Source organism: Pocillopora verrucosa, chromosome 5 (assembly GCF_036669915.1).
Source record: "Pocillopora verrucosa isolate sample1 chromosome 5, ASM3666991v2, whole genome shotgun sequence".
NCBI lineage: Eukaryota > Metazoa > Cnidaria > Anthozoa > Scleractinia > Pocilloporidae > Pocillopora > Pocillopora verrucosa.
The window spans coordinates 24,880,653-24,952,741 of record NC_089316.1 but is presented as its reverse complement, the minus strand read 5'-3'; the positions used below and the strand labels follow the sequence as shown (position 1 = coordinate 24,952,741).

Genomic DNA, 72,089 nt, shown 5'->3' with positions numbered 1-72,089 from the left:
TTTCAAATAGCGGACGACAAGTCAATGACTCGCACCACTGTTTTTTCCCTGTAGTTTTAAAATTATAATTCACCCGTAGGTTGGGCACACACTGACGTATTTATGTTAACGACATCGCCACTGAGAGATGTGTGATGAATGAAGATTAAAACAAAACTAAAGAAAGAAGAAATTAAAGAATTTTAACTCCTCAAACTATTTAAGTTGCATTTAACGAATACAGACTTTCTTGAGAGACTAAAAATTAGCCAAGCTGACAGCGGATAGCAATTGAAGGATGCAAAATAGGGATTTTAAACATTACTCTATTAGTATCAAAGAGAAATGAAGTGTTTCATTTTAATGCCGACAAAACGAGAATTATTAGGTCAAGGAGACAGAGGAAAACGAAAAAAACGAAAAATTAGTACGTACTCAAGGATGTGACAATTATTGCTGCTTCTTTTGCTAACGTCATCCAACGTCTGCGTGGCCTTCAGTCATAAACCTACCGATGGAAAATTCCCGCATGTTTAAGCATTACAATAAGGAGCCTTGGCCTTGTGTTTCCAAAGAAAACTTGATAATTTTCACTTGACCAGCGTCGCTCATCAAATTTACATAAAATAATGGCTAAATAAGTCATTAATGAAGCCGATTTGTACAATTAAATTGAAATACTACCCATTTCAATCATACGAAGAAGTGTTTCTGTCATCCTTGCGTGTAATTATTAAAGCAGATGTATCCGAACCCTGATTGCGACGCATAAATATGGTCTTAAAAAGCCAAACATTCGTCTATTGGATGTATTACTATTATCGTTATCATTTTAATGAAAAAAAAACATATATATATATATATATATACACAGATTCGATGCGTCCTCTTTAATTCTTCAACTTCTGTATACTGCCGACCCGAACTATCAACACTGAACAAACGTAATGAACTCGCGTCTTCCTGCCGCCACAGAAACAAAGCCCTCCTACGCAACAACTAAATGTTAAATTCCGCATTGCATAAATTAGATCATATTGTATATATAAGCCATGGTAAAGATCTATTCTCATTAAATCCCCTGATGAGTGGGCAACCACGAAACAGGTTTGTAGGGATGAACTGGTAGTTTATTTGTCTTTTTCCTCCCACAATATATACATCGCTCTACTCCTATGTATTGAGCATTGTCTTACGTAAGTCATTTACGTTGTCGGATCAAAGCCTCAAGCCTACAAGACAAGACCGAAGGGGAATATGGGATCTTAATGAATAATTATCAGCAAAATTAATAATGCCTCGTCCATAGAGTGAAGATCTCCGATGGCGAGCCATTTGGATGAAAGAAATGTTGGGGTTTCAAGTGGATGAGGTTGTCGGTAATCGGTCTTGTCCCGTACCCTTGAAGCTTTGATCCGACAACGTAAATTGAAATAGCTGTATATATATATATGTATATATAGCATTTACTCTCCTCAGAGTTCCTAAGGATCACACACTGGGTTTCGTTCAGAGTAAATATTTAAGAAAGGGATAAGTTGCTGTTTGATTTTGAAAAGCTTTGCGGCAGTTTGTTTACACTCTGCACTTGGCTAATAATAACACCCAAACTGATCTTGGTTGAGAAGAGGTAAAGTGGATTGATCTAAAGCTTTCAACGTTACCCTTTCGGTAAAATAGTTAATCGTAATTCCTTTCCTGAGATGCGGCTTTTCAGCATTATTTTCATCGGCTGTTACATGACCTAGGTGGCTGCTGTTAATCATGATTTAATGAGAGTGTCTTGGAAAACATCCTCTCGATCCCTAACCTTTGCAAACTAACCAGTATCCTCTGTCAGTGTTCGTATTCAAATTTATTTCGAGGTTTTCTCTAAATTTATTTCGAGGTTTTCTCTAAACTGCCGTTTCTACTTTTGGTCGCAACATGATGTTCAGATTTGGTTTTTTCTTGAAATATTGCTTATTCAGACTGCTTCATTTATGCCCTACATAGCGATGTCAAATGATTTGATGTAAGGCCCGCTTATTGCGGAGTGAGACTATAAACGGTTTGGGTCCAAATCTTTTCCCCTTATGACCTCTTATGACCTAAAAGGAACATTTTAGCTTGTAGATTCATTAAAACATCTCCAATATCAAATTATTGTAGCTACGCACATAAACAGGTGGATGATGGGTAGATGAACATCATCCGTACACAGGTGGCGAAGGATTATAAGAGGATAAGGTTTTTCATAAGAAAAAAAAAAAAGTTTTTTCACAGAATTTCGTTTAGTTTGAATGTTATTTTCAGTTTTCTCATGCAAATCAAACTGAAATTTGTGCTTGTGACTATTGGGTATCCGGCTATTAATCAAACAGAAAGCAATACAGACGCAGTACAGAAAAAAACCTAATATTCTAATTCTACCATTCTTTGTTTTGTTTTCAGCTGAAAACTGTCAGGGTATTTATATCAATGTCCTATCTTGACAATCACTGAGGCAACATGACTGATTTTTGCAATTAAGATGCCAAACGCATGTCACGCTAACACACGGTGTTTCTCGGTCGATTATTTTAGTTGCCCTTATCAGCTCATGTTTGGCGGAGGCAAAATATGCAGTATAGTAAATAATCGCAATTGCCCTATCAATCTCTCATGTGGAAAAGCATTTGCTTCTTTGTCTGTCTTTTTTCCAGATTTTTGTTTTTGTTATTGTTTGTAAAAAAGTGACAAGAAGACAGACAATCCGTAACATTAACAAAAGAAGAAGGAAACAGAATTGATTGGGGCTAGACTTCGTCATTTAGACACGCTATGCCCAGTCCTTAGGTGGCTCGTGTATGCGCAGACCGGGGAAAGTCCAACCATTCCGTAATTTAGCCTATCCTCACAATGTTCTGCGGAGCAAAGGCGGTGCAGTAACGTCTAAAGCAGTTTTACGAGACCATATCAACCAAATTACAAAGCCTCAACTTTGCCTCGTTTTTTTAAAGGGGAACGCCAAAATTGTGTTTCGTATAGAAGAGAACAAACCTACGCTGTAAAGGAACATGCTAAGAGTAATGTGGTCTCAATCCTCACGGAGAGCTTTTATTTCAAGTGTTAAATCTTGATCGTTTCCGCCCTTTTGAAGGCGGATTCAAATCTCATACATGTTTATTCATCCACTGAATAAACATTCTAAGGAAATGAAATATCGCAAATCACAGACAAGGCACTGAAAAGCCAACTTAAGGTTGGCATTAGCTGCCGAAAAACAAACCAAAACAAATCAGGACTTTCTTCTGTAGAGATAATGACTTGTCCTTTTTTCCTTATTCTTGTTTTGTTTAGCTTCGCCGTTTTTTCGCGGCTTTCCAGTGAATGTTCTTTTTTGATATTATATAATAGCTGCCGGATTTCTAACTTGCAATATTTTGTTTAGGTATGCCTTACTACGAAATTTCAATTTCATTTATTGCTGTTATGTACAATGTAGCATGTTGCAAACTACATGGAGGTTTAAGTTGTTCGATACTATTTTAGTTTTTTCGGCGTCACTCAGTGGCTGAACCTTTATTTTTCTCGGCGGAGCAATAGCTGTGGAATCCTCATTTATTTATGAGGGCATTACAGATGTTCGCTTTGTGCTAGTCCCATCATCCATTGCTGGGAAGATTGCCTGAAACCTTCTCCTCAAACGAGCTCTTATCTATAAATCGCAAGTTTAATTAGCCACTCTATTACATTCAAAGAATTTGAAATTCGTAGTCTTTTTGTTTTTGACTTTGTATTGTTCTATGGTATGGAAGGAAATTCAATAGCGGCCAATTTTCACAAGCCATAACGAAATTTGACGTCATACAGTTATCTCTGTTTGGTGTGCATCACTAGACTTGACGTAGCACCCTTCTCCTGACCAGCCAATGGAACTGAAGCGTAAGATGGATAATTTATCGATCAAGCAAGACTCTAGTGCACAAGTCATGCGAACGGGGCCCCATATCTAATAGTATATATTAACAAATATAACTTATCAAAGTAATAAAAAAAGGAAAAAAAGAAATGAATAATTACCACTTTTTAAAGCTTGTAGCAAACAATGGAGTAAGAAAAATAATTTTGCTCTTTTTAAAAGAAGCTTACCGATATTGTTATAACTTTCAGTTTACACAACAATCAGTCTCTCTCTCAATGGTTTCTTAGCAATCAGTGTTGAGCCACTTCTTATGACTATTCAGTTTCTCACCAAATAGAGATATCAACCATGAGTTGGAAAGGACTGATAACCTATTACTTCGAGTCTTGAAAGGTTCACCTAACGAGCATTAGTTGCTCACCTGACGAAGACGTTTTTACATGTCATTATTTACATGTCATTATTTACCGTGAACAGCGTGTCCGTTGGAAAATGAAGAGTTATTTATTTTCGCTTGCTTCTTTACTAACCCTTTGATTTCAATTTGTTGTTTGGCACTTCTCCCGAAAAGCTGCTCTTACTCCCTTTATTCAGTTATGTCAATATAACACTCTAAGACTGAAAATCTTGTCTATTGTCAAAACCTAAAATACATTCATGTTGATATGCGGAGCCACTCATGCTTCGTTGGCACCATGTAGTTCTGCTTAAGTTCTTTAGTTATTACTCGTATTCGATAAAATACTTCACTACACCTTAAAGGTCAAATTCAGAGATTTTTCCCTCGTTTCCATTTCACTACCCAAACGACAGAGGATTTTCTCTCGGTAATAAAATAAACCCTATGAACTTTAAAGTCTCCTTCAGCCCACCTGTCTCATCATCTACAAACCATTTATATTTTTTTCTGCTGTTATTTTACCGATGTTAATGTTCCTGCAAAAGAAGACAAGATTTAAAAGGAGGCTAAAATCGTTGCAACAGTTTTTGGTCTCCCTCTGTGTAATTATTATTTGTTTTTATTTCTTTTCTCTACTTTCTTTTGCCATAGCAAAAATTTGGACTTACACTGTGCGAAAATATGCTTAACAGCTAAGATGATTTTACGGAAGCAAACAGGCCTTAATAACAAACACAACTTTATTGCACGAAACTCACAAACACTACTTAAAGCACTTTGTTAATAAGCTTTCACATTAGAATTACAATCAAAGGCAAATTTGCGGAGAAATTGAATCTATTAAAATTGATAGGCGAATACTACTTCACTATTACGTAATTAAACAATTTAGAAAAAAAATTTAAATGTCTAGTACGCAATAATACCATGACCTCACTGTTCTTTTGGGCAAAGCTTAAAGTACTGAAAGGCGAATGAGTTCTGGATCAAGACGGATTTAGAAACACGCAACACACAAACAATCCTTTACATTCACCATACACTACTGAAAATAACCGAGGCCCCTAAAAAAATAGCGAGAAATGGAATCTTTCAAAACTGGCCAAAACATTTGTGGGAACTATTCCATGTACTGAAATAAGAAAGGAACGGAAGTTAGCACATCGTGATTGCAATGAATCGAAAATTGTAAAGGATTTAATAGTCTTAAGGTCTAATCAGCCGTGTAGACCAAAAATACAAGCTATACCACGAACAATATTAATCCTAAATTTCTTTTTTTTCTATTTTAGACATATTCAAATCCCGAAAGATCTGTATTAGAACACTTCCAATTCGCACGAGCTTGTCCCTTGCTCTTTAAGAGAATCTACCTTTATGAAAATATTGCGAATCATTTCGTCCCCTTTCTAAAGAGTGATCAGTTACCATAAATCTTTAGGTAAAGAATATTAAGGGTGCCCCTTACTCTTCAGAGGTGGGGCAGTGAAGCAGGAGGAGGGGGGTGATCTGTTTATGTCCATATGTCATGCAAACTTTATCAATATTAGGTTAAGAGAAAGGACTGACAAATATAAGTTAAAGTACCATGAATCCCGCCAATTGATCAAAATTAAATGGGTAAGGCTTTTAAGTCTTTATTGCTTCCCCCCTCTCCCTAGTTGCTAAAAACGTGCTGGTTATCATTTTTTTTTTTAAGTATTTCGTAACTCGACTTGCCCTCACGAGATGTACAGATCTCTGCGGGTGAAGATGTTTGACATTGATCCTCCTGGGAGGTTTTAATTTGCAGCAGGCAAATGCACTGCTCATTTTACTCTTACCATAAACACTGAAGCTGCCTCATGGCCGAGACAAACTCATGATGAGTAAAAACAAAGCTTAATATTCTAAGATTATAAAAGGAACTCTGAAAATTCGTGGGGGGAGGGAGGGAGGGGTGATTGAATATTGTAGGCTCACCCAAGTCTTATAGTGGCACAAAGAAACCAACATCCTACACACCCATCCATCCCCTCCTTACCCTGACGAGAAACGATGATCGGTTCCTGGTTCGTGTATGTTTGTATTTATGTTCCTTTCATTAGTAAAGTTTTCACTAAATAGTTAATGGTTATATACTGCCAAATTTATTTGTGTACTTAATAAATATCAATTGCACCAAAATTGATTTATACGGTTCAGGCCTCATTACCGGTTAAATGATCAATCAGTATATCATATACTCGTGTTCTCTGGCAACTTGATTCTGAGACAAATAATTTTTCCATAGAATAACAATGATGCCAGAAATGTCTCGTTAAATATCTTTAATCAAGCTAAGTCTGTGGTTTAGAAAATTACTTAACAGCTGGACGAAGAAAAAAGCATAAATACAAATTGAATTAATTTGAATCAGCTACAGCCTAAGCAACATAAGTGAAGCTGTTTACAAATTCATATAGTATTTTCCCATTTCATAGGCAAGAGAAAAGTTCAAGGTCCACTGATTACTCTCGATCCTGCGCAGGAATCCCAGTATCATTGTGACTTTGACGGGCTTGACAGTTTCCTCTACTGTCACCTGGCCTTTGATTAAATGCATCTGGAAGGAGTTTTTGGACTCTTCTTTTGAAACGCCCCCTTATCTAGATACGAATAAGGTCAAATTAGGGGCACTTATTATTTGTAACCAGTTTTCTTGATATGAATTACAGAGAATCAAAATTTATATTTACCTCACTATTTCCCAAGCAGTGAAAGAAGAAAATGAATAATCCCTTTAAAGAAATAAAATATGACTTTATTGGTTGATAAATAAACAAATAGGCAAATATATGCAGAAAAAAAGTAGCTTTACCCTTTTTGTCTGTTTTGTTTTGTTTTTTTTTTCTGTCGTGAATGTAGGGTTGTGTTTTCCAGAACAACTCAGCTGGAGATCTCCTTTCCTTATCATCTATGATCGATTACTTATTTGAGGCTTATTTTTCCGAATACAACTCTATCCGTCAGAAGTAATCGATTCATTGTGACTTAAGCAGAGCTTTGGAGATAAAAATGCAATTTAAAAAGGAAGGTTTAAATGGTCTTGAGTCGGCTTTTTTTCGGAGAGTCACGGGTCTGGCGTCTAAAAGAAAATCTGAATTATCTTTCGATATGGAGACGCTTTTCAGTATTTCTGACACACATCACGCCGTAAGTACGCCCTTATTTCTACCCATGAGCAAAAGGTTGTAGATGACTTTACCTGAGTGGAATTAAGGATTACAAAAATGTAGGAGAAGGCGATGTGTAACGGCGCAAGGAAGCCAATCAGCCACGTAACACCCAACAATGGAGCTAACACCACGCATGCACGGACACCAAGCCTGGAAGATGAACATTCGCTCTGAAAACACGAGCTTTTTATCTGAATTCTGGATCTTTTTCCCCTCTAGTAGAAGTAAAGAAAGATTGAAAACTCTTGGCTTAAATTAAACGCAATGAATAGCCAAGATATAACGTTAGGAGTGACACACCAACCAGTTTGAAGGTCCTTCATCGAAAACAAACTATCCTTTATGTGCTAGGGCTTCTTTTAAAGCACGTCCTTTTGAAGTCTAAGCTTTCCACCAAAAACAAACAAACAAACAAAAATATTGACATTATGGACCCCATTTAGGGGAGAAGCAATTCTTATCATCCCACCTGATCTGCTTAGTCTGGCTATCTTTCACCTGTTGGATTGTTGTCACTTCCTTGATAACTCGCACGAGGATCATCACGTTAATCTTCAGGTATTAAAAAGGAAAACAAAAGAAGAGAGAGAACATGAAAAGACAAAAATGAAATATCACACAAGCTTCTGTTGTAAGTTTTTCTGGAAGACTTTCAAAGGCTCATCACGAGAATAGACACGATTGAAAAAACGTTTTCTAATCAACGTTGAAATAAATATGTTTAGATGACTAAACTCCTATCAGTAAAACTTCAATATGTTGCCACTTACAATTGCGATCAATCCAACAAAGGAAACAAATATCCAAATGATATTGTTAGAGGAAGACATCCAGCAGCTTGGAAAAATAAAAGGCAAAGGGGAACAAACTGTTAATTTTTCCACTTTAATGCAGCATGTTGCCTTTTTATTACTTTTCAAAATTACGAAGAGACGTCATGTCGTATAGTAATTTACAAATTCTTACTCTCCTATAATAATACATAGAGAAATCCGCAGCCTGAAAGAAGGGAGTGCCTTGTGGGTAAGAAGAGGGAAGTGGGAATGGGGGGGGGGGGGGGGGGAAAGACCACTTTGGAAGGCTGAATATTTATGTTAATAAGTCCTTGCACTCCCTGGAGTCCTGGTTTAAAAAATTTAGGAGGCAGGGAAAGGGAAGGTGACAAGAGGGCACCAAAGTCCTTCCCCCGTCCGCCTTATTTTTTTTTTTTCTTTTCTTTTTTCTGTCCAGGTTCATGCTTTCAGGCTTCCACCATTTTGTATACAGTCTATAAAATAAACAAACTTTCAAACTTACCTTTCATCATTAACAAAAGTTTCGATTCCATCATTTCCTGTAGCGATACCCAGACATACAACAACTATGATTGCAGGCAGTTCTGAAGAAAGTAATAACGAAAATAGGTTATTACGCGATTATGTAAATTTCCAATCTGTATTTTATGTTGTTAGTCATGAAACCTTTTGATTGTGAATATGAAATTACTAATACACTGTGAATTTGAAAAGCTGAGTGATTTCAGTCAACTACATCTGCAAGCATGTTTAGGTCTAGTGAGCACCGGAAATATTTTAAGATTGACTAAGGTACACCTCAAGACGATCCAACGGTTTTCAAAAACTGCGCATGTTCATTTGACGAATTAAAAAATGAAGCCATTTTAAGAAAGTTTATTCGTATCGGTTTAAGCCAATCACAATCAAGATATTTTGTCGAGTACATTCTTTAAGACCTATCCCGTTTTTTAACATATTCCTTACCCCAGCAAAAGCCATGATAGCGATACATTTTGTCGGTAATGTTGTAAACCTTTACAACAAATAAATAGATATAAATCCCCTCGACAAGCATCCAGCAAAAACTGGTCATCAGGAAATACTGCATAAGAGCTGCCACAGCCACACAGGCAGCCTGCAAGGAAAAGGTAATACCGTAAAAATGTAATAATTCGCCCGTCAAATGGTATTTGTCAAAACAGTAATCCAAAAAACAGAAATTAAAAAAACCAAACAAAACAGGACGAAAATTGTAAGAAAACAGACAAAAATTGCAACATATATAGAGAATATGCTAACAAAAAAAAGAGCAAAAATATCCAAGCAAAAAGAATCACTCTATGGATCAGTCAGTATTTAAATCGATAAGAAGCTAGATCTATTAAAAAACAAGCAAACAAACAAATAAACTAACAAATCAGAAGAACAGCAGCATCAACTAAGCAACACGAAAATAGGAGTTCAAAGAGTCACCTGGTTTCCCGTGGAGTCAATTCCAGCGAAAAAGATGATATGTCCTGCTCCAATGCAGGAAGTCAGACTAACCCGTATGTGACACAAAGCTGAATTTCTGTCTCTGCAAACAAGCCAATAAATAGTAACGAAATGAAATTCATTTAGCAGTCAGAAAAAAAAAAAAAAAAAAAAAAGCTAAGGTCAATGAATGGCAAAGGAAACCATCTAAAAGATAATTGTAAATCATCCACCAAATGGAGGAATAAATACGCTGACATAATACATGTTTACATTAATTGATTAGTGAATAACGAATGGATAAAAGAATAGTGACTTAAAAGTTTCCATTTTACGGTCACGCTCATTTGAAGCAATTTCCAATCCTTGGCGAAATATCATTTTTAAAGAAAGATCATCTCAGAACGTTTGATTTCTTTTCCAGGTATGAGCAGTCCGTTTTGACATCGATGTAGAACTGATCTAATTCCATTCTTCTAAATATAGTTAATATCCTACAATTCAGTAATATAGCAGTGTTAGTCAAATGTACTTACGTAAGCTGAAGATAGCTGATAACCGTGAGTATAACTCCAGTGAGAGATAAAGCCATCCCTACTCGAGTGAGGAGTGTCAGAATTTTGTCATGCTCATCTGACGAACGAGTTTTATCCTGATTGAAAAACTGTAAACGTCATAATTATTTTATTTGTATTAAAGGAAGTGTACATTTTAATGAACATAAATGAATGCGATACTTTTCATGCCTCTCTGTACCTTTTCAGATCTATATGACATTATTTTGTAGTAAAAAATAATATCCACCTTCCTGTCATCAGCATCGTCGATGAAATCCATGAGTACAGCGAAGTGAGTGAGATGATTGCAAACGCATTCCGTATGGTCATCGGATATCATCTATGTTTGACATCCTTTACTTGACCAACTCCCGAAGCTTTAAAAAAGAGTGTAATAAGGAGGAAGGAGTCAAAGTAGCTAATTCGATTGGAAACCCCTTCCTCCCTCCACCTGAGTAGACTTCAATTCACTCCACTAAATGTTAAGAAATATTTCAGTTACTTTTATATTCCGCTCAGATAGTTTTAGCCCCGATGAAAAACTGGAAGAATTCACGCCATTGATAAAATTTATGTCGCAGTGGTGCTTACTTTTCTTCAGAGAAGCTCCAGAATACACATGTTCTTTTTTTACGATTCACCTAAAGGAAAAAAAATCGAGTGATGTAATTCAAGGAGTACTATAGCGAGGCTCGGTGATGCATTACTGGTAACTGACTCGTAAGGCGTCATAGCTATAGAATATTAACGTAACACTCAAGTAAAATAGTAATTCTTAATATGATGGTACCTGGGACCACCCATTAATGAAACCTAACATCCATTTTGTGGTGACTTCAAGGTGACGAAATTTGAAAATTGGTGGGAAGCCTAATGGGGTGTAATGCTAATTTACTAATCAAGTATCGGGCAGTCTTCAAATCGTTAGCCAGTCATTAAATCCCAGTTTGAATTGAGGCAAAAAATGACAACATTATCACCTATATGTGGGATGTATGAACTGTTGGTATTCCCCAACAAGCAACGCCAATTAAATTAAATTTAAAAAATAATAACAGATAACGAAAGAGTAGCGTATATACCTGTGCGTTCTTAAAAACCAATGTGATGTTTTCTGCTAAACATTGAGCGGAGAGTCTATTACAGCGGACATAACTACACTGTCTAGTATCCTGAAATAAAGCAAATTGAATGATCACAAAACAGTAAATTAATTTTTTTTCTATTTGTTCTTCAGTTGTCAAATAAATTATACATACTTTGTTTTGTTATCTCCCTCAGTGTCAGCTGAATAGTTTGAAAAAAGCTTAGCAAGGTTGCTGTATTCGAGCCCAAGTACTGTGGAGTCTGTTAAAAAGGTAAATGAGAACTGCATTGATTTCGGCCTCCAGAGATGTAATTTTTTTGAAAAATGACGATGGCCTTTAAATGCTCTGGGCACTAATGTCATTACAGACAGCTAAATCATGAAAAAGGGCAATATGCAATTTTTTTTTTTTTTTAAGCATAAAGTTTCTTCGTAATGACGCCCAAAAAAGAGAAGCAAAAACAAAAAAAGAAAAAGAAAAAGAAAGAGACTCGTGAAATTTTAAAACAGAAACCGATTTGGTCCAAGATGAAGGGAAAAGCTCACTGCAGTAAATGCACACTACATGTGTATTACATATTTCGTAATGCACGTCGGAATGAAATCATTTCCACAGAAGAGTTGGCCAAAAAGTTATGGGCAATCGTCTGGTAAGAAACTGACTCAAAACAAAGAAGGCTTTTTACTTCGATCCAGATTAGCTGACGGAACCTTAATAAAGTTCCCGTGATTACTTCCATTGAACAGAAAGTCATCCCCTCTCTGTAGGACATTGCGTCTAACTCGAAAGTCTATATTGATAAAAAAAAAAAAAAACAAAACAACAACAAAAAAAAAGCAAAATGGTACAGCTTCGACGTATATTTTCATTTGTCTACAAAGTACGACTGGATAGAGGTGATGAGCATAATAAGGCAATGACCCACATGACTAGAGTGTGTTCAGTTGCATAACCTCCAACCAATGATTTCGCATGCAATAATTTCTCTTGAGAATTGAAAGCCACAGTTAATGCTTCTGATACAGCACAGGGAAAAATAAATTTTTCTTCAGTTTTAGCTAATGTAAACGATAGTGGTACTGGCTCTTAATGTACACGTAATGCTTGCCCGAACTCACAAATGAAAAAGTTCTTCTCCAAAAAAAAAAGAGAGGCAAGACTATTTTGCACTTACTCAGATCTTTATCGACATCAATAAGTTCGGGAATTGTAACGCCCAGCCGCTTTCTGACAAAGCTTACTATAAAGCTTTCAAAACAGAACGAAGCAAAAACAGTATCCTCCACTTTTTTATCCTCTGATGACTTGTCTCTCTGTAGTAAATACTCGGACCATATACTTTGGATTGAAGTTCTGAACTGCTGTTTTGCATTCTTCATGTAAAGAGATACAGTTAGCAGATTTCAGGAGTTTTAACAAGTAACTAGGCTATTCTTTTGCTAAAGATATTTCAGGTTAACTTGAGTATACATCGTGGCCTTGAGCTCTCGTCGCACTTAACACAAACAAAGTATGAGAGAAACGGCTGGTGAGCAAGCATTCAAACAGTCAAACACTAAGTACAGCGAACTTGCAAGTTGCAAGCCTACCATGAGGAACAAAACTAAGTAAGTTTGAAACCAGCCAATCAAGCCGCAAAAACAAAAACACAAAACAAACAACAACAACAACAACAAAATCAACTCATTAACTTATCACTAAGCGATCAATAAAAAGTAAACTGAAACACAAGCTAAAAAAAATAATGTTAGGTGAGATAAACATTGAAACTGCTGCTACACCATCATCTCCTGTGCGTCGACGGTGTTTTCGGTGTTTTTAGTGCCTCCATTCTGTAGCAAAACAAAACAAAACAAGGATCACTCAAGGTTTCTGGTAAACCAGTCCAAAAACTCTCGATCTAAAACGACCACGATACCTCGTTTTGCCACTCTGCGACAAACGAGGCTCGATTACGCAATCGAGCTTCGATTTTCCAATCGAGCCTCCATTTTTCAATCGAGCCTCCATTTTCCAATCGAGCCTCCATTTTCCAATCGAGCCTCCATTTTCCAATCGAGCCTCCATTTTTCAATCGAGCCTCGTTTCTTTAATCGAGGCTCGTATCGAGAAAAAAAAAAAAAGAAAAAAGAACGGAGGAGAGGTAAGTAGGGAGAAAAAATAGAGAGAAAGGAAGGAAGGAATGCACCAGGCGGCAAACGTAATTTACTTATTCGAGAGGGCCCAGGGTCCCGGAAGGGTTGTATCGGTATGGGTAGAATCCACTGAGCAAATGATTGCAGGCGCATTGATTGCTCAGCGATTGAACAAAACAGAAGGTAGGAAAGCCGCATTAGGCGCTTCTGTGATTTCATGCCAAAAGAAACCGCCAACAAGTTGTGAATGGGAGATGAATAGATGGAATGCGAGAAAGCACAGAGGATAATTTTCGTTTCTTGGTTTCCAAAAGTTTTACCCGCCGAAAATGGAGTGTACATCGCAGGTACAAAGCGGTTAAGCTTATATTATTTACTGTATTCAATTGTTTTAGGTACTTGTACTAGGCTTAACATCGGTCAATGCAGAGCAAAGGAAAATGTAGTACGACCCATAGAAGCGGAGAGGATGAGAGTCTTAAATTCAGTCTGATAAACAGTTAAGGAACTAAAGTGCTCCTTTAATTACATGGTATGTGTGGTTAATCTTCAGTGAGCTTAACACCCATAAGTCTCAAGGTGAACAGCTTCTTTAAAATTAGAATTTTCCTAAAAAAAAAACCCAACAACAACAAGAAAACGTTCAAGAGAGAGGACAAAGTCCTTCACACGGGGAGTGTATATCATTATTATGTATTTCTTTCTTTCTTTCTTTCTTTCTTAAAAACAAGCCTCGAGTGAAGAAACGAGCCTCGATTAAAGAAAGGAAGAAAGGAAGGAAAGAAGGAAGGAGGGAAGGAAGAAAGAAAGAAAGAAAGGAAGAAAGAAAGGAAGAATGGAGGGAAGAAAGAAAGAAAGAGAAAAAGAATACTGCAAATTAAAAAATTAATAATTTAAACCCATATGCTTTTGTAACGGCAAACTTAGAATCCCTAACATTGTGTGATGGACAGTATGCACCAAGCAGCAATAAATAAATAAATAAAAACAAGAAAAATAACGAGAAAATGACAAAAAAGAAAAGAGTAAAAACACCAGGATTAATGAGAGTTTTTATCGTGGGCGCAACAGGTTATTTTCGGCACATTTAAAAAAAGGTATAGTCTGCCTTAAGTAGACTGTAAGCATTCCCTCTTCGTTTAAGAAAAAGCGAAAAGAAAAATAGAGGAACGAAAAATTGGCCTGGCAGCGAATCTGGGTTTCTGGGCGGTCATTTATAACACGCGCTTTTTTTTCACAGTTTAGGTATATTTGAGTGATTCAGTTTTCGTTCATCTTTCCTTCCTTCAATAATCATTATCACAGTTTATTTCATATTATATATCTACAAACTTGAATTTATATTATTTTAAGAACTTAACTAACCCGTGAAGCCCTAAGTCTAGCAATCATAGAAATCCATTTACAACACCGTAAAAAAATTGAAAGTTTTTATCGTGGATAGAGCGTGTCATTTGTAGCACAGACTTAACAGACCACAGAGCATAAAATAGCGTTAGTTTTGGTGGAATTTGGGTACTCCCACTTCTTCGAAGAAAAAGCGGCAAAAGAAATCACATTAAGAAAATTAGCAGCTAATGAGGCTGACGCGGACCTACAATTAACCAATAAAATATAACATAGCAAATAAAACAATTTACCCTATTATATTGAAATATACAATTGATCAAAAATAAATAAAGCATCGTCTCTATAAAATAAAGCACATTGACAAAATAAAATTGCATGTTGCCTTAGAAACTTTGGTACAATATAATAAATATTTATATTATCTAATAATAAGCAAACTCGCTTTCCTTATTCATAGCCTCCTTTTCGAACGATAAATTATGGATATGAAATGCAGATGTTCTTAAGATGTTTTTCAAGTTAATTATGCTGACTCCAGAAAGCTCAACTTTGGTATTTATTAAGTTCCATCGGCTTACTTAGTCCTGGTTATTTTTCTGTCACAGTTTATGTGTGATTTAGTTTTCGTTCGCATTTTTCATCCCTACATCGATCATCATCAAAGTGACCTACATTCATCTATTTTTATCAGTATGATTCATGTTTTATGATTTATTTAGTTATGTTCGCAGTTTAAATGAAAGAAGGATCAAACAACTGACACGAAACATTTATTTTGGCAAAAACCTTTTTTATTTGTATTCTCAATATTTTGATTTTGCAGCGCGCCAATAGAGCCTTTTGTAATGTTTGCTTTCGAAAACAGTATGTTTTAATAAATAAAGCTTTAGTTATTATTACCTATTGTGTTTGCAGACTTGTGTTCTTTTCCCTTGAGTCTTTGGGCTTTTCCAATTCATTGATTCAGCAACGTGCCGCCAAAGTGCCAAGAAGTGAAGACAGTGATTTACAGTGATTTTTAATAAATAAAGCCTTTGTTATTGTTACCTATTGTGTTTGCAGACTTATGTTCTTTTCCCTCGAGTCTTTAGGCTTTAGTTTCTCGTAATTCGGCGAGGCTCCAGCCATAGGTACTCAAATTGATTCAATTAAACTGTGAAAAAAATACCGATTGATGATATAAACTGTTAAGCTAATATCGTTGCATTCTAGTTTTCTGTATGTCGTCTAACTTTTGTTTCCTTTCCCCGCGATGGTCTTTAAGAAAAAACAAACAAATCTCGTTAAGGCACGACTTTCAAGTACCATTTTGATCCGAGAAATTCACACCATGTCGGGAATGCACAAAAGACCATTTTTTATCCACCCCTTAGAAAAAAGAAGAGCCCATTCTTTCGAGAAGGATTCTCTACAACGGAGGCTTTGAAATACGTTTTTGGAAAAATTGAAAAGATTATGATGATCACGTGTCCCTCCATTCCGAAGGAAAAAATTGTGCGCGTCTGGTCTCCGCGCAGATTCACTACATTGAAAGGCAGTTTTATTTGTATAATCCTCACGTTTGCTCATGACTTGCAATCGTAAGGGTTTGCGGCCTCTTTTAGTTGTCTGGTTTTTTTTGTTTTTTTTTTTGCAGCGTGCCGCCCAAGAGCCTTTTGTAATATTTGTTTTTGAAAAAAATTATTTTTCAATAAATAAAGCTTTAGTTATCATTACCTATTGTGTTTGCAGACTCATGCCCTTTTCCCTCGAGTCTTTGGGCTCAAGCAGAATCCTTTTTTTAGCAACGAGCCGCTAAAGTGCCTTTTGTGATAATTATTTTTTAAGACAATTTTTTTAATTGATAAAGCCTTCGCTATTGTTACCTGTGGTGTTTGCAGAATCGAGTTCTTTTCCCTCGAGTCTTTAGACTTTTCCCTTTTGTGTTATTTATTTTTGAAAAGAGCATTTTTGATTAATTAAAACCTTCATTAATGCTTGTTGTGTTTGCAGACCCATGTTCTCAGTTCCTTTGAGGATTAGGCTATATTAAACACAAGTCGTTTTCAATTGATTGATTTAGCATTGTGTAACGAAAGTGCCTTTTTAACTTAAGCATTGATTGCCCAATTCTCTAAATACCTATTTCCCTGTGTGTTCTGTAGAGTTAAAGTGGGTAAAGTGAAGTGAACGGATATTTTATCGTTGAAAGTTACTCTCCTTTTCTGTGGTATTTGCTAATATGTCTGGATTGAGCCACTTCAACTGCGAGCTTTTACCCGATGCTAACACAGACGACCACTTAATTTGCCCAATGGTGTCAGGTTGTGTCGCCCCATTGCCTTGTCGCCCCAGGTTACGTCGCCCCAACCGAAGTTACGTCGCCCCAACATCGGAGTTGTGTCGCCCCAACATCAAAGTTGTGTCGCCCAAACGCGCAACTTCGCTTATCAAGTAAAAGTTTGTAAGATTCTCCGATCGATTTACGCGAACGATCGACTTATAACATAAACATAACACTGCTGTAAGATTTATCGATCAAAAGCAATTAATCAGCAAGTCACACAAAATGATCATACTCTATTAGAAAACATGCTTTACAGAGTGTTATTGCCCCGAGGACCATGGATTATGGGCGTTTCCTACAGGTCCTTTTTGCTTAGGCCCTTACTTAAACTGACAATGTATAAAGCACTTCTGTCCTATCTAGGAATCCTACAAATAGGGTAATATATAATTTAAATCAACAGCAAGAAAAAGACAATTATTTGTCAACTACAACCTCTAAAATTATATTTTTGTTCCAGAGGAAGGACAGGAAGTACTGGTGGCCAAAAGACAAGTGAACACTGAAGAGGAGGAGAAGGAAGAAGATGAAGAAGAAGAGAGAAAGAGGGAACATAGAGAAGAAGAGGAGAAGGAACATACCGGTAGTAAACTTGAAAGGAAAAGGAGAAAGAAGGACAGAAGAACAACAGCAAAAAGAAAAAAGGAAAAGGAGGACAGTTGTTAAAAAAAAGGATTTTAAAGGGACCCTGGTCAGCTGCACTTTTGTTTTTGTTTACCTTTGGATTTTCAATTTTTCAGAAACTGATGTACAAGTTGTTACTTTTATGCAGTAATAGTTATGATTTGAAATTAAAAGTTAACCTTTTAACTCCCAGATCAAATTTGTTATTCTATTCAATGTCAACCGTACAATTCTTTTAATGTTAGTTCAGAGAATTTAGTATTGGATCTACTAATTATCCCCCAATTGATCTTTTTCTTTATTCTCATCACTTATCTTGTTACTATCGTAAGGAGAAATTCTGTCTTGGTCACTCATGGGAGTTATAGGGTTAGTGTTGCACATGCAGTATGGCCTGGTTTACTTGTGTCAGCTATTACTATTTCTCGTATGTTGTGATATACGCTCCTCGTTTGAAGGACTTTGTCCTCTCTCTTGGAGGTTTTGTTGTTGTTGTTGTTTTGTTTCTATTTTTTTGAGGAAAAAAATCTCACTTTGAGGAAACTGTTCACATTGAGACTTAGGAGTGTTAAGCTTCCTGAAAATTAGCCACAAATACCATGTAGTCAAAGGAGCACTTTAGTTCCTTAACTGTTTATCACACTTAATCTAAGTCTCATATCCCCTTTACTTGTATGGATCATATTACATTTTCCTTTACTCTGCATTAACAGATATTAATAATGGTAATTGAACTGAGTGGAGTGCAATTTGGGCTGAAATCATACGCATGATTTCATCCATTTTTAAATCGCCCAAGTACAGGACTTGGTCAGTTCAATGCAGTACTGAGCTGGTTTGAAATAAAATTCATCCATTTTTGGGGGGAAAAGATAAGAGTTTTGGAAACAAAAGTTGCAAAATTTGCCTCATGATACTCATTGTCTCTCATTTTCCTGCAATTTGATTGGTTGTTTTCAGTAGACCTTGAAATCTGATTGGTTGTTTTGTTTTTAGTGAAGCCTCCTCACTGGCTGGGAAAAAGATGTGATTTAAAGCAAAAAATGGTGCAATTCAAGAATAAATCGCACCAATTAGAGCCAATCAGATTACAGGGACTAACAGTGATTTCAAAATGGGTGTAATAAATAATGGTAATTGAACTGAGCAGAGTGCAGTTTGGGCTGAAATCATATGCGTGATTTCAAAATCGAATGAGTGCGCAGCGCAAGTTCAATTTGAAATCACTAGTATGATTTCAGACCAAAATTGCACGACACGAGGTTCAATCACCACTCTATTGCATCCATTTTGAAATCGCCCAAATACAGGACTTGGTCAGTTCAAACATTTTATTGATGCAGTACTGAGTGGGTCCGAAATTAAATTCATCCACTTTTTGGGGGGGAAAAGTAAGAGTTTTGGAAACAAAAGTTGCAAAATTTGCCACATCATACTCTGTCTTTCTTTTTCCTGCAATTTGATCAGTTACTTTAAATAAGCCTTGAAATCTGATTGGTCATTTCGTTTTTAGTGTAGCCTCCCCATTGCCTGGGAAAAAGATGCGATTTAAAGCAAAAAATGGTGCAATTCGTCAATAAATCACCTCAATTAGAGCTAATCAGATAACAGGGACCACCAATGATTTCAAAATGGGTGTAATAAAGCCTAAAACAAGTAATGAATACAGTTATACATTTCTTTTAAATGGCACATATGGTTATGTGTAACATAAGAAGTGTCCTCACTGTACAAAGAGTTTTATCCCAGGGTGTTCTATTTGTTCAATCAATGTGTTAGATTTAACCTCTCAATCAAAACAATTTTACAATCAGATATGATTTGTGACTCTATCTTTGGTCCAAAAAAAGGAAGTTTCATTTTGTCTGTAGCATTCTGCTCAAGAATAACCATAGTAAATTTTTACAGCCATACTTACAAATTCAAACTTATTCTAATGTTTACAATTTTTTTTTAATTTGAATACATTGATGACCAGAGCATATTATGAAAATGTACAAAGAAAATAAAACCTTTTGAAGTAAATAATAATTCAAAGATAACTTTCTTTTACATGGACACAAAAGAGACCATATATTAGAATAGGAAAATTTGGAAGACTTTCACAAGAGTATCAAAATTTAAGCTTACATCAAACTCAATACCTTACTTACAGTCATGCTTACTTTGTTGAAAGGGTGGAATTAGCTTCCTTGAGTGATAGCTCCGTGATTCAATAGAGCAGGGACCCTTTGTCTTAATGCTTGCTTTGCACTGAACAATAAGAACATTTAGAAGTATATTATACAGTAAATATACACATTTTATGGCAACAACTTAAAACTTTTATATATTTTGATGATGAACGAGAAGCATAGAAACCAAAAAAAAAGTCACTGATGTACATGTTATTAGTGTTATGGGGAACTTGTTATGATTTGGAAATAAAAGTTAATGTTGCACATGCAATATTGAAGACTTCCAAAAGAGAGCAAAAATTTATGCCCATGTTTACTTTACTGAAAGGTGCAGAATAAGGGTCCTTGGGTGAGAGCGCAGTGATTAAATAGAGCAGAGACCCTTTGGCTAATTCTTGCCATGCACTGAACAGAAAGCAAAGTTAGAAGTTCATTACAATATATATATATATATATATATATATATATATATATATATAGATACACTTATGGCAACAAGTTAACACTTGTTTATGTTTTTGATGATGACCAATAAGCACGGAACCCAAAAAATTCAGTAACTGATGTATACGTTGTTATTGTTATGCAGTACTAGTTATCATTTGAAATTAAAAGTTAATGTTGCACATGCAGTATGGCCTGGTTTACTTGTGTCAACTATTACTGTTTCTCGTATGTAATGATATACGCTTCCCGTGTGAAGGACTTTGTTCTCTCTCTTGAACACTTTCTTGCTGTTGTTGGGTTTTTTTTTTTAGGAAAATTCTAATTTTAAAGAAACTGTTCACCTTGAGACTTATGGGTGTTAAGCTCACTGAAGATTAACCACACATACCATGTAATTAAAGGAGTACTTTAGTTCCTTAACTGTTTATCAGACTGAATTTAAGACTCTTATCCTCTCCGCTTCTATGGGTCGTACTAAATTTTCCTTTGCTCTGCATTAACCGATGTTAAGCCCAGTACAAGTACCTAAAACAATTGAATACAATAAATAATATAAGCTTAACTGCTTTGTACCTGCGATGTACACTCCATTTTCGGCGGGTAAAACTTTTGGAAACCAAGAAACGAAAATTATCCTCTGTGCTTTCTCGCATTCCATCTATTCATCTCCCATTCACTACTTGTTTGCGGTTTCTTTTGGCATGAAATCACAGAAGCGCCTAATGCAGCTTGTTCAATCGCTGAGCAATCAATGCGCCTGCAATCATTTGCTCAGTGGATTCTACCCATACCGATACAACCCTTCCGGGACCCTGGGCCCTCTTGAATAAGTAAATTACGTTTGCCGCCTGGTGCATTCCTTCCTTCCTTTCTCTCTATTTTTTCTCCCTACTTACCTCTCCTCCGTTCTTTTTTCTTTTAATCTTTTCGATTAAAGAAACGAGGCTCGATTGAAAAATGGAGGCTCGATTGGAAAATGGAGGCTCGATTGGAAAATGGAGGCTCGATTGGAAAATGGAGGCTCGATTGGAAAATGGAGGCTCGATTGGAAAATGGAGGCTCGATTGAAAAATGGAGGCTCGATTGGAAAATCGAAGCTCGATTGCGTAATCGAGCCTCGTTTGTCGCAGAGTGGCAAAACGAGGTATCGTGGTCGTTTTAGATCGAGAGTTTTTGGACTGGTTTACCAGAAACCTTGAATGATCCCAAAACAAAACAAAACAACAACAACAACAAAAAACTTATCAATCAATTAACTTATCACTAACTGATCAATAAAAAATAAACTAAAATACATGCTAGGTAAACATAACGTAAGGTGAGATACACATTGTGAACATTGTAAACATTGTAACAATGAACTTATTAACTCATCACTAACCGATCAATGAAAAGTAAACTAAACTAAAATACAAGCTAACAAACAGAATGTAAGGTGAGATAAACATTGAAACTGCTGCTACACCATCATCTACCTGTGAGTCTTCGGTGTTTTCAGGATGAGTGACATTACTGTTATTGTTTCCACCCTTTAGCAAAAAAACAAAAAAACAAAAAAACAGCAACAACAAAAAAAATCAACTAATTAACTTATCACTAACTGATCAATCAAGAGTACACTAAAATAAAAGCTAAATAAACAGAACATGAGTTGAGATACACATTGTAAACTTTTAAACATTATAGCAATTAATTAATTAACTTATCACTAACCAATCAATCAAAAGTAAACTAAATTAAATTACAAATAGATAAACAGAATGTAAGGTGAGATAAACATTGGAACTGCTGCTACAACATCATCTACCTGTAAGTCCTTTAGCGAAAACATAATGATTTGAACTGATGTGGTTACGTGTTGTGAAGCCCTCAATTAACTTTCTATGCCCCCACAGCCTTGTAAAACTTATTTGAAACCCAGAATCTTATAGAAAACAATCGATCCAACAGCTTACCGTAGTATTATGGGTTGGATGAGCTGTAAGGAGTGTTGCTCCAGTTGCTTATGAAAAAGTCAAGGGGATAAAAAGCTGCAAATCAAAATTGTATCATACGAAAGGACTAACGGAAGGTGATACTTGTACTTTTATTAGGAATTTTTAACAGGGCTTGACCACTTCTACTCAATTGCAAATTACATTGTTTTGTTATAGAATTTTGAGCAGCTTATAGAAACTGGGCGAAAGCAAAACTTAGCGCCTTCCATAAGATTGATTGCAGTATTCCTGACTTCTTTTGACTGATAAGGTGTTGCAAAAACTAGGCACATACTGGCATCGCTAAACAATTACTCAGCTTAAAATAAAGCAAGTGATAACAGTGAGTCAAGCTTCTCGATAAATCACGACTTTCTGTTTCCTAAAAATTACTCACTTGAGTTGATCAATCTGATGTGAAACACAAATGTTCCGCAGGATACTACACGAAATGCAATATTGCTGGTCCCAGCAACTGGATTTGCAGAAACATATTCAAACTTTGCCAGACAGTAAAGTTGTTTACACCACTTGGCGCAGGAACCTCTGGGAGCACCAAACACAAATGGATTGCATTTTATCTCGCGCCATCCGCTCTGAAGAAGATTTCTGCAGCTCGAATTCGAATGTTCACATTCACTTTGCTTCAAGAACGTGGCATTTACACAATTATTATCTGCAATAGAATTGAAACGGCGGCAAAATAATTATAGAGTACAACTTGACTCTAAAAGAAATTGTGTGTTGCAGTTGAACTGACACCGTGCAATTTAAGCTACGCATGCATCGTTCAATCTGAATCAGGAGAAATCAATGAGACAGTATTTCCTCTTGAATCGAATGAAAAGGCTGCCCACAATCTGTCTGATATAGCAACTGAATTCACTTAGCTTATTGATCTTCTAACTTAACTTAAGCTTATGCGCAGTGTCATAAGCACTTACTTTGTTCAGCTATTCCCCAGCAGCCTTGAACAACTTCGGGATAAAAAAGGAAAAAAATGAGATTCACCTCAAAAGAAAAAAATTATAACCATAATGATACTACTACTACTACTTCTACTACTACTACTGCTACAATAACTACTACTACTAATAGCTGCGTCTTTTCAAGTTTGTAAAAGTTTTAAACTTTTACAAGCTTGACAAGACGCAGCACCACAAACTCCGAAGGGACAGCATCACAACCACCTACAAGAAAGCTAGCACCGACACCGCCAACATCATTGACTCACAAGCAAAATCTATCACCCAAGAGCTCAACATCGTCAACCGTACAGAACAAATCGCAAAACAACAACTTTTTAGTACCCTAAAAGACCATAAAGACAACTTCGCCAATCACCCTACATGCCGCCTCATAAATCCCGCAAAAACTGAACTCGGAAAAGTCAGTAAACAAATTCTCGACGATATCAACCCGAAAGTCAGAGAAATGACAAAGCTCAACTAGTGGAAAAACACATCAGATGTAATTAATTGGTTCACCAACATACCCGACATGCAAAAGCATTCGTCCGCCTCGTTCGACATCGACAGTTTTGACTCATCCATCACAGAGTCTCTTCTCTCTGAAGCAATTTCATTTGCCAAGAATTTTACCACAATCAGCAACAAAGACATCGACATAATTATGCACTGCCGGAAATCACTTTTATTTGACAACGAGACCGCCTGGACTGAGAAAAACCACAACAGTATGTTCGACGTAACTACGGGCAGCTTCGATGGAGCAGAAATTTGTAAGCTTATCGGGCTTTTCCTCCTGAACAACCTCAGCGAGAAATACGGCAAAAAAAAAGTAGGACTCTATAGAGACCACGGGCTGGTACTTCTAAGAAACCTAAGCGGACAACAATCAGAACCGACTGGAAGGACATCACACGAGAATTTAAGAATTAAAGTCTGAACATTTCTAGAAGCACAAACCTAAAAATCTGTAACTTCCTCGACGTCACCCTAAACCTCACAGACGGAACCCACTACCCATACAGAAAGCCCAACAACGAAACTCTCTACATCGACAACAATTCCAACCATCCGCCTACAATAATAAAACACTTACCAGCAGCCATCGGCCGACAAATCTCCGACATTTCCTCAAGCAAAGAACTCTCTAACGAAGCGAAACCACACTACGAAAGTGTACTTAAAAAAAGTGGACACGACGAAGAATTAATCTACACTGAACGCAAGAAACCTGTAACTCACACTGTACAGAACAGCCGCAAGAACAGACAAAGAGACATAATTTGGCTTCATCCGCCCTAGAACATGAACGTACAAACAAACATCGGCAGAGAGTTTCTGAACCTCTTCAGTAAACATTTTCCGAAAAACCACCGGTAGAGCAAAATTTTCAACTATAGCTGCACAGACAACCTACAAACCATAATTTAGAAGCACAACAGAAAAATCCTAGAAACAAGCAAGACACCCTCCACGGAAAAACAAATGTAACTGCAGGAAAAAAAAAGACTGCCCTCTGAAAAACAACTGCCTCACTCCAAGCGTCGTCTACAACGCCAACGTAACAACAGAAAATGACACAACCGGAAAGAATTACTTTGGACTTACTGAAGGAACTTTTAAACCACGTTACACGCAACACAAACTTTCTTTTCGGAACAGAAACTATTAAAACAGCAAGGAACTATCAAAGCATATCTGGACACTCAAAGACAGCAACACCAATTTCACGATAAACTGGAGTATCTTAGCGACCGCCCCGGCCTACAGCAACAAAAGCAAACGGTGCCACTTGTGCCTCACAGAAAAACTTTATTTAGTTAGAGCTAAGAAACCGTCTTTATTAAACAAAAGAACAGAACTCATTTCTAAGTGCCGCCACGAGAATAAGTTCTACTTAGCAAATTTCACAAGCCGCCGTATAGAATCTTTATTTCACACGTAGATCAGATCATCACACTAGTGAATTAATTAGCTACTCATCCAATTTGTATATAAGGAGGTATGTTCTTCATTGAATAAAGTTCTGTCTGACGAGCGCTTAGGCGCGAAACTCAGAGTAACAGAGAATCGATGCGTCCTCTTTGATTCTTTCAATTATATATATATATATATATATATATATATATATATGTATGTATGTATGTATGTATGCATGTATGTGTGTCTGTATGTATATATATATATATATGTATGTATATATGTGTGTGTATAGAAATATGAAGCCTGCAGCTAGCAAACCACATAGAAACAGTAAATATTGTACTAATGCAGCGGTGGAACATACTTTTCATTGCAATTTTTTTTCATTTTGATATTTGTTGAAGTGTAGGAACGTTTTGGGCTTTGTAGTGTATGTTAAAAAACGATCGCCTCTTCTTAAGAATTCACCTTTGAGCATACATCATAGAATTACAATTCCTAAATTTCATCTTTTTTTAGACTAAGTTCTTGCAAATGATATATATTTTTTTAATGTTCCAAACAGCTGATCGCATGATGCGCTGATCTTATAGTTTCTGCAAATTACAGTTATCAATTTGCATTTGATATGCTCGCCATCTTGGCTCGAATGGAATCATAAATTGCCTAGTCTCGCATATTTAAATCGCAAGTTAAATTACAATTGCAGTTTCTCGCCATTCTAATATCTTTCGCCAGTTCTTTTTTTATTTATTTTATTTTATTTATCTATTTACTTTTTTTACCTCGATTTTCTTAACAGGCGCAACTCGTGTATTTATTCTAAACATCTGGTTGGTGCAGTTCAAGGAGCTGTCTTACAGTGTATTAGCATTCTAAAAATAAAGCGAATGAACTTAGATCGACCGCCTCTGAAATTTTCATCGAGTAATTTTTCAATTTTCCTCTAATACATGTAATTCCGTGTTTCAAAGCGATTTCCTGGCCTCAAGAACTTCATTATCAGAAGACAAGAGTATATGCCGTCAAGAAATGAATTAAATTGGTGATCGACTCGATCTGGAATCGAGGATAAATGATTCTTCTCAAATAAAATCTTTGTTTCTAAAGTGACAATTTTTTAGCTTTTACTAAAAACCCGCGCAGTGCCAGCGACGGATTTATTTCACATTGCTAATTGAGTGATGTAAATTATTATTGAAACTGTAGGGACCAGGCTTCGGTGTATTACTGAGCACAGATCATTTGGACCCGTGTGTTTACCAGCCAATGCTCTCAAAACAGCCCTTGTTGGCATGCACCAAGTGAGAAATGAGAGACTTGAAGATTATCCATCAAATGAGTGAGCAACGACAGAATAAAAATCAAAACTCAAAGTCAACTAAGGGTCAACTTCACAGTAGTAAATAGACCTGTATAGTTTGCATGCTTTGTTTTTCTAATGGAGGTCACTAGACCAAGAAAATTCACTCTTTTACTTTTGTAAATTATGAGTAAATATGGAAGTGAACAAGGCAAAATTGAAGGTACGAGCACTTAAAAGAATTACCACACAATCTACTTTGGGAAAATAAATATAAGAGGTCTACCTTTCCAAGTTTGTTTCATATATATAAACAAAGCCTCATGTTACATGAAGAGCGTTAGGAAGTCTCCCGTTGTCGAACAATGTTAGCTTATGATATCGATCTTCATCTCAGTGCCTGGCGAAGTAGAATTTGTTTGTTTTAACTGCATTTCTCTGGGTTCCGTTCCGAATTGAACAAAACGACAATTATTTTCGAATTCCTGTCGAAAAGTTCTTTCAACAGAAATAAAATTTTCTAGACCATATTTTCCCTTTAAAGAGCTCTTAAGAGAGCGGTATTTTTTTAAATTCTAATTCACCCATACGTTGGGCACACACTGACGTATTTGTGTAAATGACATGGCAACTGCGAGATGTGCAATGAATGATCATTAACACCAAACAAAGAGTGTTCAACTCAATAAGTGTCTTTATTGAAAACTGGGCCGAATTTCCTGGTTTGCATGACGAACTAAAACGAGGTTGAGAAATAGCCTCCATCTAATCACAATATTTTCCTTTTTTGGCAACACTAAATGAAGGATCAAAAAACTGTTTTTACTTCGACAATTTGAAACAAATTCGCCTTTAAGAATTTTAACTCCTCCGCTATTTAAGTAGCGTTTTACGAATACAGACTTTCTTGAGAGACTAAAAATTAGCTAGGCTGACAGCGGATAGCAATTGAAGGGTTTTAAACAAGGATTTAAACATTACTCTATTGGTATCAGAGGAAAATATAACATTTCATTTTAATGCCGACAAAACGAGAATTATTAGTTCAAGGAGAAGAGGAAAACGAGAAAACGAAAAATTAAGACGGACTCAAGGATGTGATAGTCATTGCTACTTCTTTTACTAGCGTCATCAAACGTCTGAAAGGCCTTCAATCATAAACCTACTGATGGAAAATTCTGGCATATTTCAGCATTGCAATAAGGCGCCTTGGCCTCATACTTCCAAAGAAAACTTCATAATTTCCACTTGACGTGCGGCGCTTATCACATTTACATAAAATAACGGTTAAATAAGTCATTTTGTACAAAAAAATTGAAATACTACCTACTTCAATCATACGGAGAAGTGTTTCTGTCATCCTTGCGTGTAATTATTAAAGTAGATGTATCCGAACCATGCTTGCGGCGCATAAATATAGTCTTAAAAAGCCAAATATTCCTCTATTGGATGTATTACTATTATCGTTATCATTTTAATAAAAAAAAAATATATATATATATATATATATATATAAATATATAAATGTGGGGGTAGAGTCTACCTTGGCATAAAGTGCTCAATACTGTGGTAGCAGAGCTAAGTATACATAAGTTAAAGAATTAAGAGGACGCATCGATTCTCTGTGACTCTGAGTTTCGCGCCTAAGTGCTAGTCATACAGGTCTTTCTCGTCATACTTGTTACTCGAACATCCGCGAAGTACAAGCTGGAGGAGGATGCTATCCCAAAAATCCCTGGCTATCACCTGAAAAGCATCGCCATGAACAAGCGAAAAACGAGGTTCTATTAAGCAAACATTCGATTAACCTTTCTGTCAGTTATCAGGGGACTCAAATTTGCCAATGAAATATATAAATTCTCCATAAACTTTTATTATGTTGCGGGAATATTTGTATTTTGTGTTTCAAAATAGATCTGCATGTGAATAAATATGGATCTGCAATGCCTTTTTGCCAGTTTTTTTTCTTTCTGAATGCCCTTGGACAACTTCAAATAATAAGAAGCGAACGCAAATAACTACCAGGACTTTTTCTCATTCCTCTAAAGCTTCCTTGAAGTAAAGTGACCGTTACGCTTCAGTTCCTCATTAAGAGTTATGCCCCTACTTATTCAATTTCAGGATCTTCATAAAAAACACACAAGTCCTCTTTGGCTCTTACAAGCTAGTTTTTATCCAAAGCTTGGGGGTAGAGGGCTGGAATTTTTGGTGGTAACATGGTTTTCAGGGAGACCAGTCGAAGTCGCCAACACCAACAGACTACTCCTATTGAGTACATGGGTTTTGAGCCCTGCGGGACTGTTCCGACATTTCACTCAATAACTTCGCTGTTTACCTCGGGATTTTTTTATTTTTGATTCAGTGCATGGAATTCGCACTTTTCTGGCAAAAGGTCGACAAGTGCACCCTGGTTTAGGGGGTGGAGCACTTGTATTGAAGTTTTTCCTGTTCAGATTAGCCGTTTATGGTTGGTTTCTTGTGATATCTTTACGCAAAAGTAGGTGGATAAATGAATCGTAATTTGATTATCATAATTGGTGCAAACTTATCTTTCTCTGAGAATTGCTACAAGTTAGCACTGTTGTTGCTTTTGTTGGTATTTTAACAAGTAAAATTAAAACCACGAGAATAACAAACGTAAAGAGGGTTGATTGTTCATTTGTTAACAACAAAAGGCTTAAATCGAGATTATTTGAAATTTGTTTCTGTTATTCCGCGAAAAGATTCGATCGAGGCATTACACGCTCCTCATTAAAATGTTATTAATCATGTATTTTTAAATGAGGAAGTAAATAAATTTTTTTTTTTTTGACATGTGATAAATTGAGAAAGCTTTTTGAATGGATTAATTTGCATTATCAAAATTCAAAGTCCGATGCTCAACTTTCAAGCTATCGTGCGTGTTTCAGGAGGAACTGACTTATCAGAGTGGAGACTCATAGAGTTAATGAAGAGATATTTCTCAACCGCCACTCCCGAGGGAAAAATTCTCAAACAACTACACAGGTAAAAGCGAGACTGCCAAGAGAAAAAACTTTTCATAGTTTTTTGTTTGTTTGTTTGTTTTCTTTTTTTTTTAAACCCTTGCCTCTATTGAGAGTAATAATATCCTGCTTACCATTGGTATGCATAACGTGTTTTCCTTTTGGTGAGGGCCGTACAATTTGTGGTGGCTTATCATAGTTTCATTACTCTGTAAACTGATGCCTTGGATGTAGACCTTCTAAACACAACTATATCCAATGCTCTTTTTTCCACAAGGAGGAAACCTTAAATACCGATTACTTGAGACGTTCTTTTATTACTTTTCGGATCGATACAAAGCTGTCAGAGCCTTCTGAAGCTGGTTATCCTTACCTAAAATTTTCTTAATTTAAGATATACACATATTTAAGCTAAGGAACAACACTACGATGACGAATCAGATCTCAGAGATTCCAATGCCACTTTCATGGTTATTAGGAGGCTTGACATTCAATTTCCTTGGCAGTATCACGCTGATTGTTTCATTTACTTGCGAAGCTCGCTTAACGCCTGTTACTTCATCTGCAGTTGGGTTGACAGCGTTTATCCTTCTTTTGAAGCGAGATCTAATCTGCATGAATAAGTTGATATCAAAACGATCTCAAGAACTGTACAACTCTATGTGTTTCGCATACATACAACCATCGAATTTAATTTCTTATTTCAAAGTGGAAGCCTTGCCAAGTAAAACTCTGAGCAAAAAACTAGAGTTTACAAAGAGACTTAAAACAACATTTGATAACATACCTCTGGATTTCTCACACAGTAAAGGAGGAATATTAAGAGGCCCTGTTAAATCGCAATTTCAGAATTCCCATTAACGCCTTTAGTAGATTCAAAGTGCTTTCATACAAGCCCCCCCCCTCCCCTCCAACCCTAAACCTCTCAGTATTAAACGTTACTGGGCAGCAAAAATGTCCAAACCTTTACTGCTATTAATCACAAGTTCTCTACTTTGTCTCTGTATTACACTAAGTTTACCACCTGGTAAACTTGTAAGGAAGGGGTAGTACAACTTGCTGTAGAATTTGCTTTTACGTTGGTATCGTATGAGCACGGATTTCATCCCTAAAAGCTGTATTTATTTTACCTGAGTAGAGTTGAAAATTGTGAAAATGTACACAAACGCTTTATGCAGGGGCAAAAGAAGACCAAATAGCCACGTGATCCCTAGCAAAGGAATCATCACCACGCATGCCCTGACACCAAGCCTATAAAATCAGGAAAAAAAAGAAAATCAAGATAATTTGCTTTTACCATTGTTGTGAGTTGACATTAGTCGTATAAGACAGCAAAGTATGAGGCTAATGACTTATATGAATCTACCACTGGCGCCACTGAAATACTTACCTTATTTGTTCGCTGACTTTGTCTTTTACATGCTGCATTATCGTCATTTCCTTGATAACTCGCACCAGTATCAATGTGTTTAACTGAAAAAAGTGATAAGAATGAAAAAAACAAAAAACAAAAAACAAAATTTAAAAACAATCAAACTTTATAAAGGAAACAGGAGTTTGCACTTGAGCTTAGTGGTCCTATTTGCCTTGGCGGATGGTCGTCAAAAATTTAACCCTTCCCCTTCCCCAGCATTCCGCAAGACATTTTTCAGGTGTCCTTGACCATTCGTTAGTAAATATTTATACAGCTGGGAAAAGATGGCTGTTGTGAACGCAAAACGTTTCGCCCAACAAAACAACACAATAACCCGGTAGAGACTTGAACCAGGACTTTCAACCTGAAAACCTTGCACAGTAACCGCTGACGGCATCTCCCAACGATAGGGTCACCTCAAGCAAAATGTATCCTTCATATATTTCATGTTTTGTTGAAAACTATTGAACAGAGTTAAAGAGGTTAAAAAGAGCGGCGGGGAAAATGCTCACGATGCAAAGAGACCTGAAAGCAAAGCGTGAAAGATGAAAATGAAAAAAAAAATCTTTAGGAATTTAACTTACCAACTCAATCAGCACAACGAATACAACAAATATCATGATCATGCCGTTAGAGGATGACATCCAGCAGCTGAATAAAAATTGATTATGCGAAACTTTGATAATTTATCAATTAATTATTTTTTTGCCCATGCATGTACGCAGTACTTTCCATGTTTGATTACAACTGAAAACAACAAAGAAATAACAAAACAACAAAAACAAGCCAACCTTTAAACAAAAACAAAAATTTAAAACAATGAAGACAAGCAAACAAAAAAACAAAAACAAAAAACAAAAAAAAAAACAAAAAAACAGTATTCGTGACAGAAATCGCTTGACAAAAAAATCATTTATTTCTTACAACTTCTCGCTGATATAGCTTTTAATCCCCGGCCCGGTTCCTACTGCAATGCCCAGCGATATGGAAACGACGAGAGCGGGTAGACCTGTGGATTCGAAATTCGAAGGGACAACAGAGTCAAATGATTATGATGATGTCTAAGATGCTGATGGCAATCTTCATCTTTTACTTTTCAAAAGATTATCAAAGAGATAATGGGTTTTTAATTAATAGTTACCCCATGAAAATCCATGTGAAACCTTCATCTTGTCGTTGATGTTGTAAACTTTTACAACAAACAGGTAGAGATAAACTCCCTCGATCAACATCCAGCAGAAAGCGGCCATTAGGAAATATTGAACAAAAGCTGCTACTGTAACACAGGCAGACTGCACAGGAATGAAAAATTTGAGCTAAGAGTCGGTTGAAAGTCATAAAGATTTACCGAAAGAGATTCTTGTCTTCTCGTTTGATATAATATCTTACCTCGTTCTCAACAGCATCACTTCCGGCTAGGAAGAAAAGTTGACCTGCGCCAAGTGAAGCGACTAGACTCACTCGAATCTGAGATAAGGGCCCCCTCATGTCTCTAATCAAAAGCAAATGACTGATTTTATTCTTCATCAGTTCTATCCTCATTTTATACAAAGCCTGGTTATATTTTCATGATTAGACTTGGCTGCTTAGAGGAATCTTAGCTATGCACATTTAAACTGATATCATTTCTTGTTAAGTCTTTATCCTCGGTTTGCTTTGGAATGCTTGCGTGGAACTATGTCATGTACTTACGTAAGAACAGCATAACTGGTGATCGTTAAAGTGATTCCAACCAGAGAGAAAGACAAGCCCACATATGTGAGTATTTCCAGCGCTTTTTCGTCAGTCTTAGAAATGAATACAAAAACAGTGATTCAATACTTGTAACGGAAGAGGGCCACATATCATATAGCTGGATTAATGTAAATGTATAAAAAAGTACCACACCAATGCTATCTAGTCTTAGTGCCTTCTGAAATCAATGCATGTATGCTTAGCAATATTCTTACCTTAGTTAAACCGTTATCACTAGTTCCCCTGTCAAACTGCATAAGAAGCGCAAAGTGAGTCAAATGATTGCAGCTACACTCGGTGTAAGAGTCGTTCCTCGATAGCAGGAGGCACCCTTGTCCGGACCATCTAGAATGACACCAGAAAACAGTTAGAAAAGCAGTCATAAAGTAGTCAGTCAATGAACATAAGAAACAAAACAATAGCCAGTTTTAGAGACCTTGGCACGTGGAAGCCTGAGAAGGAGAAAAAGAATGAGTAAGAGAAAGGAGTAAGAGGTGAACACACAATGTGATGTACCAGTGCATAAAAGCAAAGTCCTTAAGTAAATTTATTATTTGAAGTGAATGATGTCATCAATTCATTGAAAGCTTTTCACCTGTTTTCCGAAGTATTCCAAAACACACAGCTTCTGTTCGACGCGTTCTGAAACCGTAAAGTACTGCTAGTATTACGTAGTGCAGCGACTTGGTGGCTAATGTGTAGTTGGGAGTGCTCTCGCCGGATTTTTTTAAAACCCTCCCCCTCCCCCCTTCCCCATCACTTTGTGACACATGTCAATGAATTGTTCACAAGACTTCTGGTCTAGTTCCTCTTCCTTTAAAGAAACTCCAAAAACGAAATAAATAAGACCTTGACGTGATAAGATGATGATAATACTAATAATACTAATAGTAACGATAATAATCATAATAAAAAGAATAGCGATGATGGTGATGATAACATTGATAATAATGATAGTAATAATAAGGGAAAAAAAACCAAATCTAATCAAATCAAAACAAAACAAAACAAAAAAAGAAAAAAGAAAAAAAGACAACGGAATAACAAATTAAAATAAAGCAAAACCAAACAAACGAAATTAATAGCGCACACGACAACGAGCAACAACAACAACAAAAACAAACAACAGCAACAAAATATGTAGCTAGACAAGAATGGATCAAAGGGATGCAAAAGGAAGATAAATTGGCAAAATCTGTGTAAATTCCTTTATAGTGTTACGAATTCAGATGGAGCTCTCTCTTGATTAATTGTAACTTACCGCTAGGTTTTTAAATTTCAATGTAACATTCTTCCTGAAAGTGTTGTTCCTCGGCCATATCGTTGCAGATAAGATATTACTAATGAATAACCAAAAGACAAATAAACAAGAAAAAAAATTCAAAAAAAAAACCAATCAAACAAACGGACCGACAAAGGACAAAAAGAGAAATTAATAAAAAGATAGCAAAAGAGAATCAGGACGAAGGAAACAAAAACAAAGGGGAAACTGAGGTCGAGGATATTTCTATTTTACTATTAACATTCCCTTCGTAGGCTATCAGCACACCAAAATAGATTAATTTAAAAGAAAAGATACGAAATGCAATACTAAGTTTTAGCACACCTGAATCTATTGAGAGGAGTAGAGTCGGTCTGGTTTTTCAGGAATACTTTATGGAGATCTTTGTAAATGACACAAAGTACAACTGATCCTAAGATGTAATGATAGAAACAATTGTGTTACTTCGAGAGTTTTTAAAAAAAGGACAAGTTATCACGGTTTAAAACATTGCGCTTTTATTGGCATGTTTCATTGATATGCCCAGCTTTGTTATAAGAATAAACGATTTCGACCAAAGGAGAAATGAACTGAAAATAAAATAAAAGAAAACCAAAACAACCAGCTTAAGATATCAGCCATTCACTTTCGATGTCTTTAATACTTGAAACCCAGTCCCCTTTTGACCAAGAACACAGATAATCGCTAAAATAATTTGAATAATAAGAGAAAAATATATCATTTTCTATGCTAAAAAAAAGTGAAAAATATAGCTCTCCAACCCTTATCGAAGCCTGTAACAGGAAGGCTGACGTAGTTTTCTCCTTTATCATCCTCAAATTGTACTCCAGTCTCATTGTCGTGGAAAATCTTCCTGACCAATATATCTAATTGCAAAACAGCGACTTATTTTACGTGAGGGCCAAAATAAACAAGTTATCGTCCTCAAAAGATTTACGAGTAAAAAACTGAAGAATCATCACTTGGAGGTAGTAAATGCAAGTAGTTTTCAGGGGTTATCAGTCAAAGGAGCGTTCTCTATTTAATTTTCAGATAAACTGCTGGTGATCATTTTTAAATCAAAAAACATATCACTGCAATGAATTCAAAGGGTTTCTTATTTTTATATTATTAGTTTATTGATTCATTTCCCCCTGTTTATGACTTATTCATAAGTATGACGATATTGAAGAACATATATATATATATATATATATATAAATATTTTGAGAGGAAAAAAGGACGTAACTACATTTCCCTAAATGTAGGGAAATGTAGTTACGTCCTTTTTTCCTCTCAAAATATTTATTCTGCTCTGCTTCAACGTATTGAGCACTGTTCCACGCGAAAATCGACTTGCAGACTTCCTATATATATATATATATATGTTATAAACTGCCTTAAAAGAGGTCCAACACGTTTCAGGTGTCGCGAAAATGATTCCCTGGAGGGTGGTTACAGACAAAGCTTATACCCAAAACGTCGAATAAGTAGTAGCGTTAGCAAATGTTTATAAAATCTGCCACGGATGATGCATGTATCCATCCTGAACTTCGAATTTGAAATCAAGAACTGACTTCAAAACCAGCTTTTAAGATCTACTCACCTGCATGTTCACTACTGTTGTACATCTTAGGTACCGTCTGAGTAAGGTGATTTTGAGCATAATTCCCAATGAACTCCTCCAAATCACTAATAGTGAGGAAAGTGCGTTCCATCTTTTCTTGATTTACATCATTTTCAGAAGACCCCATCACTTCTTTTAGGATGGTGTCAACAAGTTTCTTGTTTGAAAACTGAGAACGCGAAAAAAGTCTCAATAAGGTATCAGTAGTTGGTTTAGAAATAACCTTAAGTAGCCTAACTATTAAAGGAATTGATAAATTCTGGGCTACACAGTCTGTGGAAAAGCTTTCTTTAACCAAGGCACCAGCAATAAACTTAAGAGGAGTTTTAATTTACTGACGTCTTCTATTTATACGTTATTGCCATGGTTTCGGAGCAAAGTATAACCAACATAATGAATTGACGTGAATGAAAGCGATCCTCGCAGTAATGTGCACTACTTAGGCAGTAGTGAAAATAAGGCCTGAAAACAATTCAGGCCTGTACGGGATTTGAACCCATGACCTCTGCGAAACCAGTGCAGCGCTCTACCAACTGAGCTAAGAAGCCAACTGGTAGCTGGTCATGAATCATTTCATTCACGTCTTTATCCGCAGTTCAAATATATGACTTACATATATTCTTAACCATAATGCATTGAGAATGGAATAACTGATTACAAAATTATAAATAGCAAATACGAATAACACAGGAAATATTGACAACATAAGGAAAAACGTACTCGCCACTGCACCAATTTTCTACTCGAGCTCAATCCTCTTATTTGCTTGAGAGTCGAACTTGTATCGATAGCTGCGCCGACTAGGGCTAAGAGTGGGATTGGTTTCTACAATTTCTAAAGGGTGAAATTAAAGTAACAACAACAATAGGCACTAAAAATGTTACAAGAAAACAAATACACGTACTTCGCTTGATGGTGTTATCTTAATGGTGGGAAAATTCGGTTTCCTCGCCCAGCACTGTTTCACTTTGATTCTGCCCAAGTACGACGAGTCTGTTGTATTTGTCAATATAATAGAAATCTGTTTGCGAGGGTTTTTATTTTCCCTGCATCTCCATATTCTAACACAGTCTTCTTTCCAAAAAGGCAACTGACTGAAACAGGAAGTCAACTGCTCACACCAAGAGCGACAACAGGTTTTGTCGATGGATGTAGGTGTTTTATTGCCACATTTCATCCTACGCCATTGCTGAGGCATTTTTCTAACATACTGCTGACAGACTGAACGGTTCAGCTCTGAGGGTCCGAGTGTATCATTAGGGCGGGAGCAATGCCCATCTGCGTTAGATACGAAAACATTAAATGGAGACATTTTTAAATGTCAATGCTGTTCCTCGTTCGTTCACATACTTTTTATATTTTTGTTAAATTAGTATTTTTCCGTAAGTAAATTTACTTGATTGAACTTTCTTTTCACTTGATTTTTTTTCCTTTTACTACTCGAAATCCACCCCAGCTAGAGATAACTAGGGTTTTCAGAACCCTCAGCTTTTTCTGAATTTTCTCTGAATTGTTTAAGATGGGCCCCACTTTGAGTTTGATGCCACTTTTTAAAGTTTATAGGCCGAAACCTCCCTTTGTTTACTTGTCCCCCCTATTTTGTAGGAATAATTACCAGCAATGACAAATCAGTGATCTTTTGGACTAGGTCGCATTTTATGATTTATCTGGCAAGATATAATATAGTGTATAACCTCTGACGACAGGGGATAATAAGTTGAACAATGTTGAACCTTAATGATAATTTTCTAATTTTCTTTTCTTTTATTTTTAAAGCAAAACAATACATACCTCGTGCTGAAGTTGGCACAGTCATAGCACCTGAAATAAAGACAAAACCAAAAGAAATGATTGAGGGGCGGAGACGGGAGGGCGTCAGGGGAATCAATAGAAAAACAAGTACTTAGATAGTAAGATACCTGAAGGAGACGTAAGACTACCTAGTCAACCATATAGGGGCAACTGCTGATAAAATCGTTCGCATTTCACTCAACGCCTTGCAAGTGTCGTGCTTTACCAGTCGCAGAGGGAGGATTTGTAGAGGGAGGAGCGTTACGCACCTTAAAAACAAATCTGACACCCTTCACTTGTGGTGGAAAAGTACAGAGTTTCAAAATATGCTTAAAGAAGGAAATGGAAGATATTTGACGCCAATGTGGAGAAAATGACACCCTATTAAAAACCAACGCACTTAATCACATTGGAAAGGAAAGTCATTAGAACATATCCCGGTCAGAGCTACCCTGAGGGCAGAAGTTTAAAATCGCTTGCGAATGTTAGTAGTAATACTTTTTTGACTCGTCATTTGCTTCTTGTGTCCCGCACCTCGCGCGGAGTTTGTCGACGCTTTGATGCAATAAAATATCTACAAATTGGCTCTTAGTTGAACCTTTTAGCCAAGACTTTCCGCCATTCCACAGGTAGAAGGTGGCCTTTGAAGTAAAATCCATTTCGTTCTCTCCGTGGCTTTAAGCCTTTCAAGTGAAGGAACGCGAGAAGCCATCGACGGTTCCAGATACAAGAAGTTTCCTCGAGGAAATTGCGAGAAACTAAAATATGTGTCTAGAATAAACTACTCATAATTTCAGAAAACTGCCACAACCATCTAAGACCTTAATATATCCAAATTGCTCTGATGCGGTTGGATGATAGACCACGATGAAAATTTCACGAGTTTAGATAGCATAGAAAATAGCGGAATAAGCGCGCAATGTTTGTGGTCGAAGGATCCTTTAAAACGAACATGAAGTGAGAGATTAAATAGTCAAAGGAATTGTGCCGAGTTTGAATCCTCATGTCAAAAAAAAAAAATTGGAAATGTTTAAATTTTTTAATTATTATTATTATTTATTTTTTGTATATTAAACAAAGCATCTATAGCAAGGGACACAAGGTGGAATTTTCAGAGATTGCCTCTAACTAGATAACTAAAAGAAAATGTAACAGTATCGTAAGCTTTACCCAGTGAAGCATGAGACCCTGAAGAGGCCTTGATAACTTATAGGGCCCTGTGTTGCCTATTTTTCCGTCAGAATTCAGTGTTCCTGTTATGTAAACTATACCGGGACATAGGTAAAGTTTTTCTTGAGAGTCGAATTGCCCAGAAAAAAAAAAAAAACCAAGCACAATTCTCGTAACTTATTACTATAATGACTCATATATTTGAAGCATTTCAGATCGATTTCTGTTTTCTGGTCTAATTATTGCTTGAAAGGCTTCCGTCGTAAGAGAGCGCTTAAATCAATAGAACGGTCTAGAAAGTACATCTGCTTAAATAGAGAAAGCCGTTCCATTGTCACCTCGCTCTAACGAACGACTATGTTTAATACAAGAAAGGAAATGAATATAAGACGGTCGTGCTCAATGTCCGCGTGGAAAATAAAAATAGGTCAGAGAAAATCAAAAACGTTTGGGCAAGAATTTTAGCAAAGGGGGTATCTCTTGTGTTCCGGTTTCACCACCTAAATTACATCGTGTTTGTCTTTCGATTTAGCTATAGCTATGATATGACAAAGGGAACAATCTGGAGAAATTAAAAAAAAAAGCTCTCGGCTTTCAAAATTGTTTTCATCTCCTCCTTTTTCTTTTTTCGTACCAGACTTCACGTCGATCAATTGCATCAAAAAATTTGGGAAACATATTGTGATGGTATCAGGAGGAAAACATAACAGGAAGCTAGTTAAACTGCTTGACTACAGCGAATTGGTTTCATATAAGTACTTACCAAAAATGATTAAGATTCCATGCAAAAGCATTTCGTCGAAAGGTTTCGTCCAGAAGAGGGGGTTCTTCTTTAACATTCAAGGATCCAAATTATCGATGAGAATATTGAGAGCGGCGAATTTGCCTCGCGAAGTGCACTTATTCAGACTGCTTCACTTAGGGCCCTACACAGCGATGTTAAAATGATTTGGTGAAAATCTCACTTAATGCGGAGTGAGACTATAAACGATTTGAGTGCGAATCTTTTCCCCTCGTGGCCTAAAAAGAATTAGCTTTTCAGCTCGTAGATTCATAATAACATCTCTAATGTCACATTGTCATAATTACAGACAAAAACAGGTGGATGATTATGATTATGGATAGATTAATATCGCCCCGTACACTAATAATGAAATAGTTATAAAAAGATATGGTTTTCCATAATATGGCATTTAATTTAGTTTCAGTGTTATTTTCAGTTTTCTCATGCAAATCAAACTGGAACTTGTTCTTGTGACTATCGGGTATCCGGCGATAAATCAAACAGAATACAATACAGACGCGGTGAAGAAAAGATACCTAATATTCTAATTCTACCATTCTGTGTTTTGTTTTCAGTTGAAAGCTGACAGGGTCTTTATGTCAATGACCTGAGGCAGTATGATTGAAATAGTAATTAAAATGCTAAATGCTTGTCACGCAAACACATAATGTTTTTTTGGAAGATTAATTTACTTGCCGTTATCAGCTTATGTTCAGCGGAAGCAAAATGTGTAGTACAGTAGATAATTGGTATTGCTTTATCAGTCTCTCGAGTGGAAAAGTATTGGGTTCTTTGAATGTCTTTCGTCCAAATTTCTTTCGTTTTTGTTTTATTAAAAGGTGATAACAAGAGACAGACAGTCCAAAATGCACGAAAAAAAAAAAAAAGAAGGAAACAAAATTGGTTGGAGCTAAACTGCTTTAGGCAGCCAGGCTACGCCAAGTCCTTAGATGGCCCAGACATGCGTATGCCACGGGAAGTCTTAACACTCTGTCCTTTATCCTATCCCTGTAGTGCTTTGCAGAGCGAAGGCAGTACAGTAACCCCTAAGGCGATGTTAAGAGACTATATCGACTAAATTACAAAGCTTCAACTTTGCTTGGTTTTTTAAGGGGGGGGGATGCCAAAAGTGTTTTTTTCTTTTTTCTTTTTACACAGACCTACGCTGTAAAGAGACATGCTAAGTTTAATATGGTCTCAATCTCCACAGAGAGCTTTAATTACAAGCTTTAAATATTGGCCGTTTCCATCTTTTTAAAAGCAGATGCAAATGTCATACCATGGATTCATCAATTAAATTAACTTTCTAAGAACATGAAATGCTTTACGTTTGGTAATCATGAGTTAGCAGAAATAAATTCAAAATGCATATGCATCTACAAATAGCAGATCAAAACCTCAACATTCAATAGTTTCTTGTATAGAAACCGGGCTCTGGTCTAAAATCACAGACAATGCACTAACAAACCAACTTAAGGTTTAGTATTAGCAGCTGAAAAAACTTGAAACAAATTAGGACTCTCGTCACTAGAGAGAGCGACTTACTTACTTCCCTGACTATCGTTTTGTTTTGTTTTGGTTTTTTTTTTTTTTTTTCGTGGCCTTTATGTCAGAGTTCTATTCTGATATTATATTGAATAATTAACTGACGGATTCCTTACTTACAATACCTTGCTTGTATATACCGCACTACGAAGTTATAGTTGTTATGTACAATGTAACATATCGGCAACTACATAGAGGTTTTGTTCGAGACTCTTTTAGTTTTTTTCGCCGTCACTCAGTGGGTGAACCTTTATTTTTCTCGGCGCAGCAATGGCTGTGGAATCCTCATTTACTTCTGAGGGCATTACGGATGTTCGTTTAGTGCTAGTTCCAACATCCATTGCTGGAAAGATGGCCTGAATCCTTCTTCTCAAACGAGCTCTTACCTGTAAATTGCAAGTTAAATTAGCCACATTTTTGCATTCAAGGAGTTTTTAAGTCGTACTCTTTTTTCCTCGACTTTGTGATGTACAGGCTTTCAACAGCAGCCAATTCTCACAAGTCACAACTAAATTAGACGTCATTCAGCCACCTGGAGTTAATCTGCACCTGTATCGACATAAAATGTAAAAAATGTCGTATAATTTCTTTTTATTTTCTCTCTCTAGGAAATATAATCAACATTAAATTTATATTCTGACTCTTGATCTGGAATCCATGTCCTTTCTTCTTTCTTCCCCCACCCTCATCCTCAGCCACGAAAATTTGTTTAACAGCGGAGCTCCTGCGCACTTGTGGAGCTCCATACCCTAGAGAACATGTGAGTACAATGATAATTTTGGTCCTATAGTTCTTCCGTTTGTCCTGTTGCTTTTGCTTTCCAGTTAGTCTGTTTCTATGCACGAGTCCTTTAAACTAGGGCTTAATTTCTTTGAAATGACATTTAAATTAAATAGAACTTCCTAGTCTCCACTGTAATTTCAAAAACCGATGTAAGACCGGACCTTGTGATGCAATTTTAAGCGATAAATCACTGACCTCGCTGTTCCTCACGCAGTGAAGAAGAAAGATCACGAAACCCTGTTGAATTAATGGGATGTGAGACGTTTTTTTTTAAATCATGACGATGATGATTTGATTATGATTTTCACGAGATTTACACAGTTTTTAAACCACTGAGTTGGCAGAGTAATGAGTTCAACATAACACCATCCCAAGGTTCCCGGGACTGTGCATCTGACAGAATATAACGTCTTTCGATCTCCACAGACATTTATCGACATCTCACCTGTGAAGAGTTGAGGATCGTGAAGATGTAGGCGAAAGCTTTGTGTAAGGGTGCCAATAACCCAAATAACCACGAGATTCCCAGCAGAGGAATCATAACTATGCATGCCTTCACACCAAGTCTGGATAAAACAAAACAAATAAAAACAACAACAATAACAAAAAAAGAGCAAAATAAGGGACTTTTGATGATGTGATTGTTGATGAAAAAGCTCTATTAGGTAGAAATTCTATCAAGATGGTTTCTCATTGTTCCTTTTCGGACTTCGGACTCTTCCTCGGTAGATTTTTGAAAAGGTTGGATTCCAGATTGTTGTTTTCTAGAGAAGGAGCTGATTCCAAGACCCAACATTCCGGAAGCCGGATTTCCTTCTATGGAGAAGACCATACCTTATTTGTTCGCTACGTTTGTCCTTCTCTTGTTGCATAGTCACCATCTCCTTGATAACCCGCCCGAGGATCAGAATGTTAAACTTAAAGAAGAAAATAGACCCATGTGAACCCCTTGAAAGTTTTTCTTAGTTTCGATAATGATTATCCTGGTTATTTTCACTTACAAATTCAATCAGCACGACAAATACTATAAATATCCAGATCAGACCATTGGCAGTAGACATCCAGCAGCTTTAATGAAAACACAAAACAAAACAAAAACAGGTTAAGCTATAAATAGATGATGTGATTATAAATGATTACTTGAAATACCAATATGGACTTTCCACACATTGAATGCCTTTTCTACAGAATATAGACTGATGGAATCCATAATTACAGCCTAAACAATCCGATTCAAAACCGATCTTAAGGCTCAGAACTTTTGTCTTCCATCTTAAAACACAATAACAATAAGCCGGTACATAAAAAAAAAACGAAAAAGGATCATTTTTTTTAATCATACGTGCATTTTTTTCAGCTGTAACAAGTTCGTTGTTCGTTTTCTAAAATACTTGTGTTACATCAGTTCCTGGAAACTTGAGTGTGATGACATTAGATCAGTACAATGAAACTCTCCTAACTATTTATTAGCCAAAAAACTTCCGATTCCGTCTTTTCCAGCTGCAATACTCAGTGATATGGCAACGACGAGCGCGGGAAGGCCTACAGAATTGAAACAAAAATCAGATTTGAAACTTTTTCTCACCTGTCAAGGGCATAATTTACCTTTCCACATTAGATATTTACCTTTTGAACCCCCTAGTCAGAGCTATATAGGAATGTACTGCGCAATATAAGTGATAGAGTATGTTCCTGGCAGCGTATTCTTGAATTCGAAGGAACTGTTTCTAAAATTAGTTGGACTTCTGGGACATAGGTTACTAGATCAACATAAAAGTATGGTAATAAAAGTGTTTAAATATTTTAATAGCCATAGAGTACCTTACCCCATGAAATTCCATGGCACATTCTTAACTTGTTCCCAACGTTGTAGACCTTTACAATAAACAGGTAGAGGTAGATTCCCTCGACCAGCATCCAGCAGAAGGCGGCCATCAAAAAGTACTGCATAAGGGCCGCCACTGTAGCGCAACTTCCCTGGAGAAAATAGAAAACGAAAACGGATTTTTGCAATCTGCCTGAATGACACATGATTTATTTGCTTCGTAAATATTAATAATGCTGTCGTCCTGACTCTTTTTGGAGACTGACCGATCGAAAGGAAAGATTTAGAGGAAGCACAGCTCATAATAAACCCCGTTTTTAACTGAAATACAAGAAAACTAATTTTCGACAAAAGTAAAAATGTAAAAAAAAGAAAAAAAAACCGAAATATTTAAAACTGCCCAGTTTTGGACTGTAAAAACTTCAATTTCCACGGAATTCTTGCCTTGTTCCCAGTCGCTCTAATCCCGGCAAGAAACAGGATTTGTCCTGCTCCAAGAGAAGCGACGAGACTCACTCGAATCTGGGATAAAGGTCGTCTCATGTCTCTGGCATGCAAAGAAAAACGAGAAAAAAAATAGACCAGAGAAGAAAAGAAAAAAAACATTAAAAAGAAATAAAAGAGACATTCGTTATTTACGATGTAGGTGATTGTTTTTTCCCTTTATTTTATAAATATAACTCTTTCTTTCTTTTTAAGAAGTTAGGGCTAGGATATTGTTAGTGATACGGGTTCCCCCCCCCCCTCCCTTTTTTTTTTTCGTATCATTTTTTTTTTTTTTTCGAGGAATACAGTAGATGGCTCCAGGTCTTCTCGTCATCATGAAACTCAAAGAAATGAGGAAACAAGGAGCAAAGGACGGTTAGTACGGTCTGAGTATCACTCGTGTCTGTCCTTTGACAGAACCCAGCATACTTGGAAACATTTTTGCGATCAATTGTCCACTTTTTTGACTAACACAAATTTCTAATTTCTAACTACTTAACTCACGTGAGAGTAACATAGCTGATTATCGTCAATGAGATCCCAATTACAGAGAGGGTCAGCCCGATGTATGTGAGAATTTCCAAGTTCTTTTCATCATTCTTTATGGGTGAAAATATAAATGAAAACAATACTTTAAAAGACTTACAAATCTTAATACATCGACTTAACCAAGTTTTATTCTACCCTAAGAACTAAAATGTTAAATCAATAGGTATCTGTTTGAATGTACCAGCAAATACTATCGTACAGGGGAGTTGCAGGCGTTGTGGTGACACTTACCGCCGATATATCGGCAGTCTCTGTTCCAGAAGATGTGTCCAGAAGAACAGCAAAATGAGTCAAATGATTGCAGGTGCACTCTGTTTGGTATGCATCAGTAGATTTGACATAGCACCCTTCTCCTGACCAGCCAATGGAACTGAAACGTAAGATAGATAATTTATCGATCTAATGAGATTTTAGTGCACAAGACATGCGAACGGAACCCCCTATCTTTTAATGAATGTAACTTATCAAAGTGTGAAAATCCGTTTGTTAGACGATGATTCCTGTGAGAACTTGCATGTATTCACTAGTTCTCAAAATTTTGCTCTTCACGCATGGAGAGCTTTACGTGAAAAAAATTTGAACAAATGGCAACACAATTTAGCTAACTGGATAATTTTCGCGACTTGACTTAATTTAGATATAAGTGTCCGCATCAACCTGAGACGACGCCGGTAAGCATGAATCGTACATTATTCCCACTTAATTAGCCCAACGCTAGCGTCATGATAAGAGTTGAGTAGAAAAAAAGAAAAAAAAAAGGAAAAAAAAGGAGGGACATTCGAATGATATTTACCTATCATCCAACATGTTCCAGAACATACACTTTTTCTTGTTATTTGAATTCTAAAATAATGAAACAATAATAAATTAAACAATGAAACACAATTTGCACCATAAATCGAAATCTAGCGAAATTAGAATTCGTAAACAATACATCCATACTGAAAATAGGCGAATTTCATTTCAGATTCCTCAACCAGAAATGACAGGGTATAACAAAATCGGCAGGAAAGAACAGCGTAAGTCTCGTTACCGTAATGTTTTTGAACGTCAAAGTTATATTTTCCTGAAGCTTCTTGGGTGGAGGAGTTATTGTGGCAGCCATAATAATGGAGGTGACTTCCCTATTTCAGAGCGATGAAAGTAAGAATCACTAAACTTTAAATGCACCGTTTCAAGTATACAGAAGAGAAATAGATATAAATTGTCTAACGTAAAAAACTCTTCAGTTTCTAGTCTGAAGAAAATTTATCAGTCTTTGTGCATACAAAGATGGAAAATAAACGTATAGTTATAATTGCCGGGTGACCTGGAATTGTTCAGAGTACTGTTCTCTGTCTGGTTAGTGATGAATAATTGATGGAGGTCTTTGTATATCATTCCAAGTACTACTGAACCTGAGAAAACGATAAAGATGAAACGATTTCGTGAATTTCGCCATATCGACTAACAAAATTAAAATGAAAACATAGCTAAATACATCTACAAGTAAATAATATTGGAACACGAAATATTTAAATAAACTTTTTTAACCATTGTCCAAGTTTCCCGATGGAATGCTCAGGAAATTTTCCCCGTTAGGTTCTTCCAGACGAAAGTGGTGGCTTTCATTTTGGTAGAAAGTTTTCCTGACCAGAACATCTAACGGAAAGGTGTAAAAATGATATCAATAATAACAATTAGTAATATCAACAATAAAAATGATCAGTTTGACTTGATAGGGGAAAAAGGTTACCTAAGCCTTTTTAAGGGAAAAAAATTATCAGGTTTTAATTGAAACAGATAGAACAGTAAGGTATAGTTTATTGCATGCCTAGTATAATTATGTTGTCCTTAAATGTTATTGCGAGGCTATTTCATGTAATGAACATCTCTTCATGGCCAGCCCTTGAATCGGAACGACAATGACGTTCAACATACTTATTATATTAAGAAAATGCCTTACCTGCATAACTGCTGCTCATATTGAATTCGCTTGTTGTGTGATTGAATTTGAGTTGTGCAGTTTCCAGCAAGGATGTTTCTAACGCGGTCAATTCAAAAAACATTTCCTCTATCTTTTCCTTCTTATCTTCACTTTTGTTGCGTTTCTCATTGGAATAATACTCAGTAACGGACCTCAAAGAGCTGAGCAAGTACTATCAGTAAAATGGTTTAATTTTAAAAAGGGCAACGGACTTCAAAGAGCTGAGCAAATCCTCAAAAAAACGGTAAAATGGTTTAATTTTAAAAAGGGAACGATAAACCTTATCACACTAAAGTTTGCATCTAGTTTAAGTTTCGTGTTGAAAAACAAAACAAAACAAAACGGAATTGTGAAAAATATAGCCAAACTGGCATAACTGTTAATATTCATACAAATCAAGCCGGTGCCAGAGCGAAAGCGATCATGCTGAGGTCTATCGCGGCGGTCTCCTCTCATCGCAGTGAAGCAAGCATCAGAAATTACATAGGCCGCCTAAATTATTCCAGGTTGTGATCTATTGCAGAACTTTGATATTTTATGAATTTGGATGGTTTTACATTTATTAAACCTTGTCCAACCAATCAGATTGTTTAAACCTTTCTGACAAGGATTCTGATTGGCTTATTGTAGCAAGTGTATTGGAGGGAGGAGGGGGGGGGTGAGAGGGGGATAGGAGGGGGATAGGAGATAACTTCTCGTGCCTTACTGCTTCCTGCATGCGTTACAACAGAAAAGAGCAAACTCAAGGCTTCTCCATTTGTAAATAGATCCCATGATGTTTTTTATCATCCATCATATCTATTACGGTCTGCGTGTGCGTTAATATCAACATTCGCATTGCTTCCGTGTTATAAACACAGCAGCGTCCTTTTCATGTCAATTGTGGGGATGCAGACAGTTCTGCGTAAAGGAGTTTCACGATGAAAAGTGACGTAATCTATGCAGGCATATCAAGAAGCGAGAATTAACTTCCTACCCAAAAAATTAAAAGCGATATATATGTTTTTTCAAAAACATAAATAAAGTACCTCTTTGCGTAAGTTTTCCCCTTCTTGCAGATCACCTATGTAGAAAGGACGTATAAGTAGCACTCATCATAATCCCGAAAGATGGTTTATTGATTTGAATAAACGAGGGGTCAATAAAAAAAAATAATAATAAATAAATGAATAAGTAAACTGATGAGTAAGGAAAACACGAGATTGATAGATGATTGACTGAGATCGAAAAAGCGAAGGAGCGATCGAGAGATCGGACGGCCGGATGGATTTATGAATAAACAAATTAATGAAATTCTTAATGAGGAATGATCTCATGTTTAAAACAAAAGGAACCTTATACATACCATTTTCTTGCGATACGCTATCAAGTAACTTAATGGTGTAAACTTTGTAACGACTCTTCCATCCACAAAATTTGACGTCAATGTTATATGATGACTGGTTTCCTCTGACATTCACCTTGATCTTTGTCCGGCGATGTCCCCTATAGAGTTTTTTAAACTTCTGTGCGCATTTTTCCCGCCACTCAAAGGATTGCTGGAGACAATCACCGAAGGTTTTGCACCATTCAGCACAATTCCCTCTGCGGCATTTGATTTTTAACGGAGGCTCCTTAGTTATGTCATCAACCCGCGGACAGTTGTCTTTTATCCTCGGAAGTTTCATTTCTGCGTGTTTTCTGGAGCACTGGTTACTATGACCTGAAAAACAAACATGTATTAAATTTGAGAGAAAATACCTGACTGTACCTAACTCTCAATGACGACTTAAACATTTCTTTTTCAGCTTAAATTTCCTGTTAGATTATTACTTGGGAGCAGAACATTCGTTGGTGACTGTCACAATTTTCATTATTCATTTCAGTTACTTGCTCGATAAAGACGATGCGATAGTCGCTAAAAAGAGCACAGAAATACATATCCATGCGATAGCCTGTTTCAAGTATCGTTGGGCATACCCTTTGGTATCCTTGGGTTCAGTGCGTAAATTTCAACGGAAAAAAATCACACAGAGGCCATCGTCCACGTCTATACGTATATTGCCAAAGCACAGAACAGGTAATCGGTACTTGACGGTAATACTTTGCTAAAACATAAGGTTTCTTTTTGTATCATACAAAGTTGTTTGCAAGCTAGTCTGATGCAAACCGGAGAAAAAACAAAAAAAACAAAAAAAACAAAAAAAAAAACAGTGGCAGTTTATTGTCAGCCTTTTTATTAAAAGTGGTGTTGTAATCTTTTGACCCAAGGGTGAACTTCACCGCAATATTTATAATGGTAATGATGAGTGGAGTCCAATTCGGTCTGTAATCATACAATTGATTAAGAAAATCGGACGACCACGAAGCGGGAGTCCGATTTGTTAATTACGAGTATGATTGCAGACAGAATTGGACGACACAGTCCTGTTACCAATTAATCAAAACTATAACAAAACTCGAGAAAGAAACTAGACATCGGATATACGTTTTTATATTAGAAAAAAAAAACAACAAAAGAAAAAAAAAAAACATTAGTTAACTCGGGGAAATGCGAGACAATAGCACGCGGATATGACGCGTTCTGTCCACTTACACAGGCATGATGCGTAAACCGTCCTATTACACTGTCCAATTACAAGCATGACGCGTACGCTGTCCTATTAGTGCTCAAATCGGGCTCATGATAACCAATCACGTTCGAGAATTTTGTTATAGTTTTTTAAACTGTAAATAGACCTTAATAGCTTGTATGCTTTGTTTACCTAATGGAGGTCATAAGACCAAGGAAATTCACTCTTTTGCTTTTGAAAATTATGACTAAATATGGAAGTGAACAAGATAAAATTGAAAGTAAGAGTACTTTAGAGAATTACCACATAACCTACTTTGGGAAAATTTAATATACGAGGTCTCCTATTCCAAGTTTGTTTGATATATATATAAACAGAGCCTCATGTTACATGGAGAGCGTCAGGAAGTCTCCCGTTGTCGAACATTGTTAGCTTAGGATATCAATTTTACCACAAATGACGTCTCAGTGCTTGGCGAATTGGAATTTGTTTGTTTCAACTGCATTTGTGTGGGTTCCGTTCCGAACTGGACAAAACGGGAATTATTTTCGGATTCCTAAGGAAGAGTTCTTTCACTAGAATTAAAATTTTCTATACCGTACTTTTCCTTTAAAGAGAGTCTAAGAGAGCTTTAAAGGGCTCCGTCGAAAAACAAGTGAAATTGAAAGTACAACATAGAACCAATAGCCTACTTAACATATCGACTTTTTTAAAAGTTTACATATATAAAGGTTACCATTTTACTTTTTCATACTCACCAACCATTAGTGCAAGAAAAACCGTTATCCGGAACATTTTGACTAGAGTTTCTTTTCTAACTTTCAGATATGAATTCGCCATTGTTGAGATCACCGTCTCGTGAAATAGTGATGAAGGTATTAATTTTTTTTCAATGGCTTTGGGTAGACGGTAGACACAGAGATACGTTCGACCTTGAGCGAATAAGGAATAGAGCAGAGACCAAACTAGGTGTGAGTTTCTAACACATTATTCCTTAGGTTTGTTGGCTCTAAATTGACTAGCTGGGTCTGTATTTACTTTATAAATTGAGACAATAGCAAGACATGACAAGAATAATTATTTCTCCTACCCAAAAGTGTCATGGAAAATAGCAGGTGGATGTTTTTTTTTCATTGTGTTCGTTATAGAGGAAACGAAAATTTTCTCACCCTAGCTACTTTTTTCCAATAAAATTCCTCACCAACAAAATAGTTTTCAAACTTGCTATGAAATAGCTAATGACAAGTCAATTAGTCGCACCACTGTTTTTTTCCGGTATTTTTTAAAATTCTAATTCACCCATAGTTTAGGCGCAGATTGGTGTATTTGTGTTAACAAAATCGCCAATGAGAGATGTGTAATGAATGAGGATTAAAACAAAACAAAGAGTGTTCAACTCAATAGGTGTCCTTATTGAAAACTGGGCTGAATTTCCTAGTTTGCATGACAAACTGTCATGAGGTTGAGCACATTTTTGGATGAATATTTTATCATTTCTACCAGGGGAAATTCTCTTATCACAATATATTTCCCTTCTTTTTGTATCCCTAAATGAAAGACCAAAAAATTATATTTTTCCTTTGACAATTTGAAACGTAAAAACCTTTTTTAAGATTTAACTCCTCAAACTATTTGATTGGCGTTATTACGAATATAGACATTTTTAAAGACAACAAATTAACTAAGTTGACAGCAGATAGCAATTGAAGGATATAAAATAAGGATTTTAAATCTTATTCTATTGGTATTAGAAGGAAATAAAATATTTCATTTTAATGTCGACAAAACGAGAATTATTAGGTCAAGGATATAGAGGAAAAGGAGAAAACGAAAAATTAAGAGGGACTCAAGGATGTGATAATCATTGCTATTTTTTTTCCTAACGTCATCAAACGTCTGCGAGGCCATCAATTATAAACATACTAATGAAAAATTCTCGCATATTTTAGCATTTAAATAAATTGTTATTTCTTCTTTCGCTCACAACTCTATTTTTAGCTTTAGTTTTCTCGAAATATTGCTTATTCAGACTGCTTCACCTAGGCCCTACGCAGCGATGTAAAATGATTTGATGCAAGTCTCACTTAGTGCGGAGTGAGACTGTAAACGGTTTGAGTCCGAATCTTTTCCACTTATGGCCTAAAAGGAACTTAGCTTTTAAGCTCGTAGGTTCATTATAACATCTCCAATGTGAAATTGTCATAATTACGTACATAAACAGGTGGATGACGGGTAGATCAATATCGCCTTAAACACTGGTGGCAAAGGCTTTATAAAAAGATGAGGTTTTCCATAATAGAGCATTCCATTTAGGTTCAGTATTTTTTTCGGTTTTCGCATGCATATCAAATTAGAATTTGTGGTTCTGACCAACGGATCTCCGACAATTAATCAAACAGAAAACAATACAGACACGGTACAGAAAACATACCTGATATTCTAATTCTACCATTCTTTTATTTTTAAACGCTCGTAACGCTAACACGTAGTGTCTCAAGGACGGTTGATTTTATCGCCGTTATCGGCTCACATTCAATGGAGGAAAATATGCAGCACGGTAAATAATCAAAATTGCCCAATCACTATCTTGACTAGAAAAGCATTTGGTTCTTTGTGTGCTTTTTGTACAGATTTTTTTGGTTGTTTTTGTTTTGTTGAAAGGTGACAACAAGACAGACGGTCTATAACGTGCACATAAAAGAAGGGAGCAAAATTGGTTGGGGTTAAACTTCTTCATTCAGCTACGCCACGTCCAGTTCTTTGATGGCCCACGCATGCGTAAGCCACGATAAGTCATAACACTCCGTCATTTATCCTATCCTTGTAGTGTTTTGCAGAGCGAAGGCAGTACAGTAACCCCTAAAGTGGTGATAAGAGACTATATCGACCAAATTACAAAGCCTAAACTTTGCTTCGTTTACCTAAAGGGGGATGGGGGGGGGGGGGGGGGAAGGGGCGCCGAAGGTGTTTTTTTTTTATAGAGGAGAACAGACCTACGCTCTAAAGAGACATGCTAAGATCAAAACGGTCTCAATCTCCACGGAGAGCTTTTATTACTAGCTTTATATGTCGGCCGTTTCCATCTTTTTCAAAGCAGATGCAAATGTCATACCATGGATTCATCAATTAAATAAACATTCCAAGAACACGAAATGCTCTACGTTTGGTAATTATCAGTTAGCAGAAGTAAATTCAAAATGCATATGCATCTACAAATAGAAGATCAAAATCTAAACGTACAATAGTTTCTTGTATAGAAACGAGGCTCTGGTCACCGACAATGCACTGACAAGCCAACTTAAGGTTCGGCATAAGCAGTTCAAAAAACTTGAAACAAATTAGGACTTTCGTCACTAGAGGTAACGACTTTCTTCCCCTATTAATGTTTTTTTTTTGTTTTGGTTTTTTTTTTTCGTGGCTTTTCTTTAAGAGTTCTACTCTGATATTGTATTAAATAATTAGCTGCCGGATTAGCTACACGAAATGCTCTACGTTTGGTAATTATCAGTTAGCAGAAGTAAATTCAAAATGCATATGCATCTACAAATAGAAGATCAAAATCTAAACGTACAATAGTTTCTTGTATAGAAACGAGGCTCTGGTCACCGACAATGCACTGACAAGCCAACTTAAGGTTCGGCATAAGCAGTTCAAAAAACTTGAAACAAATTAGGACTTTCGTCACTAGAGGTAACGACTTTCTTCCCCTATTAATGTTTTTTTTTTGTTTTGGTTTTTTTTTTTCGTGGCTTTTCTTTAAGAGTTCTACTCTGATATTGTATTAAATAATTAGCTGCCGGATTCCTAACTTACAATATTTTCCTTGTATATGCCGCACTACGAAGTTATAGTTGTTATGTACAATGTAACAAATTGACAACTACACAGAGGTTTTGCTCGGAACTTTTTTAGTTTTTTCGCCGTTTCTCAGTGGCTGAACCTTTATTTTTCTGGGCGCAGCAATGGCTGTGGAATCCTCATTTACTTCCGAGGGCACAACGGATGTTCGTTTTGTACTAGTCCCATCATCCACAGCTGGGAAGATGGCCTGAATCCTTCTTTTCAAACGAGCCCTTACCTATAAAGTGCAAGTTAAATTAGCCACATTATTGCATTCAAGGAGTTTGTAAGTCGTACTCTTTTTTCTTTGACTATACGATGTATGGGCTTTCAACAACAGCCATTTTTTACAAGTCACAACTAAATTTGACGTCATTCAGCTATCTGGAGTTAATCTAGACAGGTATCGATATAAAATGAAAAAAAAATGGCGTATAATTCTTCCTTTTTTGCGCTTAGGAAATATTATCAACATTAACTTTATATTCTAACATTTTACGCCGTAAAAGAGACTGATCTGAAACCCATGTCTTTTCTCCATTCTTCCCACACCCCCATCCTCAGACACGGGAATTTGAGCGGAGCTCCTGTGCACGTGTGGAGCTCCAAACCCATCAGAACAAGTGAAAATAATGATAATTTTGGTCCAACATTGCTTCCTTTTGTCATATTGCTTTTGCTTGTCCAGGTAGTCCGGATCTAAGGACGAGCCCTTCGAACTAGGGCTTAATTTCTTTGATATGACATCGAAATTAAATAGAACTTCCTGGTTTCCACTGTAATTTAAAAAAAATCGATATAATACCAGACATTGTGATGCAATTTTTAACGATAAATCACTGACCTCGCTGTTCCTCACGCAGTGAAGAAGAAAGATCAAGAAACCCTGTTGAATTAAATAGAAGTGAGAAGTTTTTTCATTATGACGATGATAAGTTGATTATGATTTCACCAGATTTAAACAATTTTTAAACCACTGAGCTGGCAGAGTAATGAATTCAACATATCACCATCCCAAGGTTCCCGGGATTGTGCATCTGACAGAATATAACATCTTTTGATCTCCACCGACCTTTATCTACATGTTACCTGTGTAGAGTTGAGGATCGTGAAGATGTAGGCGAAAGCTTTATGTGATGGTGCCAATAACCCAAATAACCACGAGATCCCTAGCAGAGGAATCATAACTATGCATGCCTTGACACCAAGTCTGGAAAAGAACAAAGCAAAACAAAATAAAAAACAACAACAACAATAAAGCAAAAAAAACAAACAAAACAAAGCAAAACATGGGGTTGTTGACGATGTGATTGTTGATGATAAAGCACTATTAGGTAGTAATTCTATCAAGATGGTTTCTCGTCGTTACTGTTCCGGATTTCGGACTCTTCCTCAGTAGATTTGTGAAAAGGTTAGATTCCAGATTGTCGTTTTAAGAGAAGGAGCTGATTCAAAGACGCAATATTCCTGAAACCGGATATCCTTTTATGGAGAAGACCATACCTTATTTGCTCGCTATGTTTGTCCTTCTCTTGTTGCATAATCACCATCTCCTTGATAACCCGCCCGAGGATCAGAATGTTGAAGTTAAAGAAGGAAATAAACCTATATGAGCCCCATGAAAGATTTTTTTAGTTTCGATAATGATAATCTTGGTTATTTTCACTCACAAATTCAATCAGCACAATAAATACTATAAATATCCAGATCAGGCCATTGGCAGAAGACATCCAGCAGCTTTAATGAAAAAAAATAAAAGATAATAGTAAATAAACAAAGTAAAACAAAAAACGAAAAGAAAAGAAAACTATAAATAGATGCTTTGTTTGTCAATGACTACTTGACATACCAATATGGATTTTCCACACATTGAAAGCGTTGATCGCGCCTTTTCTGTATAATATTGACTGATGGAATCCATAATTGCAGCCTGAACAATCCGATCTAAAACCGATTTTCAGACTCAGAATTTTTAGGTTTTCTATCTCGAAACACAATAACAGTAAGCCAATACATAAAAACGGAAAATAATTATTTTTTAATCCACACGTGTATTTGGTTCTGCTCTAACAAGATAGTTGCTCGTTTTCCAAAATACTTGCGTCAGATCACCTCTTGGAAAGCTGGGTGGGATGACACTAGACCAGTACAATGAAATTCTCCTCACTATTTATCAGCCACAAAACTTTCGATCCCATCTTTTCTAGCTGCAATACTTAGTGATATGGCAACGATGAGCGCGGGAAGGCCTACAGGATTAAAAAAAATCAGACATGAAACTTAGCTTATTCCCACCCGTCAAGGGTAGAATTTCCCTTTCCACATTGGATATTAATCTTAAGCACCGCTATTCAGCGATATTTAGGACTTAAGTATGCAATATAAGTGACAGATTATGTTCCTGTCCCCGTATTCTTGAATTCGGAGAGGATTCCTTACGGAACAAGGACGCACAAAAAATATGGTGTGAACGAGAACCGAAGACAAATTGTTCGAAGAAACTGCAACCTAAATTAGTTGGACTTATGAGACATAGGTAACTATATTGTAAAAACACAAAAGGGTGGTAATTAAAAGTGTTTAAATATTTTAATAGCCACAGAGTACCTTACCCCATGAAATTCCATGGCACATTCTTAATTTGTCGCCAACGTTGTAAACTTTCACAACAAACAGGTAAAGGTAAATTCCCTCGACCAGCATCCAACAAAAGGCAGCCATCAAAAAGTACTGCATAAGGGCTGCCACTGTAAGGCAACCTCCCTGGGAAAATGGAAGGCGAAAGAGGAAAGTTCTATTAATTTGCAATTTGCCTTAATGATACATACGCCATGTTTGATTTGTATCGTAAATATTAATAAGGCGTGTCGTCTTGACTCCTGTTGCAAACTGACCGATCCAAAAGCCTAGAGAGATTTCGGGGACGCACCGCTCACTATAAAAGCCATTTTCACTAAAATACAAGAAAAATAATATTCGACCTAAAAAACACGATCAAAGTACTTAAAACTGTTCAAAAAGCCTTTAAATCGCGTTAGTTTCATTTTCTTCGAAGTTGATATTTATCGCAGTCTTCTGCGTGTCAATTGGCCTCTTCGTTTCTGGACAGCAAATATTTCAATTTCCACAGAATTCTTGCCTTGTTCCTAGTCGCTCCAATCCCGGCGAGAAACATGATTTGTCCTGCACCAAGAGAAGTGACGAGACTCACTCGAATCTGGGATAAAGGTCCTCTCATGTCTCTGGTGCGCCAACAAAAACGAAAGAAAAAAATAGAAGGAAAAGAAAAGAAAAGGAAAAACATTTAAAAAGACATAAAAGAGATATTATTTATTAACAATTAGGGTGATTATTGGTTCCCTTTATTTACCAAAATTTTACCCTTTCTTTCTTTTGTAGCAGTTAAGATAGGTATGTTGTTAAGGATAATGATTCTAGGTCTTCTCGTCATCATAGAACTCGAAGAAGTAAGCAAACAATGGGAAAATCGGTTAGTACTGCACGATTATCACTTCTGTTTGTCCATTGACAGAACTCAGCGTATGTGCAAACTTTTTTCGATCAGTTATTTACTGTTCTGACTGACATACATTTCTAATTTCTAACCACTTTACTCACGTGAGAGTAAGATAGCTGATTATCGTCAATGTGATACCAATAACAGAAAGGGTCAGCCCGACGTATGTGAGAATTTCCAAGTTCTTTTCGTCTTTCTTTAACGAGGGGAAATATAAACAATAACAATACTTCAAAAGATTTACAAATCTAAATACATCAATTTAATCAAGTTTTGTTCTACTTTAAAAACTAAAATGTTAAAATAATACGTATTTGTTTGAATATACAAGCAGATATTATCGTACAGGGGAGTTGCAGGCGTTGTGGTGACACTTACCTCTGATATATCGGCAGTCTCTGTTCCAGATGATGTGTCCAGAAGAACAGCAAAATGAGTCAAATGATTGCACGTGCATTCTGTTTGGTGTGCATCAGTAGATTTGACGTAGCATCCTTCTCCTGACCAGCCAATGGAACTGAAACGCAAAATAGATAAGTTATCGATCATGCAAGACTCTAGTGCAAGTCATGGGGACGGAGCCCCATATCCAATAATATTGATAAGTACTCGAGGTGACAAACTTTGACTGTTAGACGATGATCCTTTTAACCCTTTAACTCCCACGAGTGACCAATACAGAATTTCTCCTTACGATATCAATACAATTTCAAGCAGAAAAGTGATGAGAATAAATAAGATTATCAGTGAGGGGATTTTGAGTTGATCCAATACAAAATTCTCCAAACTAACACCACAAGAACTGTATGGCACACATTTAGGAGAATTACTAGTGAGATCTTGGGAGTTAAAGGGTTAAGTACTTGCATGCATTCATTATTTCTCAAAACTTTGTTCTTCACGCGTGGAGAGCTTCATGTGAAAAATTTGAACAAAGGGCACCACAATGTAGCTTACTAGAACTCTTTTGTAGCTTGACTTCATTCAGATATAAGTGATTGCATCAGACAGAGAAGAAACTGGTAAGCATAAATCATACATTATTCCAACTTAATCAACCCAATGCTAGCCTCATGACTTGAATAAAAAAAAAAATGGTAGAGAGACAGTCAAGCTATATTTACCTCTCATCGGCCATGTTCCAGAACATACATTTTTTCTCGTTGGTTGCATTCTAAAATAATGGAAATAATAGCAAAAAACATAATTCATGAAAGATACATAACATAGCGCATTGTGGACTATATATAGAAATCTAACGAATTCCGAACTCATAAGCAACGCAGCTGGGATAAAAATAAGCGAGTTTCATTCCAGACAACGACTCAATCTCGACCAGAAAAGACACGGTATAGTAAAACTTGTCATGAAAAAAAAATCATATGTCATACTACCTTCATGTTTTTGAACTTCAAAGTTATATTTTCCTTTAGTCTCGTGGGCGAAGGAATTATTGTGGCAGCCAAAATAATGGAGTTGACTTCCCTACTTCGGAACAATAAAAAGTCAGAATTATTAGACTTCAAATGCACACCTCCACGTATACATAAAGGAAATAAATATAAATTGTTAAGCGTAAAACCTTCCAGTTTTTAGCTTGAAGTAATTAATTAAGCATTTATGCATACAAATATGTGAGATACACGTATAGTTCAAATAGCTGGGAGACCTGGAATTGTTCAGGGTACTGTTCTCTGGTTTATTTCTAATAAATAGTTGATGGAGGTCTCTGTATATCACTCCAAGTACCACTGAACCTGGGAAAAGGATAAAAATGAAACAATTTCACGAATTTTGGAAAATTGTAATATATCAACTAGAAAATCTAAATTAACATATAAATAAATGGATCGCGAAAAAAACAAAACGTTTAAACACGGAATATTAAAAATTAAATTTTCAAACCATTATCCAAATTTTCCGACGGAATAATTAGGAAATTTTCTCCCGTAGGTTCCTCTAGACGAAAGTGGTGGCTGTGATTTTGGTAGAAGGTTTTCCTGACGAGAACATCTCGGAGAAAAGAATAAAAAAAAATGTTATTGTGATAATGATAATGATAATGATAATGATAATAATAATTACAATAATAGTAAGGATAGTAATACTACCACTAATAATAATAACAACAATAAAAATAAAAAGATCGATTTAAAACAATGTGGGTAATGTCAATGGGCGATAAAGGTTCCTTACAAGGGAGTTGTGAGAATTAGCTTAATATGTATTATGCACCTCATGCGATGAACGCTTTTCCATCGCCATGCCTTGAACCGGTAGGACCATGACGTCGAATGTACTTATCATGTTAAGAAAGTGCCTTACCCATGTGTATACTGCTCATATTAAATTCACTTGTTGTGCGATTGAGGTTATACTGTCCGTATTCCAACAAGGATGTCTCCAAAGACATCAATTCAAGAAAGACTTCTTCTATCTTTTCCTGTTTTTGTTGACTTTTGTTGAGCATTTCTTCCGTAAAGCGCTGAGGAATGGTGTTCAAAGAATTGAAGATATCCTACACAAACAGCGAAGTGGTTTAAATCAAAGAACGAAATGATAAAACATACTAATCTCATGATTTTATTTTATCACCTATCATATATATTAGGTCAGCATGTGCGATGAGCCATAAATATCAATTTTCATTGCCCCAATAAAATCAACAACGCAACATACTCTTTTTTAAATGGAATTTCACGTGTTTTTTTTTTGGAAATACGTTAATTTATAAATACATATCATGGAGCAGGAACTAACAGTAGCATCTTAGTAATGTATTACAAAAAAAACAAAAAAACAAAAACAAAAAAAAAGATGAATAGAAGAAGAATACCTCTCTACTGAGACCTTGCGCTCCTGGCTTAGCACCTATGTGGAAAGGACACATACCTATTACTTATTATATACCAAAAGATAATAAGTCACTAATTTGAATAAATAACGGCAAGAAATAGCTGAATAAATGTATGAATAAATGAGTCAATGGCTGAGTGAGGAAAACACTTAATTGTTAAATAATTAATTCTCACAGAGCAAAGGAACGAAGGACTTATAGGGTGAAGAGAGAGACTGATGGATTTAATGATAGACATATGGATGAGAAAATAAATGATAAATGGTTCCATAATTAAAATTAAAAGGAATCTTATACATACCATTTCCTTGCAGTGAGCTATTAAATGGCTTTATCTTTATTACGGTGTAAACTCTGTAGATCCTCTTCCAGAGGTTTTCATAACAATATTGGACGTCAAAGCGATATGATAAGCCATTTGCTATAGAGTCCACGATTATGTTTGTAAGGCGACGGTTATAAATTCTCCGTGCGCACTCTTTTTGCCAATCAACGGATTGCTTGAGACAAAAAGCGAAGTCTCTGCACCATGTCAGAATACAGCACCCACGAGATAGATGATGGCAGTCGATTGTTAACCAAGGCGGATCAGTTCCGTTTTCAATTCGCAGACAGGTGCCTTGTACCCCTTTAAGTTCCAAATCTCCGTAATTCTCAGGACACTGATAACTATAACCTGAAAATTATTACGCGGGTAAAAACGTTAAATTCCAAAGAATATGCTTGACCGTACCCAACTTCCGATGATAAAATTAATTCTGTAACAGAGATTTTAACTGCTATAGACTGCTTTAGGTATCTTTTAGCAAGAGACCACGCAAATTCATGAGAATACTTTCAGCGGCAATATCCAAAAATTAAACTATAAATAATAAAACCATCGTATTGATACCGACATCGAATAAAACAGACTTTAATCGATTGACGAAAATGCTTTGATGAAATAGGTGATTTATCCCTGCATCATCTCATAAGGATAGGGAGGTGGGGAGGAGGGGAGGGGAATGTGATTGCGTTGGAGATGAAGGGCAAGTTTGCAAGCATAAGACAAATAAGATATGGAACCTTTCCCTCCCCCCCCCCTTTCCAAAAGAAAAACAAATAAGCCAACAAAAACAAACAAATTCGAACTAGACAGATGGATGGATGGATGAATAATATCATAAATAGATAGTAATTTCTCCTGGCTTCTTTTTGAGGCTTTCTTGTCATTGAAGTAAATATTTGGTAGAATTTCGGTTTCGACGATATGTAAAGCGATATGGTTAACTCAGTCATGTAACCATGAAAAATTTTGCACCATTAAGTTCTTTATCGTGAGCAACAGCATCCACGGCTTTCTTATGAATTCAATATAAAAATAAATAGATAAATAACTGAAAAGATTGATGAAATAAAGAACTTTACCCAAAAACCATCGAAATATAAAATAAAATGCGTAGTGCATCATGGCGCTAATGGCCTTCTTAATACATCAAGTTCTCTAAAAGTAAGCAACTCAGGAGGTTACTATACTACTTTTCCACACTCACCAATCATTAGTGCAAGGAAGAGAATCTTCCGGAACATTTTGGCTGGAGTTCCCTTTGAACCTTCAAATATGAATTCGGCCTTTTTGTATCTTAAGATCACTGTCTCGTTAAACAGTGATGAAGGTGGTGGTTTTAGTCCGGTGGCTTTACATAGAGGCTATATCCAGAGGCTAAATCTTGAGAGAGCAAAGAAGAAAGCGATGACAAGCTCGGCGTGAGTTTTTAACACTTAATTCCTTGACTTTGATGGCACTAAACTGACTATCTGGGTCTGTATTTACTTTATGAATTAAAATGCGAGGACAGGACATAAATACTTATTCTTTTCATTAGGAAAGTGTCATGGAAACCCACGGGCAGCAGCAGGTGGCGGTTGAGTGAAAAATTGCTCCAAGTAGAGTTAATAACAGAAGAACCGACATTTTTGTCGCCCATATCACTTTCCTCTACTTATCTTCCCCTTGACACCAACGTAATAGTATTTAAATTTTACATTTCCCTAATATAAAATAACGGATGACAAGTCATAGATTTTCATAATATTTTTCCGGTGTGTTTCAAAATTAAAATTCACCTGTATGTCAAGGCACACTTTTTTAATTTCAGCTGACTTTGTGTTAATGACATCGCCTTGACAGATGTGTAATGAATGAGGATTGAAGCAAAACAAAGAGTGTTTAACTCAGTTGGCGCCGTTATTGAAAACTGAGACGAATATCCTAGTTTGCATGATGACGTGAGGTTGAGCACGTTTTACCTGTGTAAAGAGCAAATTTTCTAATGAATATTTTATCATGTTTGCAAGGGGAAATTTTCGGGTGAAGCTTCCATCTAATTACATTATTTTTTTTTCTGTTTTGTTAGCACCCCTAAATGAAAGACCAAAAAAATTTTTACCTCGACTATTTGAAACAAATATGCATTTTGAAGACCTCGGTCACAGTTTTTCACCATACGGACCGACCCTTAGCCGGTAAATAACATATATATATAACGTTGTATTTAAAAAACTATGTATCAGCTAGGAATTGGAGGAATAAAAAGGTTACGTATTCAGTGGCTTTGATAATAGCATTTCTTGCGGGTGAGAACGAAAATCGACAACCGGAAGATTTATCAAAGGCCAATTTTTCCGTTTATCTGAAATTTTTCTTCTATCAGTAAGGACAGATTCAATGAATGAGAATTCTGTAATCATGATTCAAAGCATTTTTCCATCTTGAGCCTTAGCGCCAACCCACTGTGTGATTTTCATGCGGGAATTGTTGATTCCTCTATTTTTAGTCTTTAATATAATCGGCTTTTCTTGTCTGTAAAGGGCTATTGTATTTATATGATAGACAAAATAATACATGGTTGCTTGTAGATATGGAATATCTGTTCTCGTGTTTGACTCGACATCTCACTCGTTCACTGCGCTCACTCGCGAGCTACCAATTTAAACAGCCGAAGTGAAATTCCATATCTACGCGTGCCATGTATTATTCTCTCCATTTATGATGATAATAATTATAATAGTAAAAAATCGATGTAATGAATAGTCTCCTTATACGACTATCTCTATGTGTCACAATCATGGCTCGAATCTTTTTGCTTCAACAATTAAACTCAAGGATGACACAAAAAGCCAAAATCATTTCGCTTGATTGAAGTGGGTAGTACTTCAAATTCAAGAAAGAAAAAAAAAAAGCGTATGAACATTTGAAAACCAACAGAACTAGTTTGGCAAGGACTATCACGACAATGTTTTCTTCAAAATCAGTCAATGATCTAACGGAAAGTATTATTCACTCTCATCGACCATTCATTCATGTACGAAGATTTACCTCTGTTCATTAAGTAGACGGCGAGGAAAGTAACTGTGAGTAAATTAAATTTTTTTAATTTTGCAGTTTAGAGAGTTTACTCGTTTGTTTGCTGTAATGGCGTGTTTAACTCTGGTCTTTCCTTCACAAAAAGTAAATTCGAACGGCACACTCCAACGAGACACAAGGGAATTTAATGCAGCCTTTTCTGAAAAAATTCCTTCAATTTCTGTAGTGCAATTTACGGTACAAATGTCCAAATTGAACGGAATTGGAAAGACTCACCGGGAGCGTATATTTGTTGTAAAACTTAAATTAAAACTTCGCTCGCTCTTTCACTAGGAACAAATTGCTCGAGAAAATTCAGATATTAAATGAATGAAAGTTCCATCGTTCAGTTTAACTGTAACCAAATACCTCACGTTTCAACTTTCTGGGTACTGTTTGCGAACGATTAAAATTAATTCCAGACGGTTTTTAGGCCGCTTGTCAACCAACGTAATGACACTATTGTTTATACAAATTCATTCTGAAACCAATTTTTTTTCTGTCAACCAAGTGATTTGATAGAGAGAAAAGAGAGGATTCATAAGTTATTTATCGGCTTGAGGTAGCGACCGACGTGTTTGCTTAAAAATACTGCCCAGCCGGAAAACGAGGTATATTTATAAAAAATGACAACGAAAGTTGGGATGTACTCGGCGACTCACGAAAGCGTTACCGTGGCCCGTGGGCAGAGATAGGAAAATACTGACCGGGTAAAGAACCAATCAGATTGCAAGATTCGTTACCGTGCCCTCTAAAAAAACAATAAAACATAACATCAGATAAAGATTTACAAAGGAAAAAATGCGTAGAACAGAAATTACAACACTTAAATTGAATTACATTGTATATTGAAGGAGAGAAGAGGGGCACATCTAGATACACTGATATTGTGCCCCTTAAAGTTATTTATAACAAAGGACTTGAGATTTTTAATAAAAAAGTAAAGGAAAAATGACAAAATAGCTCAGAAAATTATAAAAGAGATAATGTTTCGTTAGTATTGAGCAGGGTACCAGCGCAAAAGTGCTTGTCTAAATATTTTTTTAGATGGTTTGTCTCTAATGGATTGCGGAATATCGTTCCAAAAGAAACTTCCAATAATGCTGGAGCAAAATCTCCTAAGATAAGTTTGAAATAAAGGTATTGTAACTTGATTGAATAATGCACTGCGGGTACTGTAATTATGTAGTTCAGATACTAATGAAACAGGTATATTAAGGAACTTTTCATGGTGGAAATAATCATAAAAATGTCTACATGTGTTTAGTTTAACAATATTAAGAAATTTCATTTATAACACGAACCGCTTTGTTTTGTAACTTTTCGATTTGAGACAATGGAGCGTTATAATTATTTCCCCAAAGTGCACAAGTATAATTAAGGTAAGGATAAATAAGAGAATAATACACAATGATAAGTGTTGCTGCTTTCTGTTACTTAAGTAAGATTGAAACCCGTTGTATTCACTTTGTTGTAATCCATAGTACCTAAGTTTATTTAGTAATATTTGATGGTTTACTGTATCGAATGCTTTACTTAGATCTAAGAATAAAGAAATCACATAAAGTCCTTTATCAAGAGAAAAAGCTATTTCTACAATAAGGTCAATTAGACAACCAGAGGTTGTAAAACCTGGTCTAAATCATATTGTTTTGAGGAAATCATGTTATTATTTGTAAAATAGAACATCGGCTTATTAAAAATACATCTCTCAAATATTTTACTTATGGGAAAGAGAACTGAGATAGGTCGATAATTACTACATGCAAAACGAGAGCCTCGTTTAAAAACTGGAACAACTTTGTATTTAGACTTTCCAGTAATAAGAATACCTCTATTTCAGAGACTTATTTGAAACGAAATTGTTTATGAGAGAGATAAGAGGTTGCACTCTTATCAGATTTAGGAAGTTCTGCTGCTTGGTCGCTTCTTATTTATCAATAAATTGATGTTATCCCACATCTTTTTCGTGTTATCTGATTTGATTAATATGTCATTATAAAGGCGGTCACGATATATCTTATTAATGATAGCAATTTTATTGCAATATAATTTATATTTGTTTAGGAAAACAATTTTGAGTAATAAGCCATTTCTTGTATAACCTTCTTGAAAAGATCTCTTAAATTCGTTTCTTCGCCGCAGTGCAAATATATGAATTTCATATATCTAAAATCAAAATATATAAACAATGATATCACGACCTTACCATTCATTTGGGCCAAGCTTAAAATACTGAAAGGCGAATGAATTCTGGATCAAAACGGATTTGGAAACACGCAACACGCAAACAATCATTTAAACCCACCATACACTACAAAAAATAACCGAGGCCCTTAAATAAAAAGGTGTGAAATTGAATTTATAAAAACTGGCCTGAGATTTGTGGGAACTGCTCCATGTAATGAAATAAGGAAGGAAAGGAATTTAGCGCATCCTGATTGGAATGAATCGAAAGTTGTGAATGATTTAATAGCCTTAAGGTCCAATCAGCTGTGTAAACCAAAAATACAAGCTATGCCATGAGCAATATTAATCCTAAATATGTTTTTTAAATATTTTAGAAAAATACAAATCCCTAAAGATCTATAACGTAACACTTCCAATTCGCAAGACCTTGTTCCCTCTCTCTTTAACAGAATCTTTAGCGAACGATGTAAAGGGTTACCCTCAATCTTTAGAGGTGGGGCGGCGAAGGGGGGTGGGGAGGTGTTCTGTCTATGTCCATTTGTTCATTTCTATGCAAACTTTATCAGTATTAGTTTAAAAGAAAGGACTGACATATATAAGTTAAAGTACTCGACAATCAATCCCACTAATGAAACAAAATTAAATGGGTTAGGCTGTTCATTTCTTTATTGCTTCCGCCCCTTCCCCCTCCCTCCTCTCCCCAGTTGCTATAAACGTGCTGGTTATCACTTTTTTCTTTTAGTATTTCGAAACTCGATTTTCCCTCACGAAATGGAAAGGTCTCTGCGAGTAAAGATGTTTGACTTTGATCCTTTTGGGAGGTTTTCATTTGCAGCAGGCAAATACACTGGTCATTCTGAGCAAGATGTCGCGCGAGTGCCAACGCTCAGTCGGCTCTTTGCTGTCTTTGTTGTCATCTTCGTTTCTCCAGCAAGTGATGTTATGTCGATACGGTTTCTTTTATATAGCCGTAAAATGGCTGAAAGGGGATTATTGACGTGAAATATCTATTTTATACTGATAACAACGCGGATTAGAAGAAAATAAAGAGGGAGAGGAACGAGGGAGGGGCGCACTCAGAAGCAATAGAACAGTTTATCGGATCGCAAATAGAGGGTACATTTTAATTCTAGGACAACTGCAAATAAGAATATCTAGTATTTGAACGCGTCTTTATTTATTTCTTAACAGCTCTTGGTTTCAAGGCCGGAAAGAAAATTGGTTACTACTACCACACCAGGTCTGTTCATTTGCAAGAAATCTCCTTTCAGTATCATTTCTATGGCTGACAGAAAGTAAAGGTCTTTGCCTCCGTTGGCCATACTGAGAGGAGCCAAAATCCTCGTAATGGTGGCGCGATCTGGGTTGACAGTGTTATTGAAAGTGGATTCACAGTTTGCGTTGTGGAGTTTGGAGACAGCTCGAACAGTACTAAGGAAGTAGACTGGATTGCTGTTTAATCCATAGCCTCACAGAACCCCATTTAATTTATTCATACATTTACTTAGGTTAAAATTTATTATTATTATTATTATTATTATTATCATTATTTTATCGTCATTATTATTACTATTATCGTTTGTCGTGATGTTTCCTACAAATGTTTAAATATGGTTTGATTTATTCCTTTTGAACTTCTCACCCTTAAGTCTGTCGGCAAGGCCTTAAAATGTGCAACGCATCCTCTTATGTTTCAGCGTTTTTCATCTCCTCCAACCATTTTCGTGACTGTCGCTCATGGTGTTACTAACCGAACTCAGGATGTCATGGCCTTGTGGGTCGAGGACTTGAAAGCAGAAAGCTTTAAGATTTGTTTGAGAGAAGCCAAGATCTTCGATGGTCCAAACAAAAACTTAAAAATAGTAGGCAACCCCGAGTTTTATAAGGGCTGTTCATGGAATATTTTTGAGCAGTATACAACTTGCCATCTCCGCAGCATATTTACGCCTTCTGTCAAGTAAGTCATATTTATCCGGATCGAATGGAAGCTCAGATTTGTATCAAAACGTTTAACAGCGATTCCAACAATAAGGACATCATCACCGTTGACTACATGGTGACTGGAGGTGAGCAGAAAGTGTCATGGTTATTTTCATGCTAATTTTCATGCTAATTTCAAGAAGACTAAGTTTTCACTGTTTTGAAAAACGAGGTATTTGCACAAGTTTTAGCTACTGCACGTCAATCAAATTATAACTCTGTGGCGCGCAGCTGTAATTCTTAACTTAAGGCTAACATCTTATTCTCTGATCGTTTTTTCCTTCCGACTTGATACCTAATGGCAATGCCGTTAGGATGCTGGTTACAAAACGCAGTTAGCTACAAACAGGGCTCAGGTAAATTCATTGACATAGTTAAAATCATGTTTAAAATACTTAAGTCAAAGGCTGAATACAACATTTGGATACCTTTTTCCAAAACACTTATACTCTCTTAGCACTTGAACAAGTGGGACGGGAGTTGCCAATATAGGTTGCCATTATTACTGTTTGTGCAAAGCTTTCGGGCCTCATGATGTTAGATGCGTCTCTGTGAAGAGTTCTCGTTCATACCAAGAACCTTTCTGCTCATCAAACGGTTCAACATGTTGGCTTCAAGTAGAACACTTTAGGACAGCTTAAATACACTAAGCCGCTGGTCTCGTTGTCTGTTTTCTGCATTTTGAGATGCTGAGTTTGATAAAAGCACATGGCATTTTCTTTTTCATTTGTGTTCTCGAGCTTATTCGGTTTCTCCATGATCTAGGCACGAAAAACTTGTAAGTACATCGTATATCTATCTATTTTGTTTGTTTGTTTCTTTGTTCGCCGTATTATTTCCTAATTTCAGTGAATCGTTCGTTGGTTAATCGTTGGTTAATAGTTTATTTGTTCGTTCTAGTTCATTCGCTCGGCGTGATGGAAGTTTGTTTGCCAATTTATATGGAATAATAATACAGTTCAACGCATATCAAAATATTCAGTTGTCCTTGATCACGCAGTAGAGACACTGGCTCTCTACACAACATATGACAGTGTATGTCTGTTTCAACAGGAAATGTGTATTCTTCGACTTAACTACACTGTACAGCACCCTGGTAACTGTGAAGGTAAGTTATTTTGAATGAATACTTGCTTCCTAGAACTTTCTTTGTCAGAAAATCCGTCTCCATACACCTGCAGAGAAAATAAGAGCGAAAGTGTCACTGTTATTGTCAGTGTCAGTGCTAATGGCACCATCGGTGTTCAAAGCAAATCTTGTTGCTGGTTTTCATGGTTATCATGCTGCTGGTTGTCATTTCGACTGGTGTCAGCAATAATGTCCGATTCTAGTTTTGGTGTCTGTGGTGCAGAAGCAGTTTTAACGCCAGCAGAAGTGACATTGTCCTCTTGTTAACAACGCTTTCTGTTATAGGGGCGCTTTTGGAAACAATGGCCTTATCTTGTGATTTCAGTGAGTGATAGAGATGGTTGTGACAATAGCTTTAAATTAGACAAAAGTGAATTCAGATTACGCCAAGTATTTTTGAATTTATTTTTTCTAGGATTTCCTTTTTAGAGAGGTCGTCAACACATGCCGTAAATCCCCTCCCTTGGTTATTTCCATTGTGAAGTCATTTGCCTCAGGAAATTTGTGTTTTATCCTGATAAGGCCCTCGGAGTTCAAGTCACGGTTAATCATACTGAAGCTAGTGACAAATCTTATGTATACGATGCCGTTGTGTCCTGGGTTGAAAATGTCAGCTACAATAGATTCACTGCATGTATGATGTCGGCCGGTTACAACGAAAGACACGCAAATGCTAATGTGACAGTTGATTGGATGGTTTACCAAGGGACACCAGTGGGTGGAGTTGCTGATGAAGGGCGGTTATCGCAATGGTGGACTGGAACGACTTGTAAATCGTCAGTTTTCTCTCGGTCGGTAAAATGAATTATCTTATTATAAATGTCATAAAAACGAAGAGAAGTTTCTCCGAAAAACTGAAGCCGTGCTCAGCTCGCAGTTACGACCTTGCATGATTCATTCATTCATTATATATACCTAAAGAGATGAAGTCGTTTAACTTAAGTGTTTCAGAAGCCACAGATGTTTTCACACACAAATGGTATTAACTAAAATAGTGTCGGCCTCATACCAAAATCTTCAAAAGAAAATGGCTGGCAAAAAAATTTCTCAGGCAAATTTCACCGTCACGAAAGACTCACGCGTTTGTTATCAACATTTCGAACGACATTATTACGAACGGGATCTTAGGTCCGAGATGCTTCGAACACCCGGGAATTACAAGTTGGAGGAGGATGTTGTCCCAAAAATCCCGGGCTATTTATGGTGCAAACACTCGATCGACCCTAGTGTCAGTTATCAGGGGAATCAAATTTGTCAATAAAATATAAACAATTCTCCATAACTTGTTGCAGGAATATCTGTATCTTGTGTTTCAGTATGGATCTGCGTGTGAAGAGATAGCATTACCTTTTTGCCAGTTTTCTTCCTTCTGAAAGCCCTTCAACTCTGGACAACTTCAAATAACCAGAAGCGAAAGAAAATAAATACCAAGAATTTATCTTATTCCTTTAAGGCCACCTAAAAGTAAATGATAATAAAATGACGATTTTACGCTTCAGTTTCTGTTCCTCTGAGAATTGCTACAAGGTAGCACTGTTGTTGCTTTTGTTGGTATTTTAACATGTAAAATTAAGACCACAAGAATATAAAACGTAAAGAGGGTTGATTGCTTATTTATTGACAACAAAAGGCTTACACCGATATTATTTGAAGTTTCTCTCTGTTATACCGCGAAAAGATTCGATCGATACATTACACGCTCCTCATTAAAATGTTATTAATTATGTGCTTTTGAATGAGGAAGTAAATAAAGTTTTTTTTTTTTTGACATATGACAAATGGAGAAAGCTTTTTGAATGGATTAAGTTCCATTTCTCAACCGCCACTCTCAGGGGAAAATTCTGAAACAGTAACACGAGTAAAAACGAGACTGCCAAGAGAAAACACCATGAATAGTCTTTATTTGTTTTTGTTTTTATTTGTTTCTTGGTTTGTTATTGATTAATTCTTGCCTCTATTGACAGTAATGATATCTTGATTACCATTATTGGTCTCCATAATGTTTTTTTTCTTCTCGGTGGTGAGTTATGTTTCTTTCCTCTCATGGTGGGTTATGATGTTTCATTATTCTGTAAACTGATGTCTTGGATGTAGACCTTCTTAACATTAGTGTATCCAATGCCCTTTTCTTTCCACACGGAGAAGACCTTAAATCATGATTACTTGAGATGTTCTTTTCTTACTTTTCGTATCAATACAAAGCTGTCAGAGCCTTCTTAAGCTGGTTATCTATAACTGCTCTAAAATTTTCTTATCGAAATTAATTCAAGATATACACAAATCTGAGCTAAAGAACAACACTACTAGGACTACTCAGATTTCATATATTTCAATGCCACTTTCATGGTTATTGCGAGGCTGGACATTCATTTTTCTTGGCAATCCATGCTGATACTTTCATTTACTTGCGAAGCTCGCTTAACGCCTGTTACTTCATCTGCAGTTGGGTTGACAGCGTTGATCCTTCTTTTGAAGCGATATCTAATCTGCATGAATAAGTTGATATCAAAACGATCTCAAGAACTGTACAACTCTATGTGCTTCGCATTTATACAGTCATCGAATTTAACTTCTTATTTCAAAGTGGAAGCCTTGTCAGGTAAAAATCTGAGCAAAAAATTAAAAGCTTATAAAGAGTATTCAAAATAAAATTTAATAACATACCTCTGAGTTCCTCACACAGTGAAGGAGGAATATTATGAAGCCCTGTTAAATGGCAATTTCAGAAATCACATTAACGCCTTTAGTAGATTCAAAGTGCTTCCATACAAGCTCCCCTAACCCTAAACCTCTTAGTATTAAATATTGCTGGGCAGCAAAAATGTCCAAACCTATACTGCTATTAATCACAGGTTCTCTACTTTGTCTCAGTATTACACTAAGTTTACCGCCTGGTAAACTTGTAAGGAAGGGTTAGTACAACTTCTTGCTTGAATATCGAGAGGAATACAATTAGATGAAGAAAACTTTTGTCATCTCAGGTATTCGATTGTGAGGCCTTTAATGTCATGTCCTAAATCGACTTAGTCTCAATAAGCAAAATTGTGATCATTGATGCAAAATAGATAATTATATGAAATTAGAAGATCCTCGCAGCTAAGAACACTACTGAAACTAATAGTTGTAAGTAGGACCTGAAAAAAAAAATTTCAGGCCCGTACGGGATTTGAACCCATGACCTCTGCGATACCGGTGCAGCGCTCTACCAATTGAGCTAACAAGCCAACTGGGAGCTGGTAAATGAATTGGGTACAAATAAACATCTGAGTGAATGAAGATTTAGATATATGAAAATTCACATATTTGCACTGCGGTGGAAAGATGAAATTAGAAGATCCTCGCAGCTAAGAACATTACTGAAACTAGTAGTTGTAAGTAGGACCTGAAAAAAAATTCAGGCCCGTACGGGATTTGAACCCATGACCTCTGCGATACCGGTGCAGCGCTCTACCAATTGAGCTAACAAGCCAACTGGGAGCTGGTAAATGAATTGGGTACAAATAAACATCCGAGTGAATGAAGATTTAGATATATGAAAATTCACATATTTGCACTGCGGTGGAAAGATGAAATTAGAAGATTCTCGCAGCTAAGAACACTACTGAAACTAGTAGTTGTAAGTAGGACCTGAAAAAAATTTTTCAGGCCCGTACGGGATTTGAACCCATGACCTCTGCGATACCGGTGCAGCGCTCTACCAATTGAGCTAACAAGCCAACTGGAAGCTGGTCAATGAATTGGGTACAAATAAACATCCGAGTGAACGAAGATTTAGATATATGAAAATTCACATATTTGCACTGCGGTTGATTGGTAGAGCGCTGCATCGGTATCGCAGAGGTCATGGGTTCAAATCCCGTACGGGCCTGAAATTTTTTTCAGGTCCTACTTACAACTACTAGTTTCAGTAGTGTTCTTAGCTTCGAGGATCTTCTAATTTCATCTTTCCACCGCAGTGCAAATATGTGAATTTTCATATATCTAAATCTTCAGATAATTATATGTTTTGTTATATTAAGGTTTGGTTTTTACTCCGGAAAACTCAGTTTCACTTTTTTTATGTAATTGTAAAGAGGGTCTTTATTTTTATGAACAAATCTTAGAATCATGACCTAATTCCCTTTTTTGTGTCTTTT

General features: G+C 36.3%; 3 protein-coding genes and 2 pseudogenes across 7 annotated transcripts; 1 reads left to right on the top strand and 4 right to left on the bottom strand.

Annotated features, from left to right (window-relative positions):
- Positions 1 to 6,700: 6,700 nt before the first annotated feature.
- On the bottom strand, positions 6,701 to 13,423 carry LOC131791518 (adhesion G protein-coupled receptor L4-like; annotated as a pseudogene).
- Positions 13,424 to 29,880: 16,457 nt separating this feature from the next.
- On the bottom strand, positions 29,881 to 39,587 carry LOC131773587 (adhesion G-protein coupled receptor D1-like). Of its 3 annotated transcripts, none has more exons than XM_066167796.1 (18): positions 39,330 to 39,587; positions 37,397 to 37,426; positions 36,510 to 36,883; positions 35,585 to 35,774; positions 34,761 to 34,865; positions 34,324 to 34,411; positions 33,979 to 34,057; positions 33,313 to 33,359; positions 32,933 to 33,062; positions 32,676 to 32,770; positions 32,373 to 32,475; positions 32,125 to 32,275; positions 31,908 to 31,992; positions 31,568 to 31,634; positions 30,960 to 31,042; positions 30,700 to 30,820; positions 30,357 to 30,398; positions 29,881 to 30,180 (listed from the first exon to the last, which is right to left on the bottom strand). In XM_066167796.1, exons 1-18 carry the CDS (start codon positions 39,403 to 39,405, stop codon positions 30,007 to 30,009), a joined length of 2,040 nt encoding a protein of 679 aa, XP_066023893.1. In that variant the 5' UTR covers positions 39,406 to 39,587; the 3' UTR covers positions 29,881 to 30,006. The 3 variants fall into 3 exon arrangements, with proteins under 3 accessions (XP_066023893.1, XP_066023895.1, XP_066023894.1); XM_066167798.1 differs by having other exon boundaries at positions 36,510 to 36,598; XM_066167797.1 differs by lacking the exon at positions 30,357 to 30,398.
- Positions 39,588 to 41,082: 1,495 nt separating this feature from the next.
- Positions 41,083 to 50,053, bottom strand: LOC131773584 (adhesion G-protein coupled receptor D1-like; annotated as a pseudogene).
- Positions 50,054 to 52,099: 2,046 nt separating this feature from the next.
- Positions 52,100 to 61,216, bottom strand: LOC131773585 (adhesion G-protein coupled receptor D1-like). 3 transcript variants are annotated; one of them, XM_066167789.1, is made up of 18 exons: positions 60,803 to 61,216; positions 59,572 to 59,946; positions 59,250 to 59,284; positions 58,739 to 58,931; positions 58,319 to 58,426; positions 58,083 to 58,170; positions 57,808 to 57,901; positions 57,538 to 57,587; positions 56,792 to 56,930; positions 56,515 to 56,609; positions 56,036 to 56,138; positions 55,509 to 55,659; positions 55,064 to 55,145; positions 54,567 to 54,633; positions 54,400 to 54,482; positions 53,986 to 54,106; positions 53,741 to 53,782; positions 52,100 to 53,134 (listed from the first exon to the last, which is right to left on the bottom strand). In XM_066167789.1, exons 1-18 carry the CDS (start codon positions 60,837 to 60,839, stop codon positions 52,937 to 52,939), a joined length of 2,061 nt encoding a protein of 686 aa, XP_066023886.1. In that variant the 5' UTR covers positions 60,840 to 61,216; the 3' UTR covers positions 52,100 to 52,936. The 3 variants fall into 3 exon arrangements, with proteins under 3 accessions (XP_066023886.1, XP_066023888.1, XP_066023887.1); XM_066167791.1 differs by having other exon boundaries at positions 54,400 to 54,449; XM_066167790.1 differs by having other exon boundaries at positions 57,808 to 57,898; positions 60,803 to 61,215.
- A 5,610-nt stretch (positions 61,217 to 66,826) lies between these two features.
- On the top strand, positions 66,827 to 68,757 carry LOC131778831 (uncharacterized). The gene is given in 4 exon segments (XM_066166551.1): positions 66,827 to 66,911; positions 67,306 to 67,429; positions 67,851 to 67,933; positions 68,369 to 68,757. Coding segments are annotated over 4 exon segments (681 nt in total).
- The last annotated feature ends 3,332 nt before the right edge of the window (positions 68,758 to 72,089 follow it).

Coding starts and splice junctions, on each gene's coding strand:
- LOC131773585 (XM_066167789.1), bottom strand. CDS start 60,839: ATGTTCCGGAAGATTCTCTTCCTTGCACTAATGATTG. Junction 58,427..58,738: donor TATGAGCAGTATACACATGG/GTAAGGCACTTT, acceptor CTTTTCTCCGAG/ATGTTCTCGTCAGGAAAACC. Junction 56,931..57,537: donor TGGAACATGGCCGATGAGAG/GTAAATATAGCT, acceptor TTTGCGTTTCAG/TTCCATTGGCTGGTCAGGAG.
- LOC131773587 (XM_066167796.1), bottom strand. CDS start 39,405: ATGTTAAAGAAGAACCCCCTCTTCTGGACGAAACCTTTCGACGAAATG. Junction 34,058..34,323: donor ACTCCTCTCAATAGATTCAG/GTGTGCTAAAAC, acceptor GTTATTCATTAG/TAATATCTTATCTGCAACGA. Junction 31,635..31,907: donor AGCTATATCAGCGAGAAGTT/GTAAGAAATAAA, acceptor ATTTTTATTCAG/CTGCTGGATGTCATCCTCTA.